The sequence below is a fragment of the Peromyscus eremicus genome, chromosome 2 (assembly GCF_949786415.1).
Source record: "Peromyscus eremicus chromosome 2, PerEre_H2_v1, whole genome shotgun sequence".
NCBI lineage: Eukaryota > Metazoa > Chordata > Mammalia > Rodentia > Cricetidae > Peromyscus > Peromyscus eremicus.
Genome location: NC_081417.1, coordinates 35,437,309 through 35,509,397, shown reverse-complemented (window position 1 = coordinate 35,509,397; position 72,089 = coordinate 35,437,309). Strand labels below are relative to the sequence as shown.

At 39.1% G+C, this 72,089-nt stretch overlaps 1 protein-coding gene across 1 annotated transcript; it reads right to left on the bottom strand.

Moving 5' to 3' along the window:
- Positions 1-12,208: 12,208 nt before the first annotated feature.
- Trpa1 (transient receptor potential cation channel subfamily A member 1) lies at positions 12,209-57,931 on the bottom strand. The gene is made up of 28 exons (XM_059255680.1): positions 57,821-57,931; positions 52,231-52,390; positions 50,313-50,488; positions 45,931-46,038; positions 43,967-44,075; positions 43,655-43,800; positions 42,660-42,796; positions 39,897-39,945; positions 37,992-38,091; positions 37,319-37,419; positions 36,207-36,376; positions 35,964-36,128; positions 34,437-34,551; positions 31,401-31,567; positions 29,189-29,282; positions 28,196-28,255; positions 27,168-27,266; positions 26,059-26,129; positions 25,373-25,535; positions 24,282-24,371; positions 22,409-22,578; positions 19,678-19,807; positions 19,108-19,290; positions 17,410-17,478; positions 14,998-15,108; positions 13,128-13,225; positions 12,277-12,471; positions 12,209-12,236 (listed from the first exon to the last, which is right to left on the bottom strand). Exons 1-28 carry the CDS (start codon positions 57,929-57,931, stop codon positions 12,209-12,211), a joined length of 3,375 nt encoding a protein of 1,124 aa, XP_059111663.1.
- Between the last annotated feature and the right edge of the window lie 14,158 nt (positions 57,932-72,089).

Genomic DNA, 72,089 nt, shown 5'->3' with positions numbered 1-72,089 from the left:
TTTCAGGCTTTCAAAAAGGCATATACACGTGGATATTTCTTCAGATTGGATGTCTTTCATTTTTGTTTTCACACGCCAAAGGTTTCAAGTATCAGACTGATGGAAGTGAGCACCTTGCTCCCCCCGAGGCCTGTGAGTGCAGCAGACATCAGAGACCGCTGGCCATTTAGGTAGAAAAAGCAGACACACCCTGAATTTAGAATCAGCAACCAAGAATGCCAAACCATCCTGGTCACTCAGGTCTGAAGGAGTCCCAAGCACCTTTTGGGGATCACCCTGAGCCTTTACTTTATTCCCCCAAGCAGTTTCCCCCATTCAAGACACAGAACAGTAGTACAGGGCCAGTGTTGGACAGCCCATCTCCTGAAGAAAGACAAATTCTTCATTTGGGATGAAAAAGTGAATCTCTGAAAGAATCCAGGCATCAATCCATGGAGTAGAAACTTTTTGTTCAAATTGGCTTCCTTGGAATGATATTTTCATACAGAACCACAGATGTGATGAAGTACAGGATGCTCTCAGGCCTTTAATCTACACAACCAGGAGCTCAGTGTTTTATTTGAAGTTCACGTAACAAAGCTTCCCACAGTTCCCAAGGAAAGGAATTTGATATTGCAAATTTGCACTTGAGGTCTTGAGTATAACGGTAAGTTATATCCTCCATTTAACTTAACTCCCAAGTACACGATGCTGAGATAAACAGACCTGCTGGCGGACTGTTTAAAGTGCTGAGATATTCATCCGTAGATCTGGAGTGTGCAGTCTCAGAAAGCAGCATGAAATGTCTTCCAGCGCATTTCATGATTGTAATTTCCTGTTTATTCAAGGTAAGAGTGTTGCTACCACAGACTGCAGTCGGACTTAAGCTGCTTGAATCCACAAATGCTGACACTCCAGCGACCCTCTCTGTTTTAAACAAGCTGTGTTTATTCTGACTTCCTCGGGGTTGACCTTGCCAGTTTCCTTGGCTATGTTTGTGCTCTTTTGCTCTATTTACGTATTTCTTCCAACACAGATCTATGACTGCTTGCATTGTCTCTCTTCACCATACTGCTGTACCTTCTCCTCTCCTGCCACACTGTGCGATGGCTCCCATTTTCTAGCATCCACTGTCTTCTGGTTACCCAGCAACAGTAAGAGCTGAAATAAGCATGCAGTTGACAAGGTCTGAATTTATAAAATAAATAAGACAATTCTATGCATTCTCAAGTTTATCATATCTGACTCATGTCCCTGAATTTAAGTTTAGTCAAAGTGAAATGAAATGTCAGTTGCCCTAACATTTTAGCCATTTCACCAGAGGGCCTGGCTGAGCCTTGCAGTAAGTTCATACCCTGACCATCAGCACAGTACCCTCCTCTCTCGCTGGGTCTAAAGAGCAGCCTGTATTTGTCTTACAGTGTCTTTCAGAATGCACCTATGTGTAATGAAGGCTTTTCTTCAAAGCGACTACCCAAGAAATGCTCAGTTTTCATTTCTGACTAATCTTGCTATTTTTGATGTGCTATTGAGTAATCTTTCTTTTTTCAGGTGTCAGAGTGGTCAGGCCTTCAGAAATGCAAAGTAAGGAGGTAGTTTAAGAAGTAACAGAGGAGAATTTGACCTGGCCTGGGGGATATGTTGATGTGGGCAGCTACCACACATCCTGAGAGTGTCTTGCAATCTTGTGACCAGGTGTTTGAGTAAACTGGTGCACAGTAGCAGGAGATAAATAGGTCAGATTGGGTGGAAAGTCTAGAGAACAATTAACTGATGACCCTTCACAGTTTCTGTTTCTGTGATCCCGTTTTAACCCTTACAGGGCCTTACATGCTTGCATAGAGTCCTGAATGTTGTCCCTCTCTCTACTCCTTGGGGCTGTTGGCATCATTGTTGAATATTCTCTCTTGCAAAAGGCTGCCTCATATACTGTTGGATATTTAGGCTCAGCCTTCCTAGATGAAAGCAGCATTTCCTCATCCCTTTCTTACAGTCAAATGGCCTCCCTTTTTTATTCCCCACTGAGTACCACTGCTTTCAAATACACTTCTGAAGTCATAAAGGACAAAGTACACAGCAAGCAGCATAACCACATGTGGGACCAAGGGCATGTACTTCTATGGGCCACAAATGGAAATTACAGAAGGGAGTCAGACACTTCCATCTTGCAAAGTTGCCTACCAAGAAGACTTCTATCCAGTAAGGAAACAACAAACAAACAAAAAAATAAGCCTGGATATAGAATATTGGATTAAAAACTAATCATCAGCCGGGCGGTGGTGGCTCACGCCTTTAATCCCAGCACTCGGGAGGCAGAGCCAGGTGGATCTCTGTGAGTTCGAGGCCAGCCTGGTCTCCAAAGCGAGTTCCAGGAAAGGCGCAAAGCTACACAGAAAAACCCTGTCTCGAAAAACCAAAAAAAAACAAAAAAACAAAACTGATCATCAGCAGAGATGCTACATAGTAGGGAACTCTTCCTCCTTTTCCTTTTTAGATAGGTCTCTAGGCCAGGCTGGCTGTATAACTATGTAATTGAACTTTTGATCCTCCTGCCTCCACCTCTAAAGTAGTAGGATTGCAGTGATGGTGGTTGAACCAAGGATCTCATGCATTCTACACAAGCACTCTATCAACTAAGCTACACTGCTGGCCCTTGACTATTGCTTATTTTGATTCCTTTATTCTGTATTCTATCACAATGAGATGATTACTGCCCACTCTTTTCTCTGGATGTTGTGAAGCCACAAGGTTATTATATTGTTGCTTTCAAGTCTTTCAAAAGCCTCATTTATAGGTGGAACTATACTCATAGGAAGATAGCCTAAGTTTGGAGAGTTCTATATAGAATGTGTCATTTAAAAATGAGAGGAAGCCAGACATGGCATACAGAATTCTCAAAGAATTAATAAAATATTATTTTTTTCAAATGAGGAAAATTTTGGTTATCTGGAGTTATCTTCTTTCCTACGACTTTGTATATGAAGTTGACTGTCTTTATTAACAAATCTTTGTTAGTTGGTTTTCTGTTGCTTGAGGAAAGGGCCATTTTGGTCCATAGTTTCAGAGACTCCAGTCCATGACCAGCTGACACTGTTACTTCTGTGCTGTAGCAGGAAGAACATCTGAGGAATGCTTGGCAGAGGAGGCTGCTCATCTCATGGTGGTCAGGACACAAAAGGGAGGGACAGAAGGGAGCCTGGGGCCTAGAATCCCCTTTAAGAGCATATCTGCTATGACCCAACTTCCTCCTACTAGCCCCCACCTTTTGTAGATTCCATAATCTCCTGATAGAACCACAGGATGGACTCAAACTTCCATCACTTGGCCTCTCAGTGAAATTCAGAATTCAAGCTACAGCAATAGACATCTACTAGAAAAATGCTAGAAATGGTCTTAAGTTGGGTAAAAGAATAGATGTCCTTATTACAGTCATATTTGAGATTCTAGGAGGTAGTGTGTGTGTGTGGGGGGGTCTGGTCTGGAATAGCCTTGAAGACACAGCCTATGACAATAGGTAAAACAATGCAAAAACAGCAAGAATGGATCAGGTAACTTTTTCTTTCCTGTGTCCAGAGTAAGGCCATTCTACACACATCTGTGAGTCCATTATCAATGACACTCAACATTCATTTCCAGATAATTATTATCAATCACTGCCATCTAGTGTTAACCAGATGAATGGATTTTTCTATATGATTTCAGTTTTGTCAATCCATTTTCCAGACCTGCACCTCTGGATTAAAATGAAATATATGAACCATCTCTCTGGAACGTTGAATGCTGTGTTGTGATGTCTGTACCCTGAAAATACAGGTTTTATACCCAACCAGGTACAGTTTGTAGCTCAGGGTCCCCAGTTGTTCTTTTTTGGGGTTCCATGGACTGTTGTCACCAGTATCAGCCTGGTTCATGACCTTTGCCTTCAGACACCACGGTCTCATAGGACCAAACGCATGAGCTGTGGAACAGAAAGTTTATAATTCACCAATTAGAGAAATAATTAAGGAAAGTGCGTCTCCACTTTTTGTAAGGGGGATTAAACTCTGGGGAAAGTGCAAGAACCCAAGTTCAGCTCTCCAGAACCCGCATGAACCTACAGTAGTATGCACATGTATTCCCTACGGAGTGGGATAATTGCTGTTGTTAAGGATGGATTTGGCACTTTCTTGCCCTCTTTCTCACCTGTTCTTTTCTCACCGTGCCATGATGTAGTAAGCAGAACCTTGTCAAATGTTGGCACCTTGGCACCGGACTTCCAATTAGGGCCCCAGGAATATAATTCTGTTTATTAGGAAGTATCCTGTCCCTGGTGTTATTACAGCAGCACAGAATGGATGAAGGCATTGTCCATTTTTTTTTTTTTGTTCCTAAATTAGGGTTCTCCAGAGAAACATGCCCAAGAGGACATGCAGAGGTGTTACAGGAATTCTGTCACCAGTCTGCTAGCCAATTGAAAGGAGCATTGTGGTCTAAGAGGGGTGTGTGTGTGTGGAGGGGGGCGGTGGGATTCATTGAGAATGTACATGACAGAAAGAAAAGGCGGGACCAAGGGATGTGTGGCCCCTTTGATTGAGGAATAAGTGGTGAGTAGCAGTGGCTGGTGACTCAGTTCAGATTCCCCATTCTGTCTTGTGACATTTGTGCATGAATTTTACTGATAATAAATGGTAAAACAATCTTTTGATTTCCATTTTCACATAGGTCCATGGAACAAGTCATAGCATAACATTGGCTCAGGTCACTATGGAGACTAAAATCTTCCCAGATCTGTGAAGTGGTTCCATTCCAGACTCAAAGGCCTGAGAACAAGGACATTGATGATGTACTCAGTGGTTCAAGTCTGAAATGCTGGGGGCTAATGTTTGAGGGCAGGAAAATGGATGTTTCAGCTCAAACACAACTGACTCACCCTTGTACCCTGCTTCTGTTCTAGCCGGGCCTTCAATAGACTAGATAATGCATGTCCATTGACCATGAAATGGTGATCTTTACTAGTTAGCTCCTGAAATACTGACCTGCTCTGGAAACACCTCTATGAAGTTTTGGTTGTGGTTCTGAAACTGGAATTCAGGACCCTCCATAGGCTGAGCAAGTGCTCTGCCTCTGAGATACAACCTTGGCCATCCCTTTTCAGGTTTGACAAGTCCCTTGTAAGTCAATGGGCACTGGGAACCCCAATGTTACGAGGAGGAGAAGCAGAGATGGGGAGGGAATGGGTACCATCTCTTATGTCTGAGAGTAGCCATGTTCGGGCTTTTGCTTTCTTCCTTCAGATTCAGGATCCAACAGTGTCACTGTGAAATCTCCTCCCTACAAGAGCCCTGTTTAGACTGCAGTACACACATATTTCTGCATGTGGATGACCAGAAGATCTTGATAAAGTTTGGAGTCTGCTTCTGCAGCTCAAAGTGAGGTCTGAAGTTCTGCATGTCTCCCAAGCTTGAAGGACACACTGCCCTCGCTAGTCCTCCACACAGTTGGAATTGCAAAGTAGAAGAACATAATGGAGACAGGAAGAAATATCTGATACCAGGGAAACATTATGATAACATGGACGTTTCTTCTTGATCCTCAGGGTCAACAGTTTAAACAAACGTATGCTTGAGCTGGAGGTGAGGGGAATGAGGCGGAAAGCCATTTGAAGAGTGGGTTACAGTGAAATAGTGACAATTACATTTAAATAACTAGGGAGGGCAGACTTCATGAAGCTGAAGTCTTCTAGAGCAGTGGTTCACAACCTTCCCAAGGCTGCAATGCTTTAGTGCTTTAATACAGTTCCTCATGCTGTGGTGACTCCCAAACACAAAACTAATTTCATTGTCAACTTCATAACTGTAATGTTATGTTATGAATCATAATATAAATATCAGATATTCTGCATATCCATGAAAAGGTCCTTCAACCCCAAAGGAGTCATGCCCCACAGGTTGAGAATCACTGATCCAGCCATTCACTTAGATCACAAAGGACTCAGGGATGGTGTCACAACTCTTCATTGACATTTGGGCCAAGGTGGCTTCACTTTGGGGACTAAAACCAAGGTAACAGGAGAGGAAGGCCAAGTGAAGTATTGGTTCAAACTTACTATTTTTCTCTCTCCATGTACAAGCACAAATTCCACAGGTTATGACTGAAAAATAAAACTCTCTAAATGTGATCAAGCAGCAAAAATTGGAAGAGCAAAATGTGGACAGAGATAAAAATAGATAAAGCCAGGTCATGTGAAGGGGTGACATTTACCCAGGAAATACAGTCACCTATTGATCCATCCGTGCCTTAAGCCCTATCTCATAGACACCACCTTCCTGGCCAGGCCCTGGTCTAGTTTGGGAACTTAATTTGAATACCTGTATCAGCCTAGCAGATGGCATGCTCTGCTGACTGCCTCATCTTAGCAGGCTCTCCCGGTTCCTTGGCAACTGTGTTTTAATAACCTTTGTAGGGGAACTGGTGCATAAGCATAGAGCTGGGGTTAGCCTACTGCAGGTGTGATAAGACTTCCCATGTTTTTCTACGTATGATTCATCGCTATCAGCACCATATTTTGATAGTTTACTTAAGACAAAGGCCAACAACACGAATTCTTTGTCAGCAAAACCTCCCTTAGCGTAAGTAATAATCTTATCTGAATTGGTCCTTGCCCCCAGGTTCCATGCATTAGATTCCTTCTGCTCCTTCTGCTCTGTCTACTTCCTTGTTTACACACCTTTAATAGTTTAAGTCAGACTCTGGAAACTACTTCTCAATGCAAATGGAGAATATTTCGTCTTCCTCTATTTACATTTTTTTCTGATTTTGTCAGAATTTGCCATTTTATTTTAGTTTGTGCAGTATTCAGTATGTTTTTGAACTTTTGTGGGTCCTAATTTCTTTAGTAATTTTAGTTTTTTTATAGTGTGTGTTCATGTATGTACTAGCAGGAGCTTTGTCTGTGTAAATTATATTCTTGATTTCTAATAATTTTAAGGCATTTCTCTATATTTATTTATGTTCTTAACTTTGCTTCCAGTAGAATTGATTTTTTTTTCCTAATAAAAGCAGGTGACTTAATATACCATTGACAGTTCACTACTTGTAACTGTGAAATGTAAACAGTTTGAGTGTGTGAAGAGTTGTCAGTGATCAATACAGAAGATATAATCTGCAGGTAGGAAGGCTACTGCCTTGGTCATTGGAACTTGAGCTTTAGTGGTGATAATTTGTAAATATATGAGTTGTTTTCTATGAGGATTTGCCCTTGGTCCTTATGTTATATGCCACATTTAACTATATCTGCATTTCTGACCTGACAGGTACCCACATACATGTATACCCAGACGCATGTGAACATACATATACAGTTAAGATATTTTAGGCTATAGTGGTCTGATATGATGCAACAAAGTTTAATCCATCACGAAACTACTCAGTGAACTGAACGGAAAGAGTTACAGAGTTGGAAACAAATCCTCTGCCATTTGATTCTGATTTTGCTGGGTAGGAGGCATCATTTCTGTATGTGATCGGGAAGCTTTTCAGTTCCTGATTCTCTCAACATTCTTGTATCCCTGATACTCTTAATGACACTCCAGATCTTGCAGCCAAGTTTGGTAGAAAGCTGGGCATCTGGACCCGAGTCTGGAGCTATGCCCCAGTTCTCACTGCATTGCTGACTAGGTGGTTTTATAGATGCTTCTCAGTACTTTGGTAGTTAAAAAAAGTATTTTCTTACCACAGTCAATGGCTCATTATTTTAGAAGGATGCAGGAGCGTCTAAAACTGCCTTTTAAAATAGTGTTGTGCCTAAAAATGTCACTTAAAACAAGTTTGTGGGAGACTCTTAATAAGCACTAATATTTATACCTAGTTATCCAATTATGTGTTTTCTCTTCATATTCTTTTCTTTTACCTACCCTCCTCTTTTAACCTTCTTATGAATCATCATCCTTTGAAATTATGTGAGGTCTATTTCAATCATATTAAAAGAAGCAACTTGCCTGTTTGAGTTTTTACAACTTGCAACACGTCAATTTTGGCCTGATGAGATAGTGATGGCACATTCAGTACATGAATCAAATTATTCTTGTGAAATTTGGAACCAAGCTGGAAAACATTGTGAAATATGATATCATCACTGAATTTTTAAGATAGATTTGCATAGTTCTTATTTTTCTTAGTCTGGAACAAAAATGAATAAACAATCTTTAAATAGATGAGTATTCTTTCAGATCTTTGCAAAAATACGTTTTCCATACTGGCTAGTACTTTTTGGAGTGCTATGTGCCAAGTCAATATTTTAAATACTGTACTAGTATTAACTCATTAAATCTTTAGGGTCGCTCTGTGAAGCATGTGTTATCATTTAATCTAACAGCTACAGAATGGTAGGAGCTCGACAGTCTCTGAGAAGGCAAGTCTGCACACTTGCTCTCCTTGTCTGCAGTTCTGTGTCCTCTAGCCTTCTAACACCAACAGTTACAGTGTTTCCCTGCACAAGTCCACTCAGTAACCTGAGCATGAAGCCACTGGTCAAATAATGTCCTTTTCTCCTGTTTGTTTTTAGGAGAAGATGGAGGTGCATGATAAGGACACAAAATCTGGGAAGGTGTGGTTGTGTTCCTGTCTCAGTTGTTTGACTTCAAGTGTGGTATTCAGGCTGGAGGGATCAAGATTTTTTTCATAAAACAGAAGTGGTTGTCATAGCACCTACATATGGTTTTGAGATGCTGAAGAGTTAAGACATGGGTTTTCTAGCAGTGTCTGATACACAGGAACCCTCACAGGCCTTTCCCTTGTTATCATTATTTAATCTGATCATATTAAAATGTCTCAGATAGTTTAAAACACTCTGTGAGGCTGGTCTGTGTTGAGTAGCACAGTCTGTGTTTGGCAAGGTTTGTTCATCTGTGTCTGAGACAAAAATAAGTCTAAAATGATGAAGAGTTTTATTTTAGTGAAATGTTTTCATGATTTGTGTGATTTATATTATATCCTGGGTAATGGGCTCTAAGACTATCTGGGAGCTTCAGTTTACAGCAATATGATAATTAACTTCCAAGGAAATTTAAAGAGTAATTGGCAGGATGTAAAAACTCCAAAGTTTTATGTCTGCTTCCATCTGCTGGACCAGTTTTCTCCAAACAGTATTTATTGAGCTAGGAATCTGTGTGCACATTGTCTAATCTTGCCAATGCCCTGAGGAACATACATTATTGTCATCACTGTAGAGATGAGAAAAATCACTATTACTGAACTAAGGGGAACTAGAGTCCACATGAAGGCACACACTGTTCTATCCTGAAGTGCAAACTCTTTCTATCCTTCCTTCTGACCATAGTTAGAAGTATAAAAGTAACCCAGACTGAAGCAGTGAGAGGGAAAGGCGTGGCCATGTGGCTCTCATGACACTTTTCCTCAGGAAGAAGTCTTATTAGTAGGACAGGGCCAATAATACAAGGGCACAAACCCCTTTTGAAGCAGTTTCCTTATCTTCTTTTACTGGCCTGTACTTATTATTTTCACTGATTTTATTTGATTCTTGTTTGTGTTTGTTGAGCATCGATTATGTACAAGGTGGAGTTCTAGAAACCACAGAATATGAAAAAAAGTGAAGAAAGGTGTCATACTTTATATCACCCAAGACTGAAGATGGAGTAAACCATGAACAAGTCAATGTCATGTCTGGTTATGGGTCGGAGGCAGGCCATGGTCATCATTATAGGCAGAAATAGGAGAGACATGCATATCAGTCCACAAGAGACAAGGAGCATAATTCAGGGGGATTTCTATGTGGAGGTACCACATAGAGTAAACTTTGAAAGAGCTAGAGGGAGAACAGGCTATAAAGAAGACAGTAGGAGGAGGAAGATGAGGAATCATGAACTTTTTGGATCAAGAATGATTCCCTACCAGAAGAAGAGGCTAAATTAGACTAAGAAGGTTACGTTATTTCTGTGGAGGAAGGAAATCTTTATGATCTCTGTTCTTTAGTTAGTAATACTGGGGAAGGACTCAGGGCTATATAGATACCATGAAAGCATTTTACCTTGGAGATACTACTGCAGTGTGGATATAAAGCCTTAGAGCTCTTCTTTAGGAAGAATACCTCAACATATCTTGATGCATGCCAATTTCAGATGTAGGAGCCTGAGAAAATGTTGGAATCTTTGATAGAAAGTTAAATTTAGACCAGTCAAGATCTGTTCTAAATTCAACATTGTATATGTTTAATTTGAAAAACTATGGAGATGCAAGACTGGGCTTTGGGTGAAGTACAGTGTGTCAGCTGTACTACGCAGAGTAATAATGATATTGACATTGTAAAGACAAAAGTGTGTAAGAGATCAGAATCAAGAAGAGATTTCAGGGATGGAAACACCACTGCAGCAGTCAGGTAAGAGGAGGCAGGCAGGGAGAGAGAAGTGAGCAGAAGAAATGGTGTTGGAGGCAACAGCAGAAGAGAACATCGGAAGACAATGATGATTCACTTAGTTGTGAGCTTTAGGAGTTCCAGACTTCGGAGGTTGTGTAAGTCAGCCTGCATACTTCAGGGTTCCCCACAGCGTGAGGCACAGTGTTTCACTGGTGTTCAGTAGCCGTGAAGATCTGTACTGTACAGAGTTTGAGTTTAGTATCATATTCAGTAGATACCTGATGTATTGGGAACTTCTAGCTTTTGTTTAATGGTAAGCACAGAACTTCACATCAAAGATGAAGACATGTAGAACACTGCCTCTATGTCTCCATGCCATGTGTTCTGTTGGGCCATGAATGTAAAATTGTCTCAGTTTATAATATGACAAGTTGCTATGCAACACCTAGTGTTGAACTTGTACTGGATGTATTTGGCAGCAAGAAGGTGGAGACCATCAATATAGCCATCTCTTAGACCATGTAAGTATACTGTGGTGGATGCACAAAATGAGATGGACTGTCAGAGGCCCTACACTATATGAACATGAGGTGCAATTTATCTTGTAACCTAAATATAACATCCAGTGGGAAAGAATAACTAATAGAAAAAGAGACACAAAACAATAACATCTATGAATATAAAAACACTCAGAACAACACTGTCCACATATAACATATGGACATGCAAAGCTAAGGTCATGTTCATCGAGTAGATGTCTTCTGGGGTTGGTGAGTGAATAAACATGAGAATCACTTTATGAAGTTCTGTGCTGGGGTATGTGAATTCACACTTTTGTATTACACATGAAAGAAATAAAGGTGTGGATCTGATGAAGGCACGTTTACAATTTTCAAATAGCTAAATGCAACAAAAATCCATATTGCTGTCCCTGAGGAATGACTGTGTAGGCATTATCCTTTATTAAGACCATTGGTATACAAGTTACTTTCTGTTGCTCTGATACAATGCCATGACCAAAAGAAATTGGAAGGAAACAGTTCAGTTTATTTTTGCTTACAGTTCCAGAGGAAGAGTCCATAATGGACAAGAGGTCATGGCAACAGGAGCAGGAATCTGACTGATCACATTTTCATCCACACCCAGAAAGTAGGGAGCAAGCAAGGTTGCCAAACCTCTCTAAACAGCATCACCAACTGGGGTCCAAGTGTTCAAATGCATGAACCTATGGGCAACATTTCTCATTTAAACCACCATAATTGATAAACTAAATACAGAGGGAACACACAGGGACTGTAACATTCACACTTACCACAGTCTACTAATTAGGACTTCAGTCAAGTGTCTCAGGGTAATGTTAATGTGAAAAGGAAGAAGGGAGGGACTATAGAAACAGAGATTACAGTGTCCCACCCCAGGTTCTAACACAGGAAGGCTTTACATGGTAGAAGTTTGAATCTAATACTTGGGACTATAGGCATCTCATGTTATATAGTTATGACACTATATATATCACTATATATAACTATAGTTATCGAATTATATTATATCAGCATATATTGAATAGGAATCTAATATTGACATTTGTATCCTGGCTTAATAATTACATTTATTCTTGTCCTTCATAATGTGTGTTCTAAAAACTTTGCTTTCTATTCAGTCAAATAAGATTACCTTTCATTAAAGTCCAACTTGAACATGTCAGAAGGGATATTCCCAATACATGGTGATTGACATAATATATATATATGATTTGAAGGAACTACAGTTTCCCATGCAGTGACGGTGACATCTGTCCAACTCCTGTTTCTTTGCTCTTTCCAAACTGACATTTATTGAAGTAAGCCAAGCAGTCTCCCACTCCCATAAGGCACCCAACTAAAGGTCTGGGTGACTAATGTTTAGGACTAATATATTTATAATATATACTATATAATAATATTTAGTGTGGTTTTGTCTTAACTGCATTCAACACAAAATTCCATTTGCTGTGCATGTGCTCTAGCCTCTCCCTCTTGAACCTGTCTTGGAAAGAACAATGGTTATCTTCATCTTCTGTCTCTGAGATGATTTCCATCTTCTGGATGATGAGTTTGATGAGTTCATGCTGCTTTTCCAAGAGAGAAGTGAGGTCCTTCAGTCTGTAAGAGCATGCATGTGTCAGGAACTTATTTTAAATCCCTTTCCCTTTCTTAGTCTTTATGACTGCAGCAAGAACTAGGGACTAGAAATGTTCGACACTAAGTAACGACTCAGCTTGTAGCCTCATTGTGGCCATCCATTCCTGAAGTTGGAGTGATTTCCCCTAAGTTACAGGACTACTTGTGACTAGCTGTTGTTTCTAGCTGGTTTTTCCAGTTACTGATATGAAACATGCATAGAAAAGTTAAGCAGCCTTCCCATGGATGTAGTTCCTAAATAGTTGATTAGGAATCTAAACTCAGGTAAACTGTAGAGCCCTCTTGCATATCTCCTGTCCACTAGGTAGCTATTCAAGGGATTCTCCAAATCTTTTTAGGGTTCTGTTATATGAACCCAGTTGGCTCATGAACAATATAGTTTATGACAATGAACCCAGTAGTAAGGAAATTAACATTTAATTCTCATCCATTTATTCCTTGGATGGCAAACTGGCTGGTGAGTGGTCACAAATAGAGTCCTAAAATACGTCTCTTGATTTTTCAGTGCATGAGCAATGTCCCTCAATAAAGCCTAATTTCAGATATGAGATAAATACCAGTATCATAATGTAACTGTACCCAATTTCCCACATGAAGATAGATAGAGAAATACAAACCTGTATTTCTGTTTCAATATTTCCATTTCCAAACACATGTCAGTGTTTGGTACCTCTTGCCGTGTTTCTTGCGTACAAAGAAAGTAATGAAAAAATCGCTGTGGGTAAAACACAGTAGTTATTAAGGGCGAATTAAATTCAGAACTACTTCACAAGCATGCATCAAAGTTCAGTCCCCAAGTCAGGTTCAGCAGGAGAAATTTTCCTAGTCTACCACTATGGCCTTACAAAGCTCCTCGGCTACCTGGGAAACCATCAGGTCAAAAGCTACGGTGAAGTCATCCGTAAGAGAAAAATTTAAAAATGCAAATGATACAGAAGGCATAAATGTGGGAGGGACTGTTAAGAAAGGACTTTGTTGTACCATTTTCCAAATTCTCATGAAGAATGCCCATTCTGCATTATGTGCAGTACTGTTCCATATACGAGGTGTTAATTCTTTGACACTGCACTGCATCATTACTGATCACAATTTAACTACTGAACCATATTTTCCATATAGACATTTCTGAAGTTAAATTTTAGTAATTTTTTACTTAGTGCTCTCTTTTTTTCTGGTAGCAGGGACAGAACACTGGGCCTTGCATGTACTGAGGAAGCTCTTTAACACTGAGCTCTACCCCAGCTTCACCGAGTGTCTTTTTTTTTTTTTTTTTTTTTTTTTTTTTTTTTTTTTTTTTTTTTTCCGAGACAGGGTTTCTCTGTGTAGCTTTGTGCCTGTCCTGGAATTCACGCTGTAGCCCAGGCTGGCCTCGAACTCACAAAGATCCGCCTGCCTCTGCCTCATGAGTGTTGCCCGGCTACTGAGTGTCTTTTAAACCATAGTCAACTAGAGAAGGCCAAGTGTAGATGTGAAATGACCAAGAATGAGATAATTCTAGGAGTCCAGGACACGAAGGAATTCAAGTGAACTATGTTTAGAAATAGAGTGGACCAGAGGGGAGAAGAAGAAGTAAGGGGATGTCCTACATAACCAGGATGGCTAGCCCATCTAGGCTGATGAATAGTACATGAACTGCAGTAGTGAACCCTAGGGAAACACTGGGACCTTTTCACTGTGGGGAGGAGAGGGTGAAGCATGGCAAAAGTGAAGTCTGGCTTTGGGTGAGCTAGGTTTAAAGACACTTTGAGACAGACGAGTGGAATTTTAAAAGTGGTCAGTTGAATACGGGGCCTGGACCTCAAAAGTAAGCTCTCAGCTAGAGATACGAATTATGGATATTCTGGGCTTAGGTGCAACCATGTACAAGATTAGGGGATAGCATGGAGTTAAAACAAAAAAAAAAAACTAATGTGCAGAGATTATGATTTTGTGACTACATAAGGTAAAATTAACCTACAAAGAACTCAGGAAGAAGAGTCATAAACGTGAGCAGCCTGGGTGTGACAGAATTAGGATCTGGAACTTGTGACTTTTAGTATGGCTCTTTTCTCCTATACTGTACTGGCCTTACTTGGTCTTTAATTATTTTACATGTCTTCTAAAGTGGACATTCTCATATATGTTCCTTATTTTATGTTCTATATTTGCATTTAGACACACACATCTGAACATAAGTCTACACATAAAAGTATGTGTCAAGTGATTAGGAAAAGCAAATGAAGAACACCAGCCCTTCTAGACAGCTACTAAAAGGGTATAGCCTGCCCATCTATCTGCCTGAGCATACAGGGATGTGATGCTGTGCATAAACAGATGTCTCCCTCCCGACATCCTGATACTTTCATATAATGTGTTGTGCACTTGCAAAAATGCAACCACTTCTTTTCCACAGGCAGAGCAGACCCAAAGCCTTCTCAGGGGTACTGCTAAGGTCAGCACAATGAATGAATGTCATACAACATTCATTCCTGCCATAAGAGTACTTACCAGCATCCTGCCATGCCTGGGTCTGTTCGGATACACAATGGTGGACTTCTGATCTACTTTGCGTAAGTACCAGAGAGGCAACTTTTTCTCTAAGTTGGTATGAAGTTCCACCTAAAATATATGTTGGGTTTATTAATGAATCATTAATTAGTCTCTAAAACAATCACCTCAAGAGCAAAATAAAAGTGGATTCCTGTGTCCTGATTTCTACACAGTGACTGAGCTGGCCAGGCTTCCTTCACCTTCCACTTAGCTCAGTCACCTACTTGTCCCTCTCTCACCTCATCCCCCATGAGGCCAGAGCAATCCACAAGTGAAGTCGAAGAAATGACTGAAGACTTTAATGTTAGCAAGCGGGTGTTTAGTGCTCAGGCAGGGGCTGTAATCCACACTGAAGATACAAAGAAGAATGAGATAGCCTGTATGCTTAGGGTGTTACAACGCCAAGAGTTCAGCACTGCTGGGAAGTTGGAATGGTATGATGTGCCCAGGACAGGAGAGGAAGGATTGCTTAACTTGGAGATACACGGTGAATACACAAGTGCAGTTCAATGCACAAAACAAAAGGAAAACAAAAAAGCAACTATCATGCCTACAATCCTTCTGTGGTTTTTTCTTCGTATATTAGCAGGGCAGAAAGTTTTACCCATGACATATATTGAGTATAACTTCTCTTTGGAGACACAGTATTACATCTATTTAATGTTTCTGTTTTGAGCTGGTATTTAGTTTAATTCTCATATTGTTTATTCATTTTTTGGCAGTACTGGGGGTCCAACCCAGGCCCTTACACATGCTCAGCTAAGAGCTCCCATAGTCTTCCATGGAATCCTCAATCTTTAATTTTTTTCTGTATTTCTAGCCCTTGGTGTCTCTCTGGATGTGATGGTTGTGACAACTGTGTAGCAGTACTCGCTTTCTAATCTAAGACCACACTGCTTTCAATACCTAGGATTTCAATGGCTTTCATAGTGAGCTATAAAGACATTCCTGAGCAAGGTGCCTCAGATGAAGTGTGCCTCAAGTAAGACACATTCACTATCTGGCTTACCACTTATTTTTATGATGTACACCACCCTTTGCATACTGCAAATTAGTTTCCATTTTAAAAAAGCTGTGTTTTCTTGTGCTTTGCTTGCAATTCTGGTCAGATATTTGTTTTGATTTTTATGATAATTTACTGAAGATCAAGCCCATTGTCTTTCAATGCTAGCCAAAGCCTTTATCATAGAGCTACATCTCCAGGCCTTCATTATCCACTGCCCACCATCTCTCCACGAATTCACCCATTCCACAGGCAGTGCAAACACCCAGACAGAAGAGAAGCTATTTTAAAGAGGGTCTCCATCTCTCCCCAGTCCTCTGGCTATAAGACTGTTCAAATATTGGAGTCAACTTCTATTCTGAGAAAAGGAAAAGGTTGGAGCCCTGATGCCAGCCAGGAGAACAGCATGTATGTTAGGAAGACATGTTACTTGGTTTTAACAACCCATAAAACCAGTTTGCAGGACAGTGTGGAGCCAAGGCAAAGATAAGTCAATGATGGATGGGATCACACCTTGACCATGAGTACTTAATTACACGTGCTTCACATGCCAAACTATCAGGAGAGCTTCTGAATGGAACATTTGGGCTGTAATGAGAAAAAATCCTCATATCAATTGGCTTATGGTGGCACAGGCCTGTAACCCCAGGACTCAGAAGGTTGGGCCAGGCCGATTATGAATTCAAGGCCAAAGTGAGTGACAAAGTGAGTTCAAGATCAGCCTGATAGAACACTCACACCTACACACATATACCTTCACATACACACACAGATACACACATACATACCTACGTTCACACCTACACACACATACATATGCATATACATACAAACACATACATACACACACAGACTTATATCCATGCATGCACACACTCATACACACACATGCACATATATGTACATACATAGACAAATACATACAAACACCTATATGTACATACCCATATACACATATATAGAGACACACAAACACATGCACACCTATACACACATACATACAGATACATTCACATATACACACACATACACATATCTACACACACACACACACACACACACACACACCAATGTTGCATTTGGCTCAGCATGTAATTAAGCTGGTTTCTTCAGTTGGCCACAACTTAACCTGATAGGAGTTGTCAGACACTTCCTCAATTTTTCTGAGTAGATTACTCCAGGGTGTTTTTTGATAATCCCTTATCTCTTGATTATAACAAGAACACACAAACAGGCGCAGGTGGCAATTCTCAATATGGAGAGACATCTATATTAAGGAATGGTGCACTTAGAAAATCAGCTTTCTTATATACAAGTAATCATAAGAGTATTGATTTCAATATGTGTTTAATAATTATAATACTTACCTGCATAGCAATCCTCTTCAGTGATGCATGCTTCTGGACTTCGGCAATGTCCCCAACTGCCAAACCAATCTATAATATGACAAAAGATCAATCATAGCTCAACAAAAAATGCAATTAAGATTGGTCTTACTTTCCATTCAAATATCAATAATTAAACACCATCGACTAAGTGGTATATAAGCAACTGAACACCATAGGCCAAATGGTATATAATCTAAACAATGTGAATTTGTTCTTTACATTTCTGGGGCCAGGAAGTCTAAAATGATATTAGCAGATTCAGTGTTGTACATAGTGTCTTTTATATATTCTCAAGGAATAGCAGACAAAAGCATTGTAACAAGTTCCAACACATCTTTTTCACATAGGTGTGAATCCTGCACATGAGTCTTCTGTCCTTATGATAGAGTCATTCAAAGGCCTGGGAGCTTTTAATACTATTATCATGATGATTAAACATTCAAACTGTGGCAAGATCTCTGCCAAAGCGGAAGAATGAGTGATGGGGATGGAGTCATTGATTAAGGGAGTCTGTCCAAAAGACCTGACACTTGAACTTTGAAAGATTAGAGTTAGCCTCTGGAGGGAGGGTTTTCCATGAAAAAGTAAAAGCTTGCACAAGAGTTCCATAAGCATGAAGGAAAGTGGAAACAGTCCTGGGGAAGATAGGGATGGTGTAAGATCAAGATGATGGTGAGTGAGCCAAGCATACAGATGGGTCTGGACTGGATTAAGACTTCTAAAGAGTCATGAAAATGAATTTAATAGGCCCACTTTTAAAACAAAATGATCAGCTTTTAATTAGCTATCTCTGTAGTGAAAATGCTTAGGAAGAATTTGGCGGAGAAATGAGATTGTAGACTCTTCCAATGACCGCTATGACAGAGATGAAGTGCCGTGAACATGTAGGCCGCCTGGAGGAAGATGTGGGAGGTAAGAAAGAGCAAAGGTGGGGAGGCAGGAACTAAGAAACTTCCTATGATCTGGACACTATGTCTCTGGACCATGGGAACCAGGAGGTATTAAACCTTATCTTTCTAAGTTTGCCGCCTTCTGTAGTTTCTTGTAGTAACATAAAGCTGACTAATACACCACAAATACAGAGATGTTAAAGGGGTTAAGAATCCTTGGTATTTGTGGTTGTTTGAAAGAAAATGGCCCTTCAAAAGGAGTGTCACTATTAAGAAGTATGGCCACCAGGTGGCAGTGGCACACTCCTTTAATCCCAGCACTCAGGAGGCAGAGCCAGGAGGATCTCTGTGGAGGCCAGCTTGGTCTACAGAGCGAGATCCAGGACAGGCATCAAAACTACACAGAGAAACCTTGTCTCGAAACCCCCCCCCCCGCCAAAAAATAGAGGTATGGCCTTGCTGAAGGAAGTGTGTCACTGTGGGGGTGGACCTTGAGGTCTCTTTTTCTCAAGCTTCCCTCAGTGCGACAGTTAGTCGACTTCCTGTTGCCTGAAAGATGTAGCACTCTCAGCTCAAGCACCATGTCTGCCTGCATACTGCCATGCTACCCTTCATGATCATAATGGACTGAACCTCTGAAACTGTAAGTGAGCCACTCCAACTAAATGTTTCCTTTACAAGAGTTGCTGTGGTCATGGTGTCTCTTTCCCGCAATAGAAAACCCTAAGACAGTATTATTAAATGTTCCAAGTAAAATTAATGATGTGAGCAATGAGATATCACTTACTAGTAAATTCATGAGAACAATTGGGACAGACATTGTGAAGGCAATAAGTTGCCCAAAGGTCAGGATTGGATATGCCAATTCCTTTCTTAGGAATGGTTCTAGGAAGGCATCTCGATAGTTGATGTCTCCTAGCATCATGCTAAAAGTCTGGATTAAGGAGAGCAATGGAGTGCTGAAGGCATCCTGAGAAAAGAAGAAAAGTAAACAGGAAATGAAAATCTCATATCATGAAAAAGGGTTTCCGAATGACTAAATGATGAAAATTATACTAAGAATACTTTTAAAATTCACACATGTAACTCTTAAGATACAGTCATGAGAAGTATTATTAACAAACTACAATCATCAAAAGTAAACATAAAACACATTTTGGTGCTTAAATATAAATTTTTGACCAGAGAAAAATCTAATAAAATGATACTTTTTCGTCAATAAAATCATTTAAAAGATGTATAAGATACAAACTATTCAAATACAGTTATTAATTTACTAGGCCATTAGTATTTAAGTATAAATATGTATTTCCAATATTACTAGTAATGATGTCAACCAAAGATGTAAATATCTCACTTGGAAGTTCAGGAGGACGTAAAAGCTGAGGCCAAAAGCCAATAAGAGGAAGATAAACACGCCCGTCGATCTCAACAATGTTTTAAAAATCACCTCCAACATAACAATGAAAATTCCACAGTTCTCAAACCTAGAAAAGCAAAAGTATTAAAGCAGTTGCTCACTCTGGTGTCAAGGGGTGTTTCATTCAGTATTTATCGTCAAATAAGTCAGGTAAGAGGTTTAATAGAGGAGATCACTGAAGCCAGGCATTTTGGAATAAATAAATAAATGCAAACCTGTAAGTAACCAAATCTTCTTTTCAAACTGACTATTGGGCTACTTCCTCCTCCTCCTCTTCTTCTGTTTTTTTCATTCTTCCTTTTTTCTTTCCTTCTCTGTTTCTCTCTTCCTTCCTTCATTCCTTCCTTCCTTCCTTCCTTCCTTCCTTCCTTCCTTCCTTCCTTCCTTTTTTTAAATTTGTTTTTTGACAAGGTTTCTCTGTGTAGCCCGGGGCAGAGTAATTCTTATTAATGCCATTTTTCTTTGTTTTACTGCTTGACCAAGGGGATGGCAGTTTACTCTAAGTGATTAACAGAAACCCTCACAACCCACATAAAAGAGAATGAGGCCTGTTGCTTAATAAAGGGATTAGGGACAGAAATTCTGTAATGGCTCAAGTAGAGACCAAGTAAAGGAGCTCATGTCCTGTGGGATGGTCTGTTTGTTAAATTGCTCTGATTGGTCAATAAATAAAACACTGATTGGCCAGTGGCCAGGCAGGAAGTAGGCGGGACAAGGAGAGAGGAGAATTCTGGGAAGTGGAAGGCTGAGTGAGGGAGACACTGCCAGCTGCCACCATGACAAGCAGCATGTGAAGATGCCGGTAAGCCACGAGCCATGTGGCAAGGTATAGATTTATAGAAATGGATTAATTTAAGATGTAAGAACTAGATAGCTAGAAGCCTGAACCATTAGGCCAAACAGTTTAAGCAATATAAGTCTCTGTGTTTACTTGGTTGGGTCTGAGTGGCTGTGGGGACTGGCGGGTGACAGAGATTCATCCTGACTGTGGGCCAGGCAGGAAAACTCTAGCTACACTCATGTTCTCAGAAGCCCCCAAGACAGGGCACGAAGTACACATTTACATTCATCCATCCTTACAACCCACCCTTAGAATACTACATTGTGATGCTTAGATACACAAGTGCAAGATCTGGCCACTAGTTTGTACTCTTCCTTTGTCAAAGATTCTTTAAAAAAAAAAATCACATCATGTAACAAAATTCCACTACTTAATATATACCTGAATGAAAACATCCCTTTGTGCTGTGGGATGTATGGCAAATGTGTTGCTAATTAATCAATAAAACACTGATTGGCCATTGGCTAGCCAGGAAGTATAGGCGGGGCAAGGAGGAGAATAAAGCTGGGAAGTGGAAGGCTGAGTCAGAGAGACACTGCCAGCCACCACGATGAGAAACAGCACGTGAAGATGCCGGTAAGCCACGAGCCATGTGGCAAGGTATAGATTAATGGAAATGGATTAATTTAAGCTATAAGAACAGTTAGCAAGAAGCCTGCCACGGCCATACAGTTTGAAAGCAACATAAGTCTCTGTGTTTACTTGGTCGGGTCTGAGTGGCTGTGGGACTGGCAGGTGAAAGAGATTTGTCCTGACTGTGGGCCAGGCAGGAAAACTCAAGCAACACCTTTGTACTTTATAAACATGTATACATATTATATGTCAATCAAGAAATACAGTTTTTGGAAAATCTGAAAGGAAATTTAGCTATGTTCCCAAAGAGAACCAGAAATGTGGCCAGATCACTGATAGTGCCTGACTTGACTCTACGTTCCTTCTGGGTCACTGCCTTTTCCCAAAGCCCTGTCCTCCCTATCCAAGGGCCCACACCTCAGTCAGCATGACTGCACTGTTTCCAGAGATGCAGATTAAAGTGGGGTTAGCATATCCCTGGAGACCCAAGACTCTCCAGTCCAACCTATATCTCAGCTTACTGGCTGAAACCTTCAGTAAATTACTCCTATTCAGTGTTTACATTTCGTCTTTGACACAATGCAGATAGTGCCATCTACTTCTTGTTATCATAAACATGTGAAAAAGATGCTTAACTCAACATCAGCAGTTGTTGGGACGAGAACTTAGGCCACTTTCTCTCTCTTGAATCATTTAATACATTTTTTTAAAAATTAGATTATTTTATTCCCTGTTTTTGTATTACTTTTATTTGATTAATTTGAGTGCTTTAACCCAAAGTAAATTTTTTACCAAATAATGTCCAAGGAAACAAGAGTAGCTAACACTTTCATTTCTGTTTCTGCCAACGATTGAGCTAGGCTTGTTGATGAAGGCAGATTTGGCACTGAGGGGACTATGGCCATGTCTGGATACTTTTTGGTTGTTACACTAAGGGTGGGGATCTGCAGCTAATGTCCAGTGGGTAGAAATCTAGAATGTTGCAAACTACACAACATGTTGTTGTATAGGCAGAGCTGCTCCCTCTACACAATGACATACACCAAAAATAATTAATGGGTCCCAAAGTGAGGAGTTAAAGCCTCAGTGCACACACTGAGGCCTCTACCCTTCAGGATTAAGATATTAACATCCTCACATTTAAAATGACTGGAGACAGTGAGAATCAAGTTACAAATTCACATCACTTAAAATGGTCTTTCTTTGATATTAAAAAGGTTTAAAGAATGTAAAAATCATCCAAACTGGTCTTACCTCTGAAGATACAATAGGAAGTTCATCCAGTATAAGAATATTGCTATTGCTCCACATTGCCACTGCATATATGCTGGGATGTTGAGAAACAAGGGCAATACAAAGATGATGCTGGTTGTATAGATAATCCATTCCAGAGCATTGTTGTAATCCAGGAAGTAATTTCTTTTCTGGATAGAGAAGGGTGGAGAATTACCACATGGAGAAGCCTGGCATCTGTATGCCTTAAAGACAAAGTGTCACATCTGTCATTCTGGAGTGACTTACAATCAGTGCAGAGTTAGCAAAGGCACTGGCTGTCCTTGTGCTATGGATATCTGATAACTAAGAAAATGCTACATGATTTTGTTTGTTTTCCATATAAATGGCATATTCCCTCTTAAGGGGACTTTCATTTGTTTGTTTGTTTGGTTTTTTGTTTTTTGTTTCTCAAGACAGGGTTTCTTTTTGTAGCCCTGGCTGTCCTGGAACTTGCTCTATAGATCAGGCTTGTTTCCAATTCACGGAGATCCACCTGCCTTTGCCTCCCAAGTGCTGGGATTAAAGGCATGAGCTACCACCACCTGGCTTAAGGGAACTTCTAAAGAACTGTAGATTGGTCTCATAATTCCTGAGATCTTTCTGCCTGTGAGGACACACATTTTTGGCATTGTGAACAAGTCCAGCTATAAAGAAGTTTGTGACCGGTGCTAAAAGTTAACCAGAGAACAAAGCCAAAGCATAATGATGTACTTAGTAGAATATTCTAGACATTAAATGTTCCATACCATAGACCATTTAAAAATAAACCAGAAAAAGGGAGATCAACTCTAACCAAGGATTTATATAATGTCATAGTTTTTAAGCTATCATTTGCAATGTTTAGTTAGGAAAATGAAAGAAGATAAGTGAGTCTAAATAATGTGCCCAAAATAATTTAAGGTAAACCAACAATGTAACTTGATTCTCAGGATTGTGACATCTTACTGAAAAAAAGAATACACATACATATGAAAGTATTTGTAATGTATAATAGTAAGTGAATACAAATTTGTATAAATGCTATTAGTCTTTAATACAGATATCCATGCACTTACATTATATAACAAAGAAAGATTTAAAAAATTTAATGCTATAAAAGAGATAGGTTTTATAAAAAGTTCAAAAGATATGATTAGAAATAAAGGATCTCTCTCATTTGCCAATCAAAGAGAAGATCTTCGGATACTTAATAAAATTCAGATTAGACATAAATCTGCACCTAACTCATTGTCTTAAAAATAAGAATAAAGTAAAAGAAAATGCCATGATAAATTTCTGAGTCAGGTATGTGGCACATACAGAAAATCCCAGGATTCCAGAAGTGATGGCAGGAAGATCATGAATTCAAGGTCAGACTCAGCCAGAGTAAGACCTTCAGCTCAAAAAAAAAGTTTCCATATTTTATAACAATTTGGTTTTTCAATAAAAAGAAAAACCATTCCTCTTATGGCAATGATTCAAAGATAGACCTGTTTTAAATGGGGTCGAGAGAAGCTCTTTAAAAATACATTTCCAATTTGAAACTGAATTTATAGTATTACAATTAAAATAATTCTCAGCAAACAATCTTAAATAGTACAAGAGCAAACACAGTGAAGTCCTTCATGATGATCACAGTGGACTGACAGACCCACCTGGAAGCAGGAACGTGGAGCAATTCTTCCTCATATGTGCCAGCTAGGCAGAGTGACCTGACCAAAAATTAGGTGATTTCTACATTTTGAAGTTCCTATATGAGTCAAGTTGTGTGAATTGAACATGACAAATACCATTTAAATAATTGTTTACTAGTTAATTCATACTCTCTATATTAAAATAATTATAGTTTAGAAATACAAACTAAATTATGTACCTGTTGGAAAATTTGGACCACTTCTTTGCAATATCCAAATATACTTGATAAGAAAACAAGAACCATACATATTGTTATTGGAAATGAATTCTGAAACAAAAAAATGTAAGACAAAAGGATTATAAGGGTTTAAGAGTAGACAAATTTTATTTGCATCATAATTTTCCACTAGTAGGTTTTATTTTACTTCTGCTTCACTTTTATGCAGTGTCTACAATTGCATTAAACTGAAAATTATCATCATGCCAATACTCATCTCATTAGTAGAGGTTACATACTCATTTCTTACCCCGATTATTGCATGTTCAAACACTGTCAAGTGAATTATGAAGGGACACAGATCTGCAGATCTACATATATTTTAAAAAATTGTGGTAAAGTACACATGTTATAAAATTCACTGCTTTATAATTTTTATTGTATGTATTTGTTACTTGTTTTGTGTGTATGGTATGTACACACATGCATGCCTGCATACACTCATGCTGTAACATGAAGGTTGAGATCAGAGCACAATTTCAAGAAATGGGTTCTTTCTTCCTATCATTTTGGTCCTGGGTATTAAACTCAGGGCATCAGGCTTGGCAACAAGTGCTCTTACCCACTGATCCATCTCGCTGCCTCCCACCCCACCCCCAATTTTCCACTTTAAAAACTCTATGTCTTAAATACACCTTAACATTTTAAAATATAAATCCTATCATTAAACACATTCACATCATTACATCAGCATCATCACTATTTCTAAAGTTTTCCCATTATTTCATTAATAAAAACTCACACACACAACAGCTCTTCCTATTCCCCTTTCCCTGCATTCTCCATAATTACAAGTCCATGCTATTTCAGAAAAGTTGTAAGTTCTCACATTTAGCATTTTAGCTAGATGTCAATTTCTTTGCAAATTGTCTTATTGACCATTTGTTAATATTTGTTCTCAACCCAAGAAAGTTTTAGAAGAAATTTGTACCACATATAAGTTCTATTAATAATAACCAAAGTCCTGATACATCATGGTAATGAACTTGTTATTTCTAAAGAAAAACACATTTTTACATTCCTTAATTTTAAATGTTGAAGTTTTGAAATACCAGAGTGTTTACTGGATCCAAATTATTACTAGTTTCATTGATGATTCCAGTGGAGTTGAAGGCCATTCCAGGCTTTATTTTGACAACAAGAAGGGTCATGGGTATGAGACCAAGACAATAAGATCCTAGGTTCATCATATGGGCTCTGAAGCCATAAGCACACCTACAAAACAATGAGCAAATCACACTGAGTCATCTCAAAGAAAAATATTTACAGACACCTATGGAAAAAATAGCAATGATCTATTTCGAACATCTATTTTATAAATTCCTTGTATTTTACAACCAAAGTTCTTATTCACTTTCCTCATTTTCAGAGATAGAATCTCAGTTGCTGAGCGAATGACAATGCAAGTCTCACCAACTCATGGAAAAGTGGTGTTTTCGGTCCATGTGTCATAGCTGCAAATTGAGCCTTTCTATACGACACTCATATTGTCTCACTGCTTGCTAAACTTCATGATCCACGAGGCTAGTTTGTGTCTCACATTAAAAATTACATATTTCAAATCTTAGTGTCAAAGATAACCATAATGATGACAAAATTTGCCTTCAATGCTTGCTCTACTCAAATTCTAAAACATAATAATATCTAAAACAACAACATACCACTGCAATATAATTTCTTAGAAGGTTTTGGGTAGAGTTAAAGGGAACATCATTTTAAACAGAAGACTAGTACCCACCATTTCATAAGTAAGTATTCCTTACACACAGGGTGGTTGAGAAGCTCTATGCGGTTATGTTGTACCATGACCTGAAAACAAGGAAAAAGTAATAAAAACACAATGATGTTAAACAGCTTAGGATGAACTGAGCCTTTTGTTTTCTGATTTATGATGTTATTATGGTATTATGAGTGCAACATTTGGTTATTTTAGAAATTTTGAGAAGTTCAAATTTTCACAAAAAAGTAAAAATGTGCTGGGTAGTGGTGGCACAGGCTTTTAATCCCAGCACTTGGGAGGCAGAGGCAGGCGGATCTCTGTGAGTTCAAGGTCAGCCTGGTCTACAGAGAGAGCTCCAGGATAGTCAGGACTACACAGAGAAACCCTGTCTCAACATTTCCCCCCCTAAAAAAATTCAAGAGAGAGGGAGAGGAGGAGGGAGATAGATAGATAGATAGATAGATAGATAGATAGATAGATAGATAGATAGATCATTTTTATACAGGTGCAACCACTTAATTTAGTGTGTCTTTTAATCTCTGTCCCAATGATATGGTATAAGCTTGTTAATCTTAAATAGGGTTGCAGCAGAAATAGAAATTATAGATAAATTGGCAAGGGTTTACCCTCATTCTGTGTTTCTAGAAGGAATTTCATCAGTAGGGCACATACAAGCAGTTAAAATAATGTGTACAATATAAGATTTTGAGGGTGTTTTAGTAACTATTAGTATCTATTTCAAAATTATATTTTAATTATCACAGAACTATATAATGAGAAATTAATGACCTGGACGGTACAAGAGAACCCACCAGATCCTTTATCATTCACAAAAACACTGATTTTAGCATAATACACAGAGCACATTACCTTGGTGAGTAACAGAGACCCCAATTAAAAGGATCCTGCTAGCCAGATGAACATATTACCTACAAAGGCTATTCCCCAGAGAAGATAAATTCTAGAAAAGGCCAAAGTGAAAAAATACAGGCTTGGGCAACATTGCAGGTATGGACATTGTACTATAAAACTGTCTCCCCAGAGCTTTTCCATTTCCATCAATCTTGTAGCCAAGCAATTCAGAGTCCGAGTGGAAACAAGTCAGCTAACACAAGCACTAGACTTACATTGAGGACTGTAAGAGGCTCATATCTCACATCCTGGGTAGGTGTTAATTTTTTGGTCATTGCTAGTGGGCACTGAAGATATTTGAAATTATATTCAATCTGTGGAAGACATACATTTAAAATATTAGTCTAATAATTAGTTTAGTAAAGATCTCCAACTACTTCTTTTTAAAATTCTTGTTGAGATTTACTTATTTATTTTAGATGTTCTGGATGTTTTGCCATCATGTATGTCTGCACACTTCATGTGTGCTTAATGTTGACAAATTCCAGAAGAGGGTATTGGATCACCTGGAACCAGAGTGGTGGACAATTGTGAGCCACAAAGAGGGTGCTGAGAATTGAACCTGGGTCTTCGGAAGAGCAGCCAATGCCTTTAAATACTGAGCCATCTGTCTAGTGCCCTGCCACTTCTTCTTGATAAATAAATATGCAAGCTTAAATTTTTGATGAAAGTCAACTGGTGTAACTATTATTAATTTCAAATGGAGAAAAGGAAATTAAGTTATTACATGCAAGTTACAAATATAAATATATTGCAAAGATATTTTTAATTTCCTTATAGAAATGAGGAAAAAATAGAATTATATGATTTAGGCCCTTGCCTACATAAATGATTTGAGTCACCCCAAATCTGGTGGTTAGATTCATAATCCTGAGAGAAAATGATTGTCATGCTGTACTCTCAGAACCAGGAAGGACAGGACGTACTAGATAGCTTTATACATGCACGAGAAGCCCCCAGATAACTGTCATGAGACATGAGAATTTTTAGACATTCAATCTTCCTATAAAATATGTAAGTAAATGTAAACACTGAAAAAACACTAAATAATGTCATTAGAAGTAACTAAATATTTGGGAGAAACAGAATGTAAGGAGAATATTCTCTCATAAATAAATAGTGCAATATGAAGCCAATACTCATCATCTACTATACATTGTAGAACTACAGTTATCACCACTTTCATATTTTCAAGGAATTTTTATGAAATGCATGTCAGATTATCTTAATAAAACAACCTTACATGGTAGTCATGACAGGACTTGTCCTCTGTGGAAGGTATCATGCAGAAGTCTAAAAGAACCTTTGAGAAAGAAAACCCAGTTGAGATATTAGAGGAGCAGATTGTACATGAGAAAGAACTTTATTTTGTGTCTACAATAATATACAAGCTATTCCCATGCTTTCCTCTGCTTCACGATCCTTCTCCAGGAAGAACAATGAATTGGGAGTTTTCTCCTAATGACACTGCTACCCTAGGAAAGGCCATGTTCAATTAACACCGTGAATTTGCTTCCTGTCACTAATATGGTCCTTTAGGTTATATGCTCATCTGGAGTGCAGGAGCCTCATAATCATGTTCTGCAGTGCTCATCAAGCCATAGACTGTTATCTTCATTTTTGAATAGACACACATATTGAACAGTATCTTTCTAGTGCAAAGAAGACAATTCCATAAGAATGACCATCTATAACCACTACCACTTAACATTAGAGCAGAGTGTGCAAAAGGGAAGAAGTGGAGTGTGGCACGTGGGAGGAGCTTCTGCACATCGAAGTAGCTGCTGTTCAACCTAGTGATTCCTGCTGTCTGAGAAGGCCATCCTGGGTCTTTTGATTTCTATAGGAAGTCAGGTGCCTGTATCCTTAAGGAAAGCATCTTAGGGATACATGTTAGAAAGAAATGCAAATGTGAAGAGTTTTCATTCAGCTATCAAATACTACTGTGTCTCTGCCCTAAACTTGAATTATTTGAAGAAGAAAATTATATTTACAAAATTTTATTACATTATAAGCAATAATGTAATAAATTATTCTTTTTTCTAATATAAATAATTCTTTTTTCTAAGCAGGTTCTCATTAAATATTTGTTGGCTATTTTTCCTCATAGAATTTGAAAATTAAAAACTGTGAAGATAGAAACTACTGTTATGAGTTTATGATTGTAAGTGTAAGTCCTCCTACCACACTATATGCCAAGCACATACCCACGAAGCTTTTGCTTTAGGGAGCTTACTTTCATGCACTCAGGAAGGTATTCTACCATTTCCATGGTTGGACATCTGTTGCTTGGAGAATAATGACTGAAAACTTGAAGACATTCATCCCATCTGTAAGGAATTCATAAGAGAAGCACAATAATTAATCATGTTTTCATTGTAGCTGAAACTGAAGATTTCATACTTGCAGTAGAACTCTAACTTTAATTGTATTCTTAAAACATCATGTTCACACACTGACTGCAATGGAGCCAAGTGAACCAGGAAGAATTCATCAATATTACACTAATCCATTAATGGGGATTAGGAATGCAGGTGAAGCCCAGAATAGCTGTTATCATGACTGTTCTGTCTCTTTCTTTAAGTGTCTTTTTTTTTTTTTTTTTTTTTTTTGGTTTTTCAAGACAGGGTTTCTCTGTGTAGCTTTGCGCCTTTCCTGGAACTCACTGTGTAGACCAGGCTGGCCTTGAACTCAGAGAGATCCGCCTGGCTCTGCCTCGCAAGTGCTGATATTAAAGGCATGCGCCACCACCGCCCAGCTCTTTAACTGTCTTTTAAAGAAGGAAAACCAAGGCCATTGTCTTCTTTCTCTCCTGCAATTCTGACATGCTAAGTCTTTCGGAGGTGATTGTGTTAGGCAGATAAAGTCATGCTCACATACTTGAATTGGCAACTTGGTATGGCATCCACATTTAACTCATATATATGCATATATGTGGTGCATTGAGTTGAATTGGAAAAAAAAAGCATATATTGAATATAGTAGTGAGGGTAGATCGTGCCATCACATTACAGAGTGCATCTGTTTCTCCACCACCATCTAGAGAAATGGGACTGGAAGGTACTTAGTATTCTAAAGAGAAGTTCAATCTATAATAAGTAAAGATGAGCTCATTTATCTCTAAGACAATACTTGTAAGATGAGTCTGATGCTACTGCTACTAATACAGATAGAAATTTAATGAGTAAAATTCCTGTATAATATCTGCATTATTATCAGAAAAGATGGCTAAATACTTTGATTCACTGGTGTTTCAAAGGGAACGAATTTCTCAAGACTCCACAGGCTCAAAATGAATGCTAGATCAGCCTTGAATATGAATATTGGTCACTTTGTGTTCCCAAATGGGTGACAAGGGTTATCTGAATATTTATTTGTGCTGCTATAGAGGAATTTTGTTCAGAGAGTTGAAAAACCACCATCTAACTTCATCATTCAAACTCTTTACAGGGGCTAGATTTGAGTGGTTAAGAGCACTGGCTGCTCTTCCAGAGGACTTGGGTTCAATTTCCAGCACCCGCATGATGGCTCATAACCATCCACAACTCCAGTTTCAGGGACTAATATGCTCTTCTGACCTCTGCAGGCACCTGCTACACGTGTGGTACATATACACAGATGCGAAAAAAATTAAATAAATAAATATTTGAAAAACAAGAGTAAACTCATTAGAGGATGATTTACAAAGGCATATCCACAAAAGGTCACATATTATAAAGGGTCATTTCATTAAATGCCATTAGTAACCTTAATCATACTTTCCACGCATATCCACAAAAGGTCACATATTATAAAGGGTCATTTCATTAAATGCCATTAGTAACCTTAATCATACTTTCTACATTGTTATTATTATTTACATGTGTTTATTTGTTTATTGATTGATTGACTGATTGACTGATTGATTGATTGATTGATTGACTGTGTTTGTCTGGAGGAACATGCACCACAGTGTGCTTTTAGGCTAGAGGACAGACAACTTGTGGAAGTCAGTTCTTTTCTTCTACCATATGAATTCTAAAGATCAAACTCAGATAGTCAGACTTGGTGGCAGGCATGGTTACCTGATGGGCTAGCTCCCTAGTTCTACACCTATCTTCATCAGCACCCAGTTTCAGAGTTTGTGCTGGCAAGAGCTGTCACGGAAGCCCAGGAAAGCCCACCAGAGTTTGCTTGACAGTAACCTTGTTACCAAATGTTCCCTGTGCCTGGACCCCAGGCGTCTAACAAAGGGCTAAGCAGGTAGTACTGGGCTGTCACGTTTGGTTTGTAGAAACGAAGACTGAGGATGAAGTAATGCTCCCACTGTCAGCAGTAGCTGAACAATGGGCATTTGCATGTTGATTCAAAGCTGAAGCATGTTCTTTCCCTCACTTGTTCTCAGGCTAGGAGGGGTGCACCCTGCTACCCGAGGAAGCAGGTTACAAGAAAGATGGGAAAACACATACCTTTTACTCCTGATGGTTGTGAGGACCACTTCCTTCCGCTTATTGTGCAGTGCGATATGCAGAAAGGAGGCTTGCTGCTTGTTCAGGACAATGTCAGCGTTGTAGCTCAGAAGCATAGCAACAGCCTTGGCATGGCCTTCCCGGGCGGCAAAGTGGAGTGCTGTGTTCTTCATACAAAAACAGAGCATGGAGAGTAGGTTGAGAGAGGTGAGAGTCCTTTGGCTGCTTTGTTGCCTTGTTTCATGCTGAATTTCTTAAAGGGATGATCAACAAAGCTAACTATTTAATAGCAAGTATATCAATTTAAATCTCATGTTCACAATGAAGCTTTAAACAATGAGTTTACCATTGAGAGAGAGAGTTGCTTAGAGAGAGAGAGAGAGAGAGAATGAGAGAGAGAGAGAGAGAGAGAGAGAGAGAGAGAGAGAGAGAGAGAGAGAGAATGAGAGAGAGAGAGAGTTGCTTTGTGGTACTCTGTGTTGCTTCTTCGTTGAGATTACTCCATGAGGACAAAGGAGAAGCTTTTAGGGTAAGGCTCCAATAGTAAGCACAGAAGTACATACCCCTGAGGACTTAGCACCTATTAGAACTGTGAATTCCAAACTTGGGGTTCTAAAAGCTTATTAAGAAGTCAGAGATGATTATAAGGTTGCCAATTTGTCATTTTTTCATACAAAAATATTTTTAAAAATAGAAACAGAAATCATGATGGCCTATCTCATTTTGTGAGGAAATTCACATTTTGGCACTCTGTAACAAATGAGGAGAAATGCAGATTTAATTGTTATCTTGACACAATTTAGAATAGCATTTTAATTGAGGAACTGTCTAGATCTGGTTGGCCTGTGGGCATGTCTGTAGGGGTGTGTCTTGATTTTTGATTGTTGTAGAAGGGCCCAGCCCATTGTGGGGAGCATCATTTCTTCAGCAGGAGTTCCTGAGCTAGAAAAGACAAAGCCATATGGGAGCAAGAAAGTCAAGATCCATTAATTTATCTCTGTTCTCTGCTGTGTATGTGATACAGCTACTGGCTTTGAGTTTCTGCCTTGACTTCCCTTCAGTGATTGGCTGTAACATGGACTTGTAAGCCTGATAAACCCTCTTTTGTGTGTTGTCAGGGTGCTTTATCACAACAGCAGAATTAAAACTAGAACAGAAATTGGCACCAGAGTAATGGAGTTGTTGCTATGAAGAACCCCATCTCATGAATTTTTATGGCTTTGAATTATTTTGTTGGGGAATTTTGGAACTTTAGATTGGAAAAGCCATTGAGTGCTCAGGATGTCAGGACAAGAACTCAAACTGAGTAGGAACTGGAAAGCAAGAACTGATGCAAAGGTCATAGAGGAGTACTGCTTACTGACTTGTCCATCATGGCTTGCTCAGCCTGCTTTCTTATAGAACCCAGGACCGGCAGCCCAGAGGTGGCCACACCCATAATGGACTGGGTCTTCCCTATCAACCACTAAGAAAGAAAATGCCCTGTAACTTAACCTTATGCAGGCATTCTCTCAGTTGAGGTTCTCTCCCTTCAGATGGCTCTAGCTTGTGTCAAGTTGACATAAAACTAGTCAGCATATTTCCCTTTGGAATAAGAATGCTTAAGTGTGTCATTTATTTTTTACAGGAGCCCACACTTAAGAGACTTTGGACTTTTAAAGAGGCTTTGGATTTTTAAAGAGTTGGCTTTTTAAGGATTGGGGACTTTTAAATTGGATTGTATTTCGTATATAGTATTAATGTGAGAACTTGGAAATAAAGAAAGGAAGGCTATGGTTTACAAGTGATGTGGGTGTTCGTATGTCAAGTTGACAAGAGGAGGAGTCTGATGGTTTGGATTGTCAACTTGCTACAGACTACGGTCAACCTAGGAGCAGAGCCTCAATTAAGGAGCCCTCTAGGTCTGATCAGCCTGTGGGCATTGTCTTGCGGACATTGTCTTAACTGACTCTGCCCACTAGGCTAGAAGAACTTGCTGAACAGAAAGCAAGCAGCAAGAGCACATTCATTTCTCCTGGCTCTAGTCTGTGGATGTGATGTGTAGGTGCTTTGAGTTCCTACCTCATGCCCTCACTTAGGGATGAACTGTAACCTAGAACTGTAGGTCCAACAAACCCCTTCCTATGGTGATATTTTATTTGTATTAAAATGTTATTTGTATGTTAATAAATAAAGTTGCCCAGGGTCAGAGCTATTAGCAAGCCATAGGAAAGCAGGGCAGTGGTGGCGTACGCTTGTAATCCCAGCACTTGGTAGGCAGAGCTAGGTAAGTCTCTGTGTGTTCAGGGATACAGCCATTATTGGATACACATGCCTTTAATCTCAATACATGGAAAACCTGGAGGTCTATACAGACAGGCTGTGATGAGGTGGTCATGTGGTTGGGTTTACAACCAATGAGAAGGCAGAACAGAAATTCTATATAAGGACTTTAACACAGAAAGTAGCTCTGGTTCGGAGAGGTAGGACCACCGCAGGAGGAAGGGTAAGGTTTTAGCTCTTAGCTCTGACCTCTTGGCTTTCTTCTTTGCATTAGTTCTGTGTTTCTTATTTAATAAGAAGGTTGGTTACATCTACATTTGGCGCCCGAACACCTTCCTCCACTAAGTTCCTAGTCAGGCTGTTTTGTCACAGCAACAGAACAAAACAAAACTAGAATAATCCCCAATGTAAGACAACAAGATCAATCCTTTTAAATTGCTGTACTTTATGTCAGATGCCTGTCTTTAGGAACAAACACTCAGTTCTGCTTTCTTTATTTTTCTGGGTTCACAGGGAGAGATAAAACTTTAAGGTGAAATCATAGGCTTCTATAGGTATGAAGGACAGCTTCAACTCACACACATCCTTCACGTTTTCTACTTTCTAGTCTCCTTTTGCTTATTCCTCACTTCAAGAGACTGCTTTTAAACCGTTCAATAAAAGGCTGAGAGTAGAGCAAGGGATGGAGAGAGGGTTGTGAAGGGGGCTTTCTCATAAGCTTGGACATTTGCTCTATGTCAAGATTTTGATTTGGGCAGAGGGATCTATACCTACCCCTTCTTCATCTAGTCGATCGGTACACTTCAAGTTAGTATCAAGAATGACCTTCATGGTCTGAGTGTACCCACCCATGGATGCATGATGCAAAGCCGTCCAGCCATTGTGGTCACTGTTAAAGAAGTAAGAAAAGAGATGCAAACACTTACACATCAAACATGGAAAGTGATGCCACTAAGCTCATTTTAGCCTGGGCAGATGGTAAAGCATGAGATGTAACAACTCAATATTTAGTGACTATTTCTATAAGGTAGTTTCAAGCATAGTAGTGTAGCTCACTTACTTACAATTGTGATTCACATATATATGTTAGTGAAGTATAAAGGATATAAGAATGTTACTAAACTCTTGAGGGTGGGGGAAAGTATAGTTAATACAAAGCCTAAGTGGGTTTGCAAACGTTATTTTCAATCTTGTCTCCCTGAACGTTGTTTCAGAAAAACCTCCCTAATAGTTGTATTGTCCTCACAGTCACCAGTGATTATACACTTGTAAGATGGTTAATGCTGTCCGTAAGCATTTAGGTCTACAGTCTCTCATGTTATCAAAGGTATTTATCCTTTTTCACAGGAATTAAAGATGCAAATGTAGTGAGAGCCTGTCAAGTTGGTGATACTTTATAAACTACGACATAGGAAGGAAATGACACAAGTTAATTTTGGTACCAGTAAGTAATTGTTCAGGTTATGAAAGCCACCCTGCTATTTCAGTAATGCTATAATTAAGCACCAGCTATGGAGCTGGATCTACATGTGCCCCTTTTGCAGGTCTGACGTTCCGTGTCCCCGAGAAGCAGGAAGAGATGGGGCAAAGCACTGAGTTCACAGCTATCACTCATGTGCTACTATCAATATTCTGATGAAGAAGTTGGCTGATGAACATGAGCCTAATGACCCACTTGCTCTCTGCCACTTGGGTAAAGCTTGGAGATAGCCCAATGTACCTGTAGAAGTGTTTCTAGGTTTTCTCCCCTTTTTGTAAAGATGGAGTTTGATTACTACACATAGTTCATTATGTTTCATATTTTATCTTGGTTTTGTGAATCATGTTAACTTTCTTTAAGTATAAGAGAGGTTGGTTAAGTTTGAATGTTTCCCATGGCCACTTTTTTGTACCTCTCATTTATTAGACTGAAGAGAAAATCCTTTGTGTTTGTATGTGTGCATATGTACACATACTTGTACTCACGCACACGAATGTAGCTCTATATTTGAACAAGAAGATGAAAGAACAATGACATAGAACACAAATATTTCAAAGGTTCTTGGAAATACCCCCCCCCAAAGCCACTTATTCTATGGCAACAAGGTCATAACTCTATACACTGAATTTGACATTTAAGAATTATGTTGAATTCCAATTTAGTGTTTGGGAAATTATGTGTGCTTTGAAAGATTAAACGAGATAAATAGATATTTTATTTATTGATAGCTAAAGTTTTATACCATAATTTAAAACATTACAGAAAACAGTCTAAAATGCCTAAATTTAAGACACATGCAATTCCATGCACTCATGCCTCACCTGAGAAACAATGCCCCTTTCTTCAGAAGAAGCTGAACGACTTTATCATGTCCATTCTTTGCTGCCAGGTGAAGAGGGGTCATTCCATGGAGATCCCCTTCATTCAAAAGCCTCGTGTCATTTATGTCTTGTAGAAGCCTCTGACATGTGTTGATGCGTCCATAGCTTTAAAAGGTTCATATGCATAAGACAAAATAAAAGACAGAAACAGACATGCTCATGTGTTGGGAGTCTGATCCTCACCTGGCTGCAAAATGCAGGGGTGATTTCTTATCTTTGCTTTTGGAATGAATGGACACATTGAACCCAAGGAGGTTATTTACAGAGACTGGGACCCCCTGCCTACACGCATAGTGCAGAGGTGTACATCCATCATTGTCTTCATCCATCACTAGCTCCTTGATATGTTGCATCTGTGGGAAAAGGGGTATTTTGATATGACTGCCGTCATGCTCATAGGGTAGGTTTCAAACTACTCTGTAGCATAGCATTTTCCAATCTAGCCCTTAAAGACAAATCTGCAGACAAATTAAAGGCAGCTAGAGGAAAATAAATATGGATGAGGTCTCATGCTTTGTCCCTCTATCATTTCAAGTCAAGGCTTTGAGAGACCCTGCAAGTAGGGAAAATACTTAATGCTTGCTGTATTCTCCGAGCTATTTGACCATGATCGCCCTCTGCTCCTCCCTTCATTGTTTCTACAAACAACACTTAAGAGCCTAAGATGTTATGTTAAGCAAAACAAAACAGATGGAGGTCTTGAAATTGGATTTATTTAATTGTAAAAAATAGATGAAGCAAGACTATAAAAGGTAATGAGTAGGTCAATCTATATAATAAATATTTACTTTTGTTTAAAAAGTTTAAGCCCATCCATATTTTGACTCTTTATTAAACACAATAACAACATGAAAATCTACTTATTCTAAGAAATATGATATACCACATGCACTTAATAGTTAAGCAGTAAATATTAGTTGGCTCATTAAACATGATCCTGTCATTAGTGAGTCAAATGTGTTGAGTAGTTTTCTTAATGGATGGTGGAACATTACTGATTCATCTTTATACTTGGCTTCTCCATTCAATTCACAGAAGTGAAAGAGTAGAGGAAAATGAATGATTATCAGTGGGCCCTCATTATAGGTGAGAGTACAAAACCCCTGTAACTTTCAAAACTCAGTCTGGATTATCATTATCATCAACTAATTATTACCATCCCCATTTCTATGTTGGAAATAAAGTTTCTTTATTTGAAATCCTAGAATGAATTCTCATAACATAAATGGCAACAAAATCAGTTTACTCTTTATTGAACCCAACTCTGTTTATAAAAATTCATGGATATACAATACCTGCATAAACTCCGGCCGCAAATTTTTTAGTCCATAAGGCTGTTGTACAGTCAAATGTAAAAAGTTACGCCCCAGATGATCTTTTATGTCTACTTTGGCACCTGGAAAAAAGCACAGAAGAAATGTAAAATCTACTCACGTGTTTGTAAATGGCGTTCAGTGGGTTCTCAACTTTCCAAGTGTTTGACTTACAGGCAACTATACTTAGGTGGGAGAATTGAACATATTTTATAAATGAGTTTACTTTACAATATGTGTGTGTTTGTGTGTGTGAGTAAAAGGGTGAAAAATATCTGGAACTTTACATTTCTATGGGAATCCTTAAGTTTTAAGTATAAAATTTGAGTATGGAGTGATGAAGAAAGGAGAAGCTTCTGTTCCCACAGTACCAGGTTTCTCTGTAATAGGGACAGTAGCAGCGGCTATACAGACATCTGCTGGGACAGAAAGCTCACATGGTCAGCAAACTCCTGGTATTTAACTGTCTGATACATATTATGTGTTATTGCTACACATTGTCCTCTCAATATTTTTTACTGGACTGAACACTAGTTGAAGCTTGGAATGTATTCCATTAACCTTTGTGTGCGCACAGAATGTGTCCCTGTGCCTGGCATGAGACAGATGGTTACAAATGTTTATCTAAGCAGATTGGCTTGCTTCTGGTTGGTACCTTTGGAGAGGAGCAAATTCACAATATTCCAAGATGCAGAAGCAGTTGCTAAAATAAGTGGAGAGCGTCCTTCAGAATCAGTGCTGTTGATGTCTGCTCCCTAAAACAAAGCAAGTCATTCAACAAGATTATGAGTAGTATTTCAAAGTTCACTGCTGAACTTTGAAATACCTAACTAATGTAGTGTCCATATTACTCCAGCAATCAATCTTAAGACTAATCATAGAATTACATGACATTTCTCTAGAATTCAAATAACATTAGAAATCAAGACAATTTCTCATAATTTCAACAATGAAGTTATTTTCCCACATTAGGGTCTTGATTAACAACTGTCAATAGATCAATTACTACTCAAATTCTTAAAAAACTTAATAAATATGTATGACTGCAGGCAAAAAGAAGGCACCTGATCTCATTATAGATAGTTGTGAGCCACCATGTGGTTGCTGGGACTTGAACTCAGGACATGAGTCAAGGAAGTGCTCTTAACCTCTGAGCCATCTCTCCAGACCCCAAGAAATTATTTTTAAATGTCTTCGATTTTGAATTTTTCCACATTTATTGACTGTGTAATTTTAAAGTCATCAATAAGAAATCATTCACTTAAAAATACTTACTTTATTTGAAATAGATAAACTGAGAAACTGAATTGAAATTATGAAGGTAAGAGTTTAACCAAACATGCATTTGAAAATTCTTTTTGTTATTTTTCTGTATTGTGGAACTATATTCCATACGATAAGAGACAAAGTGCCTTTGAAATTTCCGTGGAGCAAATCCTCTACTTTGGACAGAGTAGCAAAATCAGCAGAAGCCTTGAGTCAGGCATTTTCCTTTGCTCTTTCAGAGCTTGGCTGAGAGTAGCAGCAACAACCTCATGGAAAGGTAAAGGCAGTGGGTGAGGGTCAGCCATGATTCTCCTGATAGGACATTTGTAAGAAAGCATACACGACACAAAAACATGGTATCTAGTGAAGCTCTTCCAAAGTTTTCTGTGTAAATACCACAACTTCAGTAGTTGCTACTAACAACACAGAAAGTGCCGAATATGATGAGTGAAGCTGTGCTGATTGCCCCTCTTGTGGGGGTAATAAACCCACCACACAACCACCCAAGTGCATACTCGTGAAAATACCAGTCAAAAGCTGGCCAAGCTGGCTTCCCCAAGTGAAGAAGATCCTATACTTTCCCTGGCAGGCAGCATCTCTTCAGCATAGTTTTTAACTTCATTGTTTTTCATGCTTTGGAAGATGACACTGAGGAGGTGGGGCTAAATGCTTATATTAGAAGATGAATGTGACATAGGCAGCCTGCCCTATATCTGTCCCAAGATAGCACTGTTATGAAGGCTCAGCTGATTTGTCTACACCTAACAGTTCCAAGAGGACCCATTTACAGGCCCTCAAAGGAGCTTACTTTGCAACAGACCCATGAACTCAAAGCACAAAAAATTGATAAGGACATCAAAATATACACCCCAATTCTTTTAACCTCATAGGTTGACTACTGCATCCACAGGAAACACACTCTTGGGAATGTGTCAATCAGCCTTCTGGAAACTTTGGCAGCCAAATAACCACCCATAATTTCTTTGTACTTCCTTCTTAGCAAGGTTTTAACTCCTGCCCTACATTGTTTTTTTATATAGATTGCAATTAATAAGTAAAATTCTTATAGCCATGATTTAAAATAGTGTTTCACCAACTGTATCATATTAGTTTATGTTTGAGACTAAGATTAAAATAATTTTAATTTCCACAAATATTCCTATTAAATTTGAAATACACAGATATGTTAACCAAGAACTGTGGTTTCTTTTAGAAAACCCATACTATATTTAAATGATGTTTTCAAGTGTAAGTAGTACTTTAAGAAAACTAGGCCTGTCAATTGAATAATTACCGCTGAAATTAAGTAGTCTGCCAGGTCATGATGGTCAAACAATGAGGCTCTGGAAAAAAAAAAAAAGAATTAAGATTCTATTGAAATAAATGGAAAACTAAAGCTGCTGTAGTCAGAAGTAAATTTAACTGGACAATGACTAATTCAATGTTATAGTAAATAATTCAGATTCTGGGTAGCATATTTTCAAAGTAACAAAAATCAGGAAAAATAAAATACAACACAAAAATGACTATCTCATTATTTAATGAGCTGTTTTATCCTTCCTATAAAATCTTCGTTCTGAAGTGGGTAGCAACTCCTGCCTTTCAATGGAGATGAAAGAACTTGGGGGTACCACTGTAATTGTAGGGATCACACAAGATGTGCCTAAAATGTGTTTGTAGTATTCAGAAGGTCTGCTGGGAGGCTGGGTGGGTGGGGCTCCTCTTCAGCAAAGCCAATGAGGAAGCATTAGCTTTCCTGAGCTCTTAGGAAGCCTGAACTTCCTATGGAGAAAACTGAAATCACTTTAGGGCTCTCTCACACCAAGGTACAAGACAATGCTAATTAATAACAACTGAAAGCCATAAATATTCATTAAAAAGTCACTGTTCAGATACGAACGCTAATGACTTAAAACTTGATGTTTTCTGTTGGATTCCACACTATTCCCATTCAAAGACCTCAGCTACTTTTAATTTTTTTATACATATGTAAATTTCAGAACACACTTTTGAGTGTTACTGAAAGTTCACAAGATATAGCATGGATCCCTATTTTCCTAACATAATTGTTTCTTAGGCATATTCATATTCTAAAACTATGTTATAAAAAGTCACTGGATATCCAGATTGACTGAACATTATAATCAAAGAATTCTAAACGAAGTCCCAACTCACTCCAGCGGTTCTAACAGGATCTGGGATGTGAGAATCAGCCCTGGGAGGTCCCAAGTTCTTGCATGTTTCATATGTACAGCACTTTTTGTTTCATTTATTTATTTTATTACATATATCTATTTATTTATTTATTTGTGTGTGTGTGTGTGTGTGTGTGTGTGTGTGTGTGTGTGTGTTGCAGTGCACACGTAGAGGTCAGAAGACAATTTGTAGGAGTCATTTCTCTTCTCCTATGACATGCCCTCTACGGCTGAACTCAGCTCATCAGTCTTGGTGGCAAGTATCCTAATATCTTGATGACCCTAAGTTTTTGCTTTTAGAGTTTCTAGTTGTATTCTTTTGGACCAGCATTCCTGAATTCATGCTGATTCATTTTTCATAATCTTCTTTTGTTATCATATGCTTATGTTTATATAATTTATCATTCATGTCTTCATATCTTTGAAGAACTGAAATATTTTGACTGTCATTCTTTTAATTTTACTCTATATTTGTATATGTCATTGAAAGTAAACAAATCTTTCGTTAGTTTGTTTTGTTTTTAAAAATATTTTCCCCTTATATTAGGAAATTTTAGTTTGCAGATTCATCCTATGTAAGACCCTGCCTATAAATGCGTATTTGATCAGGGCTAGTGGCTTTGCTCATCTCGATATCCATTTCCCCCTTCCCAGTTCAGAAGTACATCTTATACTGCCCGCTTCAAATTCCTTTCCTGGAGAGATAATGCAGTTTTCCTGCTCCAGTTAGCAGCTAAGAATTTATCAGCTCTCTTCTGCCATCCCAGACTTCTACCTAATCATAGTTGTGGAGGAGAAGAGGGAGAGAGACAAGTACAGAGAAATGATGCTATCACTTACATAGGGAATATTAAATCCTTGTCTTCCCAATGGACTTGAGTCCCAATCTACACTTCCTGCTTCTCTGCCCAGCATCCAGGAAGCCTCCACCACCAAAATAGTTCTCTTTCTTTAAAACCTTGGTTAGAGAATTTACTATAGCTGTTTTAAAACATTGATGTCTACTTATAGATGAAGGCATTAGAGATCAGAAAGGGAACCATGGAGAAGCCACATGGATCTGCTCCATACTGGTCACTAAATGCCAGTAGAACATACCTGAAAAAATGAGTTTAGAACTGGCTTAGAAAATTTCACATGTTGGCTTCCTTAGCCCTTCCTAGAGGATCAATGGCTGATCTGGAATATGGCACTGGCACTGCTGTAAAGTTCCATTTACTTTGATTCCTGAGGTGTGTTAGAGATTCTAGATGAAAATGCCCTTCTGACCTTTGTCCCTTTCATGTTTGACTCCACGCCTGACTTATTTGAAAGGCATCAAGCTACTGCAGCTTGCTTTGATTTTAATCACATCACATGTCTATTGCGAACCTTCCCACTTTTGTTTCTATATATCTTTACTGATGAAGTGAATTGCTTGCCTTGTTGGATCTTGTTTTATGATTCATCCTGTTGATGTCATTTGACGGGTGAATTTAATCTATTACTCAAGATTTTTACTGTTAGGCATGATTTTCCACCTGACATTTGGTAATTGTCCATTGATTTGAATGTTTTTAGAAACTTGCCATCATTCACTTTTGCCACTATTAATTTATTCATTATTGGGGTCTTCAGACTTTCTGTTGTGTATGATTATTTATCTTTCATGTATAGGTTTTATACATCGTATGTTTTCATGATAATAGTTATCCTTTTCTTTAATCATTGCAAAGGTATTTCTTATGGGTCTGTTGAAGAATTCCTTTACTTTCTGGTCATTTGAGAAGAATGATTCAACTTTACAACTTTCACTACTATTCTGGCTAATTTTTTCAAGCAATATATATATTTAACATATGAATGACAGGTAGGCTACTTGCCTGTGAAGCAGGGTCTCCTGATTGCCATCGACTGCATTCACAATATCACTGCTTCCAGTATAGGATGAGATCATGAGTTTAACAATGTCAGTGGCTCCCTGGGTTGCAGCAAAATGAAGGGCCATGCATTTGCCATTCTATAAACAGTGTTGATGTCAGCATTAGCTTAAATTCAAACTTAAGGATCTAACACATGTAAATTCAGCAGTGAGTCTATTCTTCCCAGATCTAGGATGTCAGAAGGCAATGAACTGCACCATTTGACTTACTAAAAACCATGAGTATGAAGGCCTATCTAGCAAAGGCCTCCTAGCAACCCAAGTGCTCTTGGCATATACTTCCATCACTATCATTTGAATACCATTCTCTTCTTAAAAAGTATGAGTCTCGTTCCTTACTGAGGTAGCTGAATGAAATGACTTCATATGAATAGGGTCACTTCTATTTCAAAGAATTTGGAAGCAAGGAGAAGAAGCTTCACATAATTAATAGCCAATTTCTGCTTCCTCCACAAAGGAAAGGCCTTTATGCGAGCTGACCCACAGCACTAAAGGGAAAAGTCCCTGTAGTCCATGCTCTTCATCAGGTCAGGACCCAGGCAGAGTCAGACCTCTTACATACACATCCTTAGAAGTGAATTAGGTAATCCTTAGTTAAAAGACACAAGTCTTTAGAATGGAACCCAAGACATTCATGACTGGGCTTCAGAGTTCCTGGCTTGGCACATCAATTCTGTTATCATTGGGGTTAGGTCTTAGCACAGCTCATGGCAGCTGAGTGGGATATACTCATTGCTGCACCTGCCTTGTCATTTGCTTTGGAATGTTGAAATTTTTAAAATTAGAGAATATTTTCTTCAGCATGGACAGAGGAACAGCCTTCCTTTGTGCTATATGCATTTCCAGTCTTACCTGTGTATAAAGGACCCACAAAACATTTGGTAAATAATGTATGGAAATTCTCAAATCAGAGTGCCATATAGACTGAACACTTGCCTCTATCATGTCGATGTGTGCACCATTGTCTAGGCACATTTTAATCATGTCCAAGTCACCACTTTGAACTGCCAGGTGGAGTGGGCTAGCTTTCTTATGATTCACAAAGTTAATATGAGACTCCTTGGTGTAGCCATGTTTTTCACCTTTAGAAGAAAACACCATTGAAGATGAATAGGGGAAATGAATAGGCTTCTGAAAGAAAGGACCTTTAGAATTACATGAAGGCCCATGTATAAATTTTATTCTTTTTCATAAGAAGGGTATCTAAAGGTTGCTTTACTGTGTAGAATATAGAAAGCATCAACTCACCATAGTTTAGTATTAATTCCATGCATTTTTTGGCACCTGCAAATGCAGCCTGGTGAACAGGGTAGTCTCCCCATTTATTTGATTTACACAGCTTAGCTCCTTTTTCTAACTGGAGGGAAAGGAGAAACACAAATAGTGACATTAATTAAGTGACAAAGGTAGACAAAAGTTTCCGTGCTTCCAGCAGGCCACTTCATTTTTCAGAGCCTCTGGGAGAACATGCCGAAAGCTCTATAGATGTGCAGTCTAGGCAAAATAGCAACTATAGAATTGGGTTAAGACTACAGTAGATTACCTCACTCAAGATGATATGAACACCCAGGCAGGGGGATCAAGATCTGTCCCTGGTGCATGGGCAGGCTTCTGGGAACCCGGTGCCTGTGGTGTGGACACCTTGCGTAGCCTTGGTGCAATGGGAAGGGGCTTGGGCCTGCCTAGACTGAGTGTGCTGGACTCTGCTGATTCCCCATGGGAGACCTCGATTTGGGGGATGTGGGGATGTGGGGTGGCTTGGGAAAGAGGGCTGGGGGGTTAGAGGAGGGGGGGTCTGTGGATGGCATGAGGAGTGAGTAGAAAATTTCTTAATAAAGAAAAATAAAATTAAAAAAGGAAGACTACAGTGGCGATACTTTACATCTTATAAAGATGAAGATACACTATGATGCAAAAATATCAATCTTAATCTCCCAATACATTCAACATATTTTTTTCAATTTCATATGAAATATTAATTTTTAAAACACAGGTCATTTGAGTCATATAAATATTTTCAGTTTTGAGATTGGACCAACAGAAGTACCAAGTGTGATGAAAAAGAACAATTTAGATGCCATCACATCACATATGGGAAAGCCTGAAGCACTATGGCATGCCATATTAAAATTTCAAAGACTGGAATACTCTGACATTCCTTTACTTCCTGCAGTGTTCTGTTGTTCTAAGTTGTTAGTAGCCAATAGTCAACTAAAAGCAAAATATTAACACATATTTGCATATGTAACTATCAGGAAATATTTGTATACCTTCTATTTCTGAATAGCAGGCAAGTTAACCAGAAACATTTGGAAAGGAGCTAATTTGATGAAATTCCAGTGGTGCCCTACCTGGAACAGAAGCTATCCCTGAGACAGGTACCTTCAGTATCTCAATAAAATTCCAGTAGTGCCCTCACCAGGAGAGCTACCCAGAACAGAAGCAATCCCCAAGACAGGTACCTCCAGTGTCTTAGAGTGTCATACCTGGGAAACTTTACAGAGAGATGGCTGACTTTCTCGATTCAGGCTTTGGAGAAACCATAGCAACAGTTCCAATCTTGGGAAAAGAAATGAAGTGTTTCATTTCTGCTTTCATCTGAGAGGTCAAATAACTCTGTAACTGTCCATATTCGTGTTTTCTCCTTGACCACTTGAAAGCTCGGAGTCAAATGGTTTAATTTTTAAAATTTTTATGTATATGGGTGTTTTATCTGTATGCATGTCTGTGAACCATATGTGTGTCTGATGCACAGAGACCAGAAGAGGGCGTTAGATCTCTTGGGGTTACAGATGATTATAATCCACCATGTGGGTGCGGCAGCCAAACCTGAGTCCTTTGGAAGAACAGTACTCTTATCACTGAGCCATCTCTTCAGTCCCAGGATCAGATGGTTGTAGTGTCAAACAGGTTGTTATATTTTGGTTTTATATTCTAGCCCCACTGCCAGATTCATCTTAATCCCTGCCTTTATTTTCTTTTTACCTTAATTTTTTTCATGCTTCATTTTTAGTCTTCCGTATACAATCTAGGGTCCACATTGAATACTAGAGGTGTATCCACATTAAAAAGCACTGAGAACTAAGTTCTTTAGACCTACTTTCTGTATTTTTTATTTTGCTAAGGAGATACCATGAACTGTTTCTTAAATAGCAGTGTGTGACAGAGTCACAGAAAGAAAGCCGCAGAGTGTGAGTCATTAATTTACAAACCAAGAGCTGCAAAGCTTCACTGTTGTCTTTGGCACATGCAGACATCAAAGCTGTGTTTCCATTCTCTCCTTCTAAGTTGATGTTGGTGGAGATGTGCTCAGTTAAGACCTGGACAAAATGAAGAAATCATTGTTGAAGAGCTAAACTGCTGGTTCTCAAATACAGTCATGTCTCCCAGTAGACTAGATTGCCAAACCCCATGTCTGACCCATCTTTTCTGATTCCTCTTCTATAAAATACTTAATGCAAAAAATACCATGATAAAACTTAGCATGGGCTTATAACTTTTTTCAGTACCAGTAACTGAACCTAGTAGCTCATGCCTGTTGAACAATGTTCAACTACTGAGTCATTTCCCCAGCCTTATTTGTATATTCATTTTCGACATTGAGACAGGGTCACATTGCCCAGGATTGCCTTTACTTAGCAATGTGCTTTAGGCAAAGACTTGAATTTACTATCCTTCTTCATTAGCCCCTGTGCAGCTGGATCACAATCCTGCATCACTGGCCACTGGGTTTGTCATTGTTGTTTGTTTATGTGTTGAAGCTTATCAAACCAGCTGTTTCCTAAAATCCTCTACTTCTTCAAAGTAAACAACTTCCTAGCAGAACTCCTTCCCAACAGAGTGTATTCTAATGGGACACACAGCCGATGCATTAGGCTAACTAATGAGTTCTGTTCAGAGGAGAAAACCCGAGCTGAGTTTAGTACTTAAAAACAAACAGGGGAACTCTTTAAGGTGAAGAGAAATTAGAAGCAAAGGATCTCTCCACAGACTTCAGGCCCCTTCAGGGTCTGTTCTTCAAATCCAGATTCACATGCAAAGGAACCTGCCAAGGTCTACTAGAAGCTTCTCCCCATCCTTGCCCCCATAGAACTGCAGACCACAGTTCTACCGCATGTAATTATTGCTTCTTTCTTTCTTTCTTTCTTTCTTTCTTTCTTTCTTTCTTTCTTTCTTCCTTCCTTCCTTCCTTCCTTCCTTCCTTTCTTTCTTTCTTCCTTCCTTCCTTCCTTTCTTTCTTCCTTCCTTCCTTCCTTCCTTCCTTCCTTCCTTTCTCTCTCTCTCTCTCTCTCTCTCTCTCTCTCTCTTTCATTCTTTCTTTCTAAGGCTGAATTAAATTCTAGGTGGCAGTGGTCACAAAGAGAGAAACAAAACTATGTACCTACTTCTATTCAGTCATGACCAGACATGTCCAGAAGCTCTATAGGACTCTCTGGGGCCCTTGGATAAGAATCCAGGAAATCTAAGGAAAGGCTTAAGCTACTGAGCCAGATTAAGCCCCAAGGACAAAGACCATCAAGACATAAGGCCATGCTCAAGCCCCTAGGCAAATGGTCCCCAAAGATACTGCCTATATAAAAACTTGAGGTGATTCATAAATGACTGTTATGTTTTTTTTAGCTTTATAACCTTATAGATAATGGTGGATATTATAGGGGAAAGCTGGTAGATGAAACAGTGAAAAAGCCTGGGAAAGGCTGAGTAGGTACAGGCTAGACCATGGGCATGGCTAGAGAGGTAGGCTGGGGACAGAATTGCTATCCATAAGCAAACCTTCTCCTCTTTCTCCTATTGTCATGAACCAGGTGGTTAAGAACACTGGTAAACATGGTTACGGTTGGTAAACAAAGACCATTTAAGGCAGAGACAATCCAACTCTCTGATGACCCTAGTTTTCTCTCTTGGTTTTGTATTGTTCAGGACAACTAGGTTTTTGTTGTTTTGTTTTTAATCTACATACTGATTTCACAAATTATCTATGGGCTTTATTTCGGAACTTTTATTTCTATGCCTGGTCTGAAGAGTTTTTTAATTAGCAGTAGTTTTTCAACGATTACCTGCCTTTAAACTCCCAAATCATGCCTTTAAAGACAAGATGAATTAAGCTAATGACCACTTATTTATGAAAAGAGCCTTCAGAGAAAGCATCAGAGCTCTCTGAGGAAATAGATGGCACCGCTGGGCGGTCCCTGCAGCCACTGGTGATGGGCACAGCACCTGGCTATTGGATGATGCAGGCATTAGGAAGAAGGTGAACAACCTGTTTCCATGGAGATTTTTCAGTACCTTCTCAGGGGGTCCTGCCCAGTCTTCACAGTTACTAACTGTTCAGCCACCTCTTCTGCTTAGTCATTCTTCCATTTCATTCAAATACCCACTACTTATCAGGACAGTGTCTAGAACTACAATTTTGTTCAGACAAATAAGACATTGTTGTTCTTTCAGAGATAACTAGCCAGCCAGGAAGGAGGCACATCAACATTTAATGACACTGTCATGTCACCAAAGTTAAGGTAGACTTCAAAACCCAAGCCCAGCAGACACGGTGAAGGGGGTGCCGCTCTCTCTCCATGGGCTAGGATTCAGACCTTTCCCAGAGCTGGGAAGAAAGCTTTTGTGGCAAAGCGGCCTTGGAGCTCTCCTTTGTGGTTTACTGACAATCAGCTTGGGTGTGGGTTAGCACATTTGCTAAAAATCAGCACTCCCTGTACTGTTTCTACAGGAAAATCTATTGTTAAATTCCAAATAGTCTAGTGGTTCTCAACCTTCCTAATGCTGCGACCTTTTAATACAGTTCTTCATGCTGTGGTGACCCCGAATTATAAAATTATGTTGCTACTTCATAATTGTGATTTTGCTACTGTTATGAATCATAATGTAAATATCTAATATGCAACTCCACAATGGGGTTACAACCCACAGGTTGAGACCAACTGTTCTAGAACATGATCCATCTGTAAATGGCAGTCCTCTGGGGAAGCAAATGTGCTTTCTAATGTGCCTGTGAATCTATGAGGTGTAGTCTAAAAGCCATGGGCTAAATCCTACCCTTTAAATATTTACCAGGGATTGTTGTATGATATTTTGTTTGCGTTCTGACAAAGTTTGCCTGGAAATCAGAGGGCAGAGTTAGCCACTAGTTAAACCATAGAGGTCAGGCAGTGGTGGCACACACCTTTAATCCCACCACTTGGAAAGAGGAAGCAGGAAGATCAGGAGTTCAAAGACACCCTGGGCTACATGAGATTGAACCAGTCTAAAAGAGAAACAGAGCTGGGTGGTGGTGGTGGTGGTGGTGGTGGTGGTGGTGGTGGTGCATGCCTTTAATCCCAGTAGTAGGGAGGCAAAGACAGAAATATAAGGTGGGTGGAAACAGGATCTGCCCCCATTTGGTCTGAGATTTCCTAGAGGTAAGAAGTCTCTAGTGGTTGCTGCTCAGCTTCTCTGATCGCTCAGTTTTCACCCTAATATCTGACTCTGTTTTTTATTGACTAAGACTAATTGGGACCGAGGTCCAAGGGGTTCCTCTAGTTGAGGGAATTCAAGCCTTGAAGAACAAAAACAAAATAAATTCCCACATATGATCTCTGTATCTCTTGTTGATCTGTCTTTTGACAGGCTGTCCATCTAATAAAACTATGGGCTCTGCCTTCACTAAGGTTCTAATCATCCTTTTCATTTCAGTCATTTATGAAAGAGATCTAAATGGCAAAGCCTAGAGCTGGAGTTGTGCAATTTTAGGCAAGTCATTTAGTTCTCCCTGTGCCTCTTACTCAGCTATGGAATGGAGATACTAATATTCTTAATTTATACTTTTTAGTGAGAGTTTAATAAAGGCACAAAGCTATTTTTAAAATGCCTGATAAATTAAAACTCAAGAAAAGTTGAACTGTGATTATTATGACCATTGTTCTCACAATCTTATTCATCGGTGTCACCCATCACCATCCTCTTCCCCATTGCCACCATATCATCATTGTCATCATCATCATCACCACCACAACCACCATCATATCATCATCACCACCACAACCTCCATCATATCATCATCATCATCAATCACCATCACCACCACAACCACCATCATATCTGTAAGGATTATGTCCTTATTACGTCACTAGCCTGTGATGGCGTCCCAGCCTAAAAAGCAGGCGTGCCCTCCCACGGGTCTCTCTCTCCCCATATTCCCTCTGCTCTCTCTCTCTCTCCTCTCTCTCTCTCTCTCTCTCTCTCTCTCTCTCTCTCTCTCTCTCTCTCTCTCTCTCCTAATAAAGCTCTAAAAATGTAACCATAGCTCATGATTCTTCCACCACCGCAGCATCCAGCGTTCTCTTCTGTCGCCCTGTGGTGGCCAGCCATGAGCGCCCTATTAAACTCCTTCAGTATCTATTATTATGCTCTATGTCATTGTCATCACCCCTTCTCCTCCTCATCATCACCATCATTTGGTGAGAAGTAAACATCATAGTTGTTATGCTTCATTTGCCATTGCATGGCCCTTGAAGTTGGCCATTCTGAAGCAGGAAACAGGTCAGATGTGGATTCTGGCCCCTTCTCCAGGGTCAGCCCACTCCCAGTTGGCCAGAAGCCTCACCTTGGTCATTTCATTGTACATGGCCTGTACAGCTATGTGAAGGGGTGCCATCATGTTGCTGTTTCGAAGGTTTGGATTTGCTCCTTGGCTAAGAAGAAACTTCACACTTTCAACTTGGTTCTTTTCTGCAGCCCAGTGCAGTGGGGTATTTCCACAACTATCCATTATATTCAGCACTAAAGAAATAACAAAATATGCATTAAATTTAGTTTGGGATGTAGTTAATGCCTCCTTGTAACTACCCACTTCAAAACTTAGTGTCAAGTGTTTATGAAACCAGCTACATTGTCTTAGAATATAGAAGTAGGATACAGTTTTAGTTCTCAAAATTATCCAATGAATACTATTTGAGAATATGTGAAAGTATGTACAGATCTTAAAAGTTGGGTTAGTTTTTTTTACATAGTATCTATAAAAATAAATTCTCTTGTTGCTCAACTTTTATCTGTGTATTAATTTCATAATTGTAATATAATGCTGAGATTACATCAGAGCAGATCCTAACTAAGTTCCATGTGACTGTGATTTCACTTAAGCTTGCAGTTGCCCAAAAGATGCTCCCATGACAAATAGATAGAAAGATGAAGATGCTGAAACCTAGAGAGGCTGAAAGTCCTCCCGTTCAAGTACACTGCTCCTGAAGAGTTATGTGAATCACTCAGCTGTCTCAGTCAAACTTGGTAAAAAAAAAATAGACATGTATGCAAATATGTACATATTTATATGCATATTTACTTCTATATGTATAGAAACACATACTCTTGTAAAAGCTATGGGGAGAATAATATTGGGTCATGTCTGTAAAGATTTTAGCAGACTATGTGGCCTATTGCAAGGATTTCAAAAATGTTCATGATAAAAATGGCAGGTGACTAATAAACTCCCAAGTTGGATTTTGCATCCCTGGTGATGGACATGCTTTCCATGTATTTGTACAGTATACATGTGCTGCTATTTGCCTTGTGAATGCTGTGTAAGAATAGAATGTTCTTCATTCTGCATTGCCCAGTAGCTATAATAAGGTAGTCATGGTGGTATATCACTAAATCTGAAGAAAAGGAAAAGTACTCACTCATGAATTGGGCTTGGTGGGCATCAACAGTAGTGGGAACCATGAGGCAGCCAAGTTTCCTGTTTCTCTCTCATTTAAAATTTTCTTCCTCTACTCCTTTCATTCATCAAAATTTTTAATTCTCAACCCACCTCTCCCCAACACCTTAGACCCTCATTTTGCTTAAGCAAGACAAAATATTCTATTCAGCATCAAACCATTAAACAGCTTCAGTCACCAACATACAATTTGAAAATGATTTTAGCTTGACTACTTTTCACAATTCATTTCCCTGTAATCATAGGGGCTTTCTAAAGCAGGTCTTTCTTGTGACCTTCTTCCTACTTGATGTCTTTATAGCAACTGATCCACCTAACTAATCATCCCAGTGATTTCTCCCCTGCTTGTGACCCACAACTCTCTTGTTCACTCCACTTTACCTCTGCCATCTATCTCTTTTTGTCCATCCCCCTAGCTACCTCTTATTAACAATCCCTGCTCTCCTAAACTCTGTCCATGCATGTGTGTTCTCAATCTCATCTACTTCTTAGGCAAGGCCCTAGGGCAGTGGCTCCATCTTCTGCGGTTCTGACTGTATGTGATATTTCCAAGAGGATGTGCCCAAGATATGCCAACTCAGAGTAATTGAATCTCACACTCTCACACTGACTTTGTTCCTGTTTGGTCTGGTTGGTCAAGCTGTTCACCTAATCTCTTAAAGTAGAACTCATATAGTCCACTCCAGCTTCCCAGACATGCCCTTCACAATCAGTCTACCCATAAGCAGTGTCCATGTCACAGGTATAAATTTCCTGGTCATCCACCAATCTAAGTGCTTTATGAACCTGCACTACAACACTTGGTTACCTTCACAAGAAGAACCATGGATGATCATCTTCATTAGTTCAATCTGACCTTCTGCTGCTGCATGATGCAAAGGGGAGATACTTTCATCCTCATATTTGCTTAGTTTTCTTCGGTTCTTGACAAAGTCTTCTAATCTATACATATCTCCGTCAATGTCCACCTAGAGAAGTATAAAAAGTCCGTTACCTAAAACAATTATGTGCAAAACTTTAAAATATAAAATTAGTCATGTAATAGCCTGAAGACTTTACTGCTGTTCAAAACTGTCATGCGTACAGCAAATAACATTTCTTAAAGAACACAGTACATATAGACATCAAGTAGGCAAATGCTTGTGCACTGATAAATACATTAAACAAATGTTTAATTTTTCTGACCATAATCTTACATATGTTAAAGGAATAGAAGCCTCAAGAAAAGTTTTGAAGGAAATTTACAAAATATGCTCTGGGAAATAATACATTAAAAATACAGAGGGCTTTGCTTTGCTGGATGAAACGTATTTCAGTTACAGCAAGAGGAATCAAGAAATAGTGGACTGAAAATGGTCATAGCACAGTGAGCACATGTGTGAAAAGGTATCTGAAAGTCCTTATTTTGTAGTTCATAGACACTGATAAAAGTAGTAAAAAGAAGTAGAGTCTATGAATGTGAGGGTTTTTAAGTCTAGGAAACTAAAGTTTTTTTGGCCCCTCCTGCCTACAGTCGGTCTCCACCCAACCCCTCCTGACACACCAAAGCTAGGATCATCCTGAAGCAGTGCCCCCTAAGGAATTTGTTCAGGGGTCTAAAACAGTTGCCCTACTCCTGAGCATGAGCAACTCCTGCCAAAATTCAAAAATTTCCCCTTAATATCCATAATGACAACAAGCAATTTCTTTATTCGGCTATTTAAAAGTTCTAAACCTCTGCCTTACACAGGAAATGGGGAACTTTAAAATCAATAATTACAGAAATATTTAACTATCCTCCAATTGTTTTGGCAAGATTTCCATTCAAAGTTGCATCTAGAGTGACTGATGTATTTGCAAATGAATGGTAAGGCCCTGCTTCCTAGAGGCTGGCCTCGAACCTGCAGTGTGGCTGAGGATAACCTAAAATTCCTGATCCTCTTGATTCCCCCTACATAGTATTCAGATTGGAGGTACGAGCCACCACACCAGGTATGTTTTCCGGTTTTATCCACTTTCTTTTTTTTTTTTTTTCATTTTTTATTAAGAAATTTCTTTTTTATTTTACACACCAATCAGAGATCCCCCTCTTCCCTCCTCCCATCTCCCCCCAGTTTCCCTCCCCCAACCAACTCCCCATTCCTCCCAAGAAGGCAAGGCCCCCCAGGGGGAGGCACATTCAGTAAGGGCAAGTTCAAGCCCTTCTCCCTGCCTCAAGGCTACATGAGGTGTCCCATCATAGGTAGAAGGCTCCAAAAAGTCCCCTCATGCACCAGGGATGTATTCTGATTCTACCACCAGGGGGCCCCCCAAGCAAATCAAGCCACACAACTGTCTCATCATGCAGAGGGCTTAGTCCAGTCCTATACAGGCTTCACAGCCATTGATCCAACTTTCATGAGTTCCCACTACTTTCTAATACACAGTAACTGTAGCTCACACAACCAGGCCCTTTCCAGGACACTGTTCAAACTCAAATGGATTCTAAGGCAAAAGTTTGAGAAACACTCTGGGTCTTTCCTGCTCTTTCATTTTATTCACTGTGTTCAATGTTTGCTACACATTAGTATGCTTCACTTTTCATGATATATTCATATGGGTAATTTTCAGAGAGGAATGGAGGAAGAAAGGAGCTTTCACAAAGAACAGAGGGACATAAAGATTTTTGCTTACTTTTTAAGATAGGGTCTCACGTATGCCCAGGTTTGGTCTTGAACTTGTTGTATAACTGATGTTGACCTTGAACTTCTGATTGTCCTGTTTCTACTTCTTGAGTGCTAGGATTGCAGGCTTGTACAACCACTCAAGTTTATTCTATACTAAGATTTAAACCCAGATCTACCAGCGGAGCTACAACTCAGCTTCCTATAGACTTTTGTATACACAAAGCTACTTGGTGAGTTTTAGTTTCCTAGAGGTTTAAGAGCAAAATATAGGAAGAGTAGGAGTCCATTGCAGTTCTAGAGTAACACCAAGATTCACATAATTTATCATTGTACCTTCCAGATTTACAAACACACTGCCAAGTAAAAACATTTGCCTTCTTTTGCCTGCTTTTAGGACCGTTTTCCTCCTACTGGGTTGCCTCATCCAACTTTAATATGAGGGTTTGTGCCGAGTCATATTGTAACTTGTTATGCCATATTCGGCCAATGCCCTGAAAAGACTGCTCTTTTCTGAAGGGAAAAGGAGGAAGAGTGGATCTGGGCGGGGAGGTGTGGTGGGGGAAAGGATTGGGAGAGTGGAAGGAGGGAAACTGAGGTTGGAATGTAGTATATGAGAGAAGGGGGAAATGCCTATATTATTTTTTAAAGCTATTACAAAGACCCAAACCAAATTTTTTTTTGCAAGGCAGTAGCTTTGCATAGACCCAAGATAGCATGATAAATTTTTCTCATGCCACAGAAATAGATCAAGAAAGTTGCTTTGAGTTCTCCCTGTGGCTATGACTGGTCACCTTTGCCACATGAGATAGCTGTCAACATAATTTGTTACTTTAAAGAAAACTACAACATTTCATTACTGCAACAAAAAATTATCAAATAGAGCAGTGATGAATTCAGCATATTAAGATGAATTCACTAAATGTAAGAACAGAAGAAACTGAAATATTTAAATTTCCCACTTTGAATTTTATTTCTCTTGTCACATAATAGAACCTAAAACAAATAAACAAAAGCAACAACAACTAAAAACACCTTTATGTTGGCAGTATCTTGAACGAAAATGTGGCACTTTCTAACTAAAAAACAGTTCCATGTGCTCTTAGTGACTATAGGATAATACAAAGACATCCAGCCATTCTCAAATTTACATGTAATCAATAATTAAACTGAGGTTCTTGAAGAAATGGTGCTTTCCTCCTCTTAATGTCTTGCCCTAGCAAAGAAATTGCTCACCTAAATCAATTTGAAAGCATTTTAGCACTTGAATTTGATGTCCTTTGAACGATAATATGGGATACTATTGCCCATCACCAGTGCTGAAAAGAGCAATTTACCAGTCTGTTCAGTGATAAGTAGTTGACATATACCCTCTACACTCTTTAGAGGAAGGACTAGGTTCAGAGGTTGGCAAGATACTATTGAGTTCACAGTGATAAAAACAGCCTATAAACATGTCACAGGAACTCATGAAGTGTGTTAAACTCTCTCTACTCAGCGCCTGACATGTCATCAGGAAATTCCTTTAGAAAGTTCTTAGGACAGACCTGAGATGCTCATATATAAATTTAAGGCCAGTTTGGTCTACAGAGTGAGTTCCAGGACAGGCACCAAAACTACACAGAGAAACCCTGTCTTAAAAAAACAAAACAAAACAAAAAACAAAAAACAAAAAAAAAAAAAAGAAAGAAAGAAAGAAATATCTTTGAAAACTATTTAGGCAAATGCTTTACTTGGTTGCATATTTTCAGATCTGGAAAGCACACTAAGAAATTGTTTTAATCCTCAGTGTTATTCCAGAACCACAATGCGGTTTCATTATTTCTTCCTAGTTTGTGTATTTAAGCCTCTGGTGTATTACATATAATAATTAATCTAGTATAGTTTCCTGTTTTGAGTACTCCCTAAGCTCTTGAGCTCTTGAATTCCAATTTCTATGACTATATTCAAGACACTAGGCACTAGATCCTTTTTAGAGAAGTTAGTTCTAAATTAAACTCTTCAAATTAGAGATTTCAGCCCCATCTGTTTTAGTCTGCTTGAATAAAATAGATCTAATCAGAATAAGACCAAAAGGGAAAGAAAACTAAGGTGAGAAACTATATATAGCTAAACATGGTTAAATGTCAAAGTACTTTTTTAAAGTACTAACTTGAGTTAACCCAGTGAGTTCGTCATTGAAACTAAAGATACTAAAATAAAAACACAAAGAAAATATTAGGTCTGGATAGCAGAAATTCTACAAATCTCTAGAAAACTGAATTTACATGAAGGATGTTTTGAAATCTTAATATTTCTTTGTGCCCCACAAAAGTGTAATATAGCATCCTAGTACTAAAATTCCCTCATGATGTGGTTTTTCCTACTAAAGCAAGAGGCCTTGGTTAATATGCTAAGTGGGATGGGGAGCAATGTTGACCCTGAAAGCCTTGTATATGTGTTTCTGTGAGGTAGGGCCCCTCTGACTCATATTGGCAGTTTTGTCTACCTAGACAGCAGTTGAAAAATGTCTACCAAAACTAAATCTGTTCTTATATTCTTGCCTCTGTTAGAACAAAGCTACCAATAGACATACAGACGAAACCACATCTACAGTCATAGATTAAAAAAAAAATCAAAGCTCAATAAAATGGCAAAACAAACAAAAACGACCTAAGTACGTGTATCAGAACATAAGTAGTTAAATAAACCTTCACGTGTTCCCCACAATGGGATGCTGTGAAGTAGTTATTAAAAAAAGAAGTAACTTTTCAAGTACTGAATCGAAAAGTATTCTAAAATTTACTTCATGTGTGAATCAAAGTGCAATCTCCATGAGCTCATACTTTTGTAAGTTAAAGAAAACTCTGTGAAAATTTGTGTTTGCACAAGCGTTTCATTTTCCCCTGAAAAATGCATAAGGAACTACGCGGAGACGAATTCGCAGTGGGTATTGAAAAGCCACAGTTAATATCTTGACATTTCAAGAGAGTCCCTCCCTTTTTGCTATCAAGCTGAGGAACTCTAATGGGTTTTCTGGGCAGCCAACAGCCAGCCTCTACCCTTCAGAGCAGAGTGGCAGCGTCAGGGTTAGCTTGGTAGTGAGTGAGACTTTCTTGCAGGTCGGAACATCCAGAGGACTGAGGACTCTCTGAAGCCCCCTCACAGCTGTCCTCCGGTCCTCACTAGGTCTACCCCTGCTGGTCTTGCCTGGGTTTGTAGGTGTGTCCCCACCAGGCACATTTGCAAGCACCGAGTTCTTTGCTTCACTTTTAAACAAAACTGCTTCTCCACCCCAAGACACTTGTCGGATCCCTATCTGACTACCAGATTCTCAGCTGCAGCGGTTCCACTTCAGTCCAAAGGAAAAATCTGCTTAAACGTCCAAGAGGAACGGCACACACTCCAAATTTGTCCTGGCTTCATGCAGTCCTGGGATTCTAATTCTGTTATCTACCAAAAGTACTTCAGGGAGACGTCTCCTCTGGCATCAATCCATCTCCTGGCATGATGGGGTTCAGCAAACAAGTAAGCAAAACAAAGGACCATCAGACAGTGTGGTGACGCTTTACTGGTGTGATCTCAGGCTCCGCAATCTTAAGCATCACTTACAAGTGCTCAGTAGCCTGATACTCTTCTTTCTAGCCCTGTCCACACTCACTGCTTCCTGAACTTGTGTAGCAAACGCATCAGACTACTGCAGGCAAGGAAAGCCCCACCCTCCCACCTCCCACACTGACCTAGCATGCTCCCGACCACCGACGGATTCCCCAGTACCTTAAAGGATTCCTTGGAGCAGTCCATGTCTTCCTCCACCCCGCGATAGACAACGCCCTGGATCTCCTTCCTCTCCTCCGGGCGCAGCATCCTCCTCAGGCTGCACCTCATTGACTCCACCTGGACGCCAGCTGGCGCAGCTGCTCCCCACAAGGCGGCACCTGGTGACAGGGCACTGTGAGCTGGAGCCCAGCTTGGGACCTGCACCGGCTGGGCTGGGCAGATCCCTACAGCCAAAGACCGGTTCTGCCACCGGCTAGGAGGGAACTTCTGTAGAGTTGTTACCCACTGGGCTACTTGTAGAGCAAGCAGCAGGCGGGGCTCAGGATCCAGATATGAACCACGTGGGCATCTGCCCAGGACCTGCCTCTTTGGAGGACTAGAGTGAAATTCCAAATTGGTGCGGATCCAGTGGATTTGTTAAAAAATAATAATAATAATAAAACAACCTCTCAAAGTAGTGGCGGGGGAGGACGAGAGTGGAGAAGAAAGCATGGGACAGGAAGGTGTGGGGAGGGAGAAAGAGAATATAATTGAGAACTTTTAGGGAAAAAATCCCCCAATTAAAAGCCTGGGAGTTTGACTGGGATGTGGCTCAGTGGGTGAGGTGCTTGCCTGACCCTCAGGGAGCCCTGGGTGTTATCCCAGCATTGCATAAGAACAGGCACAATGGTGCAGTCCCACCGGCAATCCCACCCTCTGTAATCCGGGTCCTGGGAGATGGGGGCCCGAAGATCTGAAACCCAAGGTCACCCTGGACTGCACAGCAAGTCTGAAGTCAGCCTAGGCTGCATGAGATTGTCTCAATATAACAACTGGAGCTCTTCCACCCATGCTCACCTCCTAGTGGAGGCAAGGGCTCTTGAATTTTTGGAAAGTAAGATTTCCAGCAAAATTTCTCTTCCCAGATGTCGGGGTAAAGTGATTGCATTTTAGGTGTGGGACTAGACTGAGTCCCTTTGCGTCTCAGACCTCACTTCCTGTAGATAACAGTTATTAAAGCTACCTTATGCTTTGCTGATTTGACGTCTAAGAACGGTTAATAAAAATGACAGGTTAATTATAAGCTGCTATTGATCTATGGAGGGTGTTTGCCTGCAGCATTGTTGGAGGGCTTTATCTCCCCGGGTCTGCTCTGGATTCACTGTCAACAGCACAGGTGTCAACTGTGGACAGAGAAGGGTGTTCTGCTCCATCAAAGAGGCTGGTTCTGCGTTAGACACAGCACAGGGAGTCTGTGCAACTGCTGTTGCTGTTTGCCCAAGGCCAAAAGGCAAGGAAACATATTGGCAAAGTGATCTGAGTTTGCACAGGACAGAATTTCGCTTTGTCTGGCTTTTGCTTTAACAAACTGAGCTCCTTTAAGATGCTGGAGCATCTGATTCACACCTAACACAGATCACTATCACCTAACCCCAAACCCACAGGAAGCAGGACCAGCCACAAAACAAGGCTATATCCAGGAAGGGTTGTGGTCTGTTTGACCTAGGAGTTACATGGGACTGAATTTAGGGATGAGTCCACTGGGCTTAATGACATTGTGGAATCATGAAAAAACCTGCCCCCCCAAGTGTTCTCATTCACAGCAATTCCACCCATGCAGGGGGAGGATGATGATGAATAACTATATCTCCAGTTCCTTAGAGGAGATTGCTGGAAAATGGGTGGAGGGTGCTGGTGTTGAACCTCACCACTCACACCAGTGTCCATTAACAGGAAGCACAGGAGGGATCTACCTGAAGTAGGTGATTAAAATAATTCATATGGAAAAATCTAACTAAGGAAAGCTTATGTATCCTAGATCCACTTACTGGACGAACAGGAATTTCTGTTATTATGAATGATTGTTGCTTCTGTCCCAACACTTGGTTTAAAGTGAGACAGAAGTCAAAAGAACAAAGGAATGTATCACAGTGGGTGTTGTTGAGGCAGAGGGAGGGTGGTAGGGAGCATCAGAGAGCCCTTAGCCTGAGAGAAGAATGTGGAGCCAGGGAACTCCAGCAAACCAATGGTGCTTGGAGATGGGTCATCAGAAGCCAGCACCACCCTTTCATTTTATCCCTTGGTGACAAAATTCCTACAGAATGACAGCTTCTGCTGGGACTCCTTATTTATTTACACCCACCCTCAAAGACAGACATGGTGCTCCAAAACATGGGTCTTTCCCAGCTTGTCCATTCCTAGTTAAGTGCTGAAAGATGGTTAGCAGGATAGAGCTAATCTTTTCTTTCTTTCTGATAGGAAATCAAAATGTTCACCTTCCTTCGTATCTTCTGTTGGTTTTGTCTACGTCATGCCTTTTTCAATCACGAATTTCTGTGGCCATTTCTTAATAATTGTTGCATTATTTCCTGCCTAGCAAAAACCAAACAAAAATCTCTTTTTCCTAAATGGGGCTTCCTTTCCCACAAAATACTGAACTTTTAAGACACATAATGAAGCCAGAAGAAGACATTAGCTGGCCACTTACAATTAGGCTCTTATTACATTTGAAATTTAATTATTGATGAGTATAAATAAATGTAATCATTTTACCAGTGATAATTTCAAAATAATTGTAATTATTAGAGGAAAAAAACTTTGTAGTTGTTTCCAGGAGGTATATTTTATTATCAAATTAGGTTTTATATTAGGTAATGCCTTATTCAAAAGAGAAAATGTGGTGACTTTACCTAAATTCTTAGAGAAACTCTGGCTATTTCAGGTGGAAAAAAATCTAAAACAAAAAACAAAATTATCCAAAGTTGTCTTTATTTTGTTCCAGAAAAGTTGCTTGACTTGGCCAATTAATTACAAAAATATTTATATTTTTAGTTATTACTTCAAATCTACTTTGTAGTACCCACAATTAAAGGTAAAACTGGCCACTTAAATCCAAACATAATAGACTTACTGAGGAATAGAAATTTTTATTGCATCTTTAAAAAATATATAAAATCTACTCATAATAATTGTACAATTTGATGTACTTTAATAAATTCGTACAATTACATAACAATTGGTACTCCAGTTTTAAAATACCTCCATGAATACAAAATGTTCCTAAATTAAAAGGCAGTCAGCACTCCTTCCCACGGGTAGCAAAACCAACTTTTGACCCATCTGTATCCTACAGTTTCCGTCTTCAAGGATGCACCTTTTCTGGAAATGTCAGACACATGGAGTCATGCACTATGGAGGCTTTTCCTCTGGCTTCTTGTTAGCGTGATGTACTTGGGATTCACAAACGTAGCACTGAGTACAGGCAGTCCCTTCATCCTTATTCTTAGTTCTGTCCTATTGTGTGCCTCTATCTTATTTTTCCTGATCCATTTGACAGTTAATTGTCATTTGATTATTTCCGAATATCACCGTGCAGATCTTTTTGTAGATCTTGGTCAGACACATAGTAAAGGTATTACCTATCTGCATGATGTATGTTTAGTGTCATATGAAGTTGGCTGATTGTTGTTTACTAAGTGGCTAAACCACTTTGTATAACTCTTAGCACTGCCGCAGTATTCCAGTTACCCCGTGCTCTCAAAACTTAGCATTATCAACTTTTATTATAGTCATGTTAGTAGCATAGCTTATGGTGACATCACACTGGCTTTAATTGGCATTTTCCCAGTGGTTTATAACGCTGTCCATGCTATCACATATTTATTAGTCACTCATTTCTGTTCTTGATAAAAACACTTGTTAAATTTGTCCCTCTTTTAAAATCAGATTGCCTTCTTACTATTGAGTTGTAGAAGCCATTATTCTAGATATGACACTTTTCAGATAAATGTTTTCAGAATATGTGGTTCTTTTATTTTCTCAGTGATGTCTTCTGAATATCAAAAATTTGAATTGTGGTAAAACTCTAATTAGTGAGTCTTTAATGGATTGTGCTTTGGATGCCATATATAGGAATGTTTGCCTATGCTGATTCCAACTTGTCTGCAATATTCTCAAAGTGTATGTAGGTTTAGCCCTGACATAGATGCAATTTGATTAACTTTTAGTGTGGTATACGGTACAGGCCTATGTTCTTTTTGTTAGGTTAGATGCACAACTGTCACCATTTGTTAAAAATAACTATATTTAACTAGAATTTCCTGGAAAATATTGTTAAAAAATTAATTGATCATAAATTTGAGGGTTTATTTTTTATTATAATGTATATATCAATACAATAAGACTGTATTTAAGCCAATATCACACAGCATTGATTTTGTAGCTTCATAATAGCAAAATTTGATATTGGATGATCTGAATTGCCCAGATTTATTCTTCATTTTCCATATAGTTTTCAATATTCTAAATCCTTCATGTTTCTATACAAAGTCTAGGATCAGCTTCTCAATTGACACAAAAGAAGATAGAATTTTTAAAGTGATTACATTTGAATTTATGGGTCTTATTAATGAAAAAAGCCATGTTTGAATATTGAGTGTTCTGATCCACGAACAGGATTTTTCCTAAATGTACAGATATACATCAAATCTCTCAGCAACAAATTTTCGTGTTGTATGTGTTGGTCATGAACATTTCTGTTTAATGTGTTCCTAATACTTTATTAGCTTTGGATAATTTGGAATGGAATCATATTGTCACTTTTGCTTTGAGATGGCCTGAAGTCATTATAGAGAATTCAAATTGAATTTTCATAGAGATCTTTCATGATTACACATCACAAGTCTTGTTCATTAATCCTAGTAGTTTCTCTTTTAAGAGCTCATGGAAATGTATGCATATAAATGTCAACTGAAGCCAGTGAGGGTAAAGGTGCTTGCCTTAGGTATTTGGTGATCTGAATTAGACATTCCCAGATCCCATAATTGAAGCATCCGCATATGCACACACACTCATGCACATACACACAAATGATGATGATGATGATGATGATTTACATGCCATCTTTGCCTGATCTAGGAATGGTGCCATACACCTGTGATCCTAGTAGGTGATCAGGAGGCAGCAGTTTCATAATTTGAGGCCAGGCTTTGATGCATAGGGAGTTCAAAGCCAGCCTAAATTACACAGTGAGACCCTGTCTTTAAAAAAGAAAAACCAAACAGAAACAAACTATTACGTCTTATGATAATATTATCCTTCTACACTACAAACTAATCTGTACACACTCTGATGCACTTGATTTGAAGTATGGAGAATGGATATCATAGTTTGTCCTCCCATCTTAGAGAGAAAATACATTATTAGTAGGATTTACATATACGTTTACCTGACAGTAGAAAATTTCAGAAACAATTCACAATTTCTAAACCATGTACTCTTCTGTATGGTGTAATCAAATATTGCATCTCCCTGCTCCCTACCTCTCTGGATGTGAATGAGCCTCTCCCCAGTGTATCCATGTTATAAAGTCATTCTGTTATTTAGTTACTGGATTACCAGGTCATCTGCCATAAGCTGGTTCTTGTGTTTAAGTAACCTGGATTTTATATAGTAATTCCCTCCCCAAAGCATGAAAATACTTATTCTGGTAATTCAGAAATCCAAAATAATATATGTAAATGTTTAAGCAAAAGGAAAGGAGGGAAGGAGGGAGGGAAGAAGAGAGAGAAGGAGGAAGAGAGGGAGGAAGAGGAAAGTTTTTGACTTAGTGAAAGAAAAAAAATCAATTGTATGCCAAGAACTATGCTATGAATATTTTTCTATCTATGAACTGATAAGAGTGAAAAGCAAATTTATACTAGTCTTTGAAATAACAACATAAACTCTAAAACTTGGGACATGTACAAATGCTTAGTTAAGATGAAAAGGCTTTATTGGTTGTAATATTAAGGCAACTCCACGTAGTTAAAAGGGAGGTTTATTTTGTGGGGTAACTTACAGGTAAAGGGATAGGTTACAGGGTCCGGGAAAGGTGAAGCACAATCCAGCAGTGTTCTCTGGAGAACTCTGCTCAGTCTACCTCCAGCATCCAGGATCCAGGAACCAAGAGAGCCGGCACATCCGGATCTCAGGTCTTTAGGGCTCCTGTCTCGCCCCGCCTTGTAGGTGTGACAGTTACCAAAGCCTCGATGGGGGTAGTACTTCCAGGTCAAAGCTGGAACAGCTACCCACTACAGGACTTTAACAACCAAAATCTATGCTAACCCTTTGTTGAGGCATCCATTAAGGATCTTAGAATACCTACTGCAGAAGAACAGGGAAGCTACTCTGCTACTTTCTAAAATAAAGAATTCACCAGGACAGCTCTTTTCTTTTGGAGGTAGATATTTCATCACTGTTATAGCTTGAAATGTCTCCAGTGGGATCCAGTATTTGAACACTGGTCCTGGTGCTGTTTTGGAAGGTTGTAGTCCCTTTAGTAGTATATTAGTAGTGGGAGGCAGAGCCTTGATGAAGGAAGTGAGTCACTGGGCGTGGGCCTTGAGGTTTTATGAGACTCACATGCTGCACCAAGAGGGTAATCCCCCAAGGTTTCACTACCCAGCCCCACTTCCTGCCTGTTCCTGCTCCCTGACTACAGATGCAATGTGACAGCCCCACATCGACCTTCTGCTAGCACACTTTCCACACTACGATACTATGTCCCCTCAAAACATACCTGTCTTCCTTTGTCACTTGTCTGGCATTTGGCCACAGCAATAAAAAAATAATTTATACAATCGCAAATTCAATTTTCTTAACTTTTATGGAATTAGTTTGATTTATGTTTTTGTGAATTTTGGTGATATATGTTTTTGAGAAATTTGTCTATTTGTTGACATAAACCTGTTCACAAAATTCTCCGGAATCTAAATTCTGTAATAATGGCTTTTGTTGCATTCTTTTTTTTAAAAAAAAATGTGTATCCTTTCTTGTCCAGCTATCATTTTTATTCATCTTTTCAAAGGACAGACTATTGAGTTTCTTTTTTCTCTATACTATTTTCCTACTTTGTGTTTATTGCTTTTAGTGTTCTCCCACTCTGATTTTCTTCCAATATGACAACATATAATCATACAGAATGGTCTGGGAGTGTAGCTCACCATAGAGCACCTGCTGACACACACGAGGTTCTGGAAGACGGGAAACCACTTACAAACCAGTGGTAAGCATTGCACGCCGCAGCCATAAATCTTGCTTGGTCTGCTTTCGTTTGTGGTTTCTTCATCGACTCATAAATTATTCTTTGAAGCTTGTTCTTTAATTTCTAAGTATATAAGATTTCCCCAATCTTTCTGTTGTTAATTTCCAATCTAATATCATTTTGGCCAGAGAATATACTTAACATAATTTAAATTGACATAAACTTAAATGTGGACTTTTAACTTTCTGTTTTCTGGCTAGCTTGTGGTCTATGCTGGAGATTAGTCAATATGTATTTGAAAAGAACATGTATGTGTCTGCTGATGTTTTGATAAGACCATGAACACATTATTCAGGTGCAGGTGACTAAGAGTGTTCAGGTTTTCTATATTCCTGGTCATTTTCAATTACTGTGCTCAGTTACTGGAATTCTCACTATGGTTGTGAAAATGTCTCTCTTCCTTTAAGTTTCATCACTATCTACATCACTACAGGACCCTCTCTGCTCTTAGCCACACCCTCTCCAGATTTCTTATGTGTACTGTTTTGTGTGCTTGACATCAAGGTTTTATGTGACAGGTTAGGTGGCTTTTTTCTTTTTGTCTTTTTTTGCTTCTTTTCTTTCTTTCTCTCTATATTTAAAGTTCCATCATTCTGCCTTCTGGCCATTACTGTTTCTAAAGAAATGCTAAAATGTGCTATTATTCTATCTTACAATAAACAGAATCCTCCCCCCCACCGTGTTTAAAACATGTCTTTCCTTTTTAACAGCTTTGCTATAAATGACATGCTTAAGTGATCTCTGTGTGATTTCTGATCCATGTTCGTAATATCTTGAGTTTGCAGAATAAGACTGTTGAATCAAATTTGAAATTTTTAGCCATTGCTCCTTCAAATTGTTTTTCCTTCCTCTTCTTTCTTTTCTTTCCTTTTTAGCATCTCTGTAATGTGTGTTAGCAAACTTACTGTTGTCCCACCCACGAGTCTGTGTCAATCAACTGCTAACATCTCTTGGTGGTTGTAGATGACTTTCATAGAGCTATCTCCTGGTCCATGGCTCTCCTTCCATCTTGCTGTCCATTGAGTCTACTAGTGAAAATATTATTTAGAATATTGTTTTTTCAACTCTAAAAGGCTGCTTTAAATTTTTGTTTTACTTTCCTTTTCTCTAGTAAAAGTACACATGTTTTGACATTGTGCCATATTTTCATTTACTTTTTAGATACATTTTCTCCAATCTTCTAAAAATTTCATATTAGTTAGTTTGAAATATTTAACTGCCGAATCTAACGTCTACACTCTCATAGAATCTCTTTCTTTTTTCACAGTTTTCCCTTGGGGAGCTTAATTTGCACTTTCTTGCATCTTTATCTGAAATTTTTAGTTAAACTGGGCATTTTAGGCTATCTAGTGCAGCATATTTACATGGCGGTCCATTTCAGAGCTGAGGTTTAACTTTTTTGGAAATAAGTTTATTTCTTAAAGACTTTGTCACCACTGCTGCTGCTTCTCAGAGTTCTTTCAATTTTCAGTTTTATCCTGAATGTCTAAACGTCTTAGTCCATTTTCCTTGCATTTCATCACAGAGTTTTTAAATGTCTTTGTCCTTTTGTACTGTTGTAGGAAGATGTTTTAATTTGACCACCTAACTGACAGTTTCATTTCCTAGTAATCTTCAACTACCAAATGTCTGTAAATCTTTTAATTGCATGAAGAAATTTTATTTCAAAGACTTATCCAATATCTAGAAATGTGATATGTTCTCACATTAAAAAAAATTTATTTCCTCTGTGTGTGTGCACGTGTATCTGTTTGTATATGTATGTCTGTGTATGTGTATGTATGTGCACATGTGTGTCTGTCTGTCTGTGTGAGTGTGTATGTGTGTGTATGTGTATGCCTGTCTGTCTGTGTATGTGTGTGAGTGTATGTGTGTGTGTGTGTGTGTGTGTGTATGTATATGCCTGTCTATCTGTGTATGTGTGTGAGTGTGTGTGTGTGTATGTGTGTGGATATGTGTGTGGATATGTGTGTGTGTGTGTATGTGTGTGTGTATGCATGTGTGTATGTGTGTGTGTGTGTGTATGTATGGGTGTGTATGTGTGTGTGTGTGTGTGTGTGTGTGTGTGTGTGTGTGTACTGTCTTGGTCCTACTAGGCAGGTCTCTTTTGCTGTTTCTAATAACACTGAGGCCAGGAGCTGCAGGGTAATTCTGCTGTCTCAGCCTCCTGTCTCTTCACTGTGGCTGCCCTGTTTCCGCATCAGGACTGCTGGCATTCAGGATCCTTGCTGCCACTCTGTGTGGGTTCCAGTGACAAACTCACACAGGCAGGCTGGGTATCGAGTTCTTTCACCCAGAGAGCCATCTAGTGGGCTCTGTTCTCACACCCACTGTGCCCACTGCCTCTCTTTTTCTGGGGACCTCAGTTTCCTGCTTTCTCATTGTAATGCTCCTGGTTCCTTCAGATGCTGAACAATCCATCTGCTTATCGGGGTGCCCTGTAGATCTATTCTCTTGCTTCATCTATTCCTAGGCTCAGTTTTTGGTGTGTGAAGGAGGAAGATCTATGTGATGCTGGGGGCTGTTCGATGTGCAGAGGCTTCCCATCTGGGGAGTCTCCACCCTGTCTTTATCAGCCCTGGAGCACTGACTTGTAGCAGGTTCCAATCGTCCACACTCTCCCTCAGCCCATGCACAAATAGCATTTCCACGATTGCTTCATGCATGTCATTGAGGAGAGTGGTGCTGAGCCATCAGCTCTGACTGCTTCTCCCCAAGTAAGAATTTCTAGCAAACACTTCAAGCCATTGGCTTTGTGGCTGGGCTCTCTTTCCTATCTCTCACTACAGATATCTTTGGTCTGTGTTTAACTTGGGCTTTCCTGCATTTAATAACTTGATGAATATTATCTATCATCTATCTTTCTGTAATTCTTAAATATTTCCTGATTGTTGATGGCTCTAGACATCAACAATCATTTTTTATACTCTGGTTTAGATTTACAGATTCATAAAAATCATTTTGTTTTACAGGATTGTCACAGGCCTTGAGATGAGAACTATGATGGTCCTGTGAGTTCAGACCACTGTCTCTATCCAGCTGCACTCTCTTGGCTTCTGTATAGTTAAAAACAAATCTATCTTGTTTCTGATGAATGGTAGGGACTGGAGAAATATTTTATATGGCTGCTCTTGTAGTGTTTGAGGGAAGTTGTAAAGGAAGCAGAGAATAAGGTTCATTGAGAATCTAAGTCTTCAAGCCATGTCTGCAGTTTGGTAAAAACTGGATGCCAAATAGAAAATTCTGCTCACTGTGGGTAAACATGGGTAAACACACACACACACACACACACACACACACACACACACACACACACACACTGCTCACATATACAAAATCACTGTGACACCAATCACTCCCTTTTTCTACCAAGGAACCAGAGTGACTCTGAGTACCTATCACAGAGAAAACAGAAGCAAATCTTGCCCTTTTTTAATATCCCAGAAGGCTAAACGATACAGATTACCCAAGCCAGTGCCAGCAGCCCGTCCCTTAGCAACTGTGTTATTGACAACAGTCAATAACAATGCAAACCTGATTAGTTCATTTAAAATGTGAGGCATAAAAGAGTTCATTAAGTTGGCCTCCAGACAAGGAAAGCTGATAACATACCAAGTTTTAGAATGAAGTAAGACATACAAATCCAGTTTATTGATATTAAATGCTTATACATGTACACAATTCATTAATCAGACTTTGACATTTATCTTTATGCTGAAAATGTGTTTCTATGATATTTTTCAGCAATGTGCTATGGCTGATTTCTACTGATGCCTACATTACTTTATAGTATTGGGAAGCACATTGGAAGCCACCCATTGGTTATAAACACCCTGTGCAGTGCAATGTTATTAGTTATGCACATAATTTATAGTCACAGAGTCTCAAATGCAAAGGTCTGCTTGGAAAGAAGAGCTCTTTCTTCTTTTCATTTACACCAATGCTGTTCCTTGACAGGAGCACTCAGCACAGAGCTAGTTGAACATCACATGAGCATGCCTTATTGGGTTCGGTAGCTAACACCATACACACTATCTGGAGTTCAAAGTCTGTCCTCAGTTGAAAGAGACATTCTGGTTGAACTACTTCAAACTCTCCTTGTCCGATACCTAGGTTTGTCCCAGTTTGTATAAAACCTTTTAAAGTATTTTTAGGTCATAATAGCTCAAACAATTCAAATAGAACTGAGTTTGTAACAGTATTTTTATTTTGTTTAAATTGTACTGGAATCAAATTAACACTGAAACCCAATAGCATTAACTCTAAGAGGGGAAACTATGATTTGAAAGTTGAAACTCAAACTTGCATTTTGTTATATATGTTAGGACAACAATAATTATACTTATTTTATATGCCAGAAACCTCGAGTTGTTTAACAACTGAGATATTTTCATTATCCTTCAAAAAATAAGAGAGCCACCAGATACTAAGTGAAAAACATGCTTACCATTATCCCTGGATGGTAACATCCTGCTTCTGCTGTTACCGAGGCACAAATACCAAGAGGAGAACTCTTCCTGGTCTTCCAGGCTATGTGACTTTTATAGTCCCACTTAATTACATGAGGTGCTGTTTATCCTAAGGATCAATATTACAACTTCTCTTTAAACTGCCTTATATAAATTATACACATATGTAATTTAGCCTTTTCAGTTGGATTGCTGCCTACTTAAAACTAATCATCTAATTTAATTATTTTTAAAAATTATCTTATGTGTGTGAGGGTTTTGTCTGCAAGGAGTGCTGGTGGGGGCCAGAAGTGGGAGTCAGATCAGAGAGTAACAGGCAATTACGGGCTGCCATGTGTGTTCTGGGGATCAAACCCAGGTTCTCTAGAAGAGAAGGCAGTGTTCTTAGCCACTAAGTCATGGCTCCAGCGCCATGATTTTATTTTTACACCACAAATTTGATTCACGTCTGTGACTTCTTCACTATGTAATAGCACAAATCAACTCAGTCAACAGCAGTAGCCCCAAAGAGAACTTCAGGTTTTTCCCAAAACCTCATTGCCGTCCTCCTCCTGAATACATAAATCTTATTCCATAAACATTTCTGTCCATGAAAAACACAATTTCAGTAAATAAGCTTCTAAAGAGAGTAACTGAGGTCAAATCTGTCCTCCACTTTCTCTCCGATCAGATTCATGGTCTTATCCTGAGGTCCTTGATTCATCTGGGGTTGAATTTTTGTGTAGGGTGATAAATATGGATCTATTTTCATTCTTCTAATGCAGCCCTCCAGTTTGATCACCCCTATTTATTGAAGTTGCTGTCTTTTCTCCAGTGTGTATTTTTTACTCCTTTGCAAACAATCAGGTGTCCATAGATATGTTGAATTGTGTCTGGGTTTCCAATTCAGTTCCACTTATCTACGTATCTTTTTTATGCCAATAACACGCTGTTTTATTACTATAGCTCTGTCATATAGCTTGAAATCTGGAATGGTTGCACCTCCAACAATTCTTTTATTATTCAGTAGTATTTCAGCTATCCTGGGCTTTTTGTGTTTCCCATATGAAGTTAAAGTTTTTTTTTTTTTTCCCCCAGTTTCTATGAAGAATTGTGCTGGAATTTTGATAGGGATTGTATTGCATTTGTAGATTGCTTTTGGTAGTGTAGCATGAATCTTAAAAGGTCTTATTAATAAAAACAAACCTGGAGCCAGATATTGGGTGAATGCTGAAAGATCACAGAAACTGAAGAAGCCACAGCCAACCTCACCTTGCTAATTCCTCAGCTGATCTTGTTTCCTCAAACTGGAAGCCTTTGCGTCCTCATCCAAATGGATCTCAGCTGAACTGCTGCTAAAAGCTAAAAGCTTTTCTGCTTTTCTGCTTCCTGCCATCACTTCCTGGGATTAAAGGCGTGTGTCACCATGCCTGGCTGTTTCCAGTGTGGCTTTAAACTCACAGAGATCCAGACGGATCTCTGCCTCTGGAATGCTAGGATTAAAGGCATGTGCTACCACTGCCTAAACCTATGTTTAATATAGTGGCTGTTCTGTTCTCTGACCCCAGATAAGTTTATTAGGGTGCACAATATATTGGGGGACACAATATCACCACATGGTAGGATGATCATTTTCACATATCAATCCTATTGATCAGCATGGCAGATCTTTCCATCTTCTGGTGACTTCTTCAATTTATTTCTTTGATATCTTAAAGTTTTTTTATTATATAGACATGTTACCTAATGAATGCTGTACTGTTTCGTTAAAACAAGCTGCCACTGGATGTCAAAGGGAACTTAATTGAAAATGCTCTATCTTATCTTCATTTCTGTTCCTAAGGCATTTATTTTTCATTCATTCAATTATTCATTTAGCAACATTGATTTTGTAGTATCTATATATGAAATGATATATGAGAAGCATCCAGCTTGATGAGAAGTTTTTTTTTATGTTTTTGTTTTTAAAATACAAAACAAAATAAAAAAACAGCCATGAGTTGGCCTACCCTAACATCTACCCCATCTAGGACCTGCTGGAGCTCATGAAGGGACTGGTCCTGTGGAACAATACCCACAAGAACTCCATGATTCAGGGCATCTGCAGTATATCCCAGAAGAGTTTCAGTGAGGATTCAGTGATGATGGTGTGCCAGAAACCAGAGACCTTTAACTAGACTCATTGTAATGAACATTTGCAAGTAAAGCTTATTGGACAAAAGGGTCTACTGTGTGACACACTGCTCCCTATGTCACCAGGACAAATAAAGAGGTGTTGGAGAGGTGGGGAAAAATGGAGAAACAAAGAGGGTGTTTTGTTGTTGTTTTTGTTTGTTTGTTTTGATTACTTTGTTTTGTTTTGGTTTGATTTTTAAGTTTTATTTCAGGGGGTCCTGCAGAAATGAGGGGAGGATATGGGGGGAGAAGGGGGTGAGAGGAATTTCGGTACAGGATGTGAAATTCCCAAAGAATTAAATGCTAAAATAATAATAGTCAGTGTAAGGAGTGTATTAGAGTAGGAGAAAGGACTGTTAACTCAATTTTGCGAAACGCAGAACAAATATTCGAAATGTCTATTTAAAAGGTTTAACTGACACAGTAATTGTACACACTATGTGGTACCTTTTGGCACATCAATTCATTGGCACATCTACAATTGCAATACCCGTTCCCTCCTGCATGTACTATCTTTTCCTTGGGAACATTCAAATCCTTTCTACTAGCTATGTTCCTACACTCAGTTGTCAATCTTAGG

What these genes read in the sequence shown, in the direction of transcription:
- Trpa1 (XM_059255680.1), bottom strand. Translation starts at nt 57,931, where the DNA reads ATGAGGTGCAGCCTGAGGAGGATGCTGCGCCCGGAGGAGAGGAAGGAG. An exon ending in TGGTCCAAATTTTCCAACAG is followed by an intron (nt 22,579 to 24,281) that starts GTACATAATTTA and finishes TTCTCTATCCAG; the next exon opens with AAAAGAAATTACTTCCTGGA. An exon ending in TTGTTCTCATGAATTTACTA is followed by an intron (nt 17,479 to 19,107) that starts GTAAGTGATATC and finishes GTCATATTATAG; the next exon opens with ATTGGTTTGGCAGTTGGGGA.